This window comes from Genypterus blacodes, unplaced genomic scaffold, assembly GCF_046128005.1.
Source record: "Genypterus blacodes isolate CSIRO-AG114 ecotype Tasmania unplaced genomic scaffold, CSIRO-AGI_Gbla_v1 ptg000052l_1, whole genome shotgun sequence".
In the NCBI taxonomy this organism is placed as follows: Eukaryota; Metazoa; Chordata; class Actinopteri; order Ophidiiformes; family Ophidiidae; genus Genypterus; species Genypterus blacodes.
In genome coordinates, this window is record NW_027466864.1 from 212,122 (window position 1) to 273,069 (window position 60,948).

At 41.1% G+C, this 60,948-nt stretch overlaps 5 protein-coding genes across 6 annotated transcripts in view; 3 read left to right on the plus strand and 2 right to left on the minus strand.

Annotated features, from left to right (window-relative positions):
• The window catches only part of azi2 (5-azacytidine induced 2), a 9,669-nt gene extending 7,711 nt beyond the window's left edge, over positions 1–1,958 (plus strand). For both annotated transcript variants that reach the window (XM_076150321.1, XM_076150322.1), the window contains exon 8: positions 1–1,958. This exon is cut by the window's left edge and continues 275 nt beyond it. In XM_076150321.1, coding sequence (XP_076006436.1) covers positions 1–168 — 168 coding nt within the window. In that variant the 3' untranslated portion in view covers positions 169–1,958.
• Positions 1,959–2,662: 704 nt separating this feature from the next.
• cmc1 (C-x(9)-C motif containing 1) lies at positions 2,663–7,404 on the minus strand. The gene is made up of 4 exons (XM_076150323.1): positions 7,266–7,404; positions 6,808–6,900; positions 3,093–3,183; positions 2,663–2,940 (listed from the first exon to the last, which is right to left on the minus strand). The coding sequence occupies exons 1-4, from the start codon at positions 7,282–7,284 to the stop codon at positions 2,820–2,822; spliced, it is 324 nt and encodes a 107-aa protein (XP_076006438.1). The 5' UTR covers positions 7,285–7,404; the 3' UTR covers positions 2,663–2,819.
• Positions 7,405–19,573: 12,169 nt separating this feature from the next.
• Positions 19,574–24,491, plus strand: eomesb (eomesodermin homolog b). The gene is made up of 7 exons (XM_076150418.1): positions 19,574–19,675; positions 20,819–21,518; positions 21,683–21,837; positions 22,051–22,172; positions 22,514–22,672; positions 22,839–22,900; positions 23,517–24,491. The coding sequence occupies exons 2-7, from the start codon at positions 20,986–20,988 to the stop codon at positions 24,301–24,303; spliced, it is 1,818 nt and encodes a 605-aa protein (XP_076006533.1). The 5' UTR covers positions 19,574–19,675; positions 20,819–20,985; the 3' UTR covers positions 24,304–24,491.
• Positions 24,492–25,867: 1,376 nt separating this feature from the next.
• ankib1b (ankyrin repeat and IBR domain containing 1b) lies at positions 25,868–51,433 on the plus strand. The gene is made up of 20 exons (XM_076150261.1): positions 25,868–26,022; positions 28,657–28,936; positions 30,694–30,994; positions 31,494–31,676; positions 32,090–32,207; positions 34,473–34,681; positions 35,560–35,648; positions 36,558–36,702; positions 37,493–37,659; positions 38,693–38,781; positions 39,514–39,644; positions 41,600–41,734; positions 42,124–42,210; positions 42,301–42,367; positions 43,008–43,153; positions 43,706–43,884; positions 44,003–44,054; positions 46,225–46,336; positions 47,113–47,156; positions 47,334–51,433. The coding sequence occupies exons 2-20, from the start codon at positions 28,749–28,751 to the stop codon at positions 48,234–48,236; spliced, it is 3,345 nt and encodes a 1,114-aa protein (XP_076006376.1). The 5' UTR covers positions 25,868–26,022; positions 28,657–28,748; the 3' UTR covers positions 48,237–51,433.
• Positions 51,434–51,719: 286 nt separating this feature from the next.
• LOC143000774 (protein lifeguard 1) lies at positions 51,720–58,787 on the minus strand. The gene is made up of 10 exons (XM_076150203.1): positions 58,574–58,787; positions 58,075–58,243; positions 57,479–57,557; positions 56,975–57,028; positions 56,569–56,659; positions 56,375–56,412; positions 55,608–55,695; positions 53,709–53,798; positions 52,969–53,016; positions 51,720–51,903 (listed from the first exon to the last, which is right to left on the minus strand). Exons 1-10 carry the CDS (start codon positions 58,673–58,675, stop codon positions 51,751–51,753), a joined length of 912 nt encoding a protein of 303 aa, XP_076006318.1. The 5' UTR covers positions 58,676–58,787; the 3' UTR covers positions 51,720–51,750.
• Between the last annotated feature and the right edge of the window lie 2,161 nt (positions 58,788–60,948).

A 60,948-nucleotide genomic window follows, 5' to 3' on the forward strand; every position in this document is an offset into this window, starting at 1 on the left:
CTCAACCAGGCCTCCCTGGATGACAGCTCTAGGTCCTTTCCCAGCCCGCCCAAGCCCAGTGACACCTTGTTTTGGGAGGTACACTCAAACGCCTGCAACTCCTCATCCTCAATGGGAAACTGCAGTCCAAAGAGCCCTCCTAATGCAGAGTGGGCCAAGCCCTATTGAGAGGGACTTCATCAGTAGGAGTATGATTGGATGGTGATAAATGATTGAGTGAATAAATGAATGAATGGACTCTGACCCTGCCACATAGCTACCACCTAACCTGCCTTAAGTTGATAAGACCACTCCTCTGGGCTGGACTGGACTTACTGGCCATGGGAACTAAGGCCAGAAGGGGCCTCTCTCTCTCCGAGGTACAGACTCTGTTAACATATTAATGTGGCTTTTCTGTAATCCACATTGGTGAACATATCTGACTTTGCCGTGGGAAAGGTTAAGCGAGAGTGCACATGTACGCACACTCATACGTGTGTCCAGGAACGCATACAAGCAAATTTATTTCCGTGCGCGCATGTATGCAGATCGAGCAGAGTGTGCCTGTGTGTGCAGATCAGTGTGAGGGCATCTTTCGCCTGCCTGTATCTGTATATCATCATAATAAACCTAATAGGGCTCAAGGGGCCCCTTCCTTCATTCACTGTGGCCATTGATCACTGGGGCCACAGCTGGATGCATAGTACTAGATTTTGTAAAAGTGTACTCCCTCCAATGCAAGTCTTTTTACATTCGATCGCTGTAAAGTATACAAGGTATATAGTCCCATGTTTGTCTAAAGCTCATGTAAAGGAGATGTCTAGGTGTGAGGACGTGATGTGTTTGTTTTTGTACTGTGCAGACAGATGAACAGAAACCCGCAGAGAAAGGCAAAGTTTTGTTTTAAGATCACATACACCAAAATGAAACTGACTTTTTTGTCTAAATGATTACTCTCAACTAAAGTCAAACTCTTCATTGAATATTCTCAAAGTTATTAGCGATAAAACTACCTAAGCTTACTGAATCTTTTTTGTTTTTTTTAGAATGCCAGCTATTTGGGTTTCAAGAGGATTGTATAATAAAGTAGCAGGTAATAATTTTAGTCCAAAAAAAGATGTATTGCTTTCTGAAATGAAACACTCCAACCTCACTTACACCAAAAAAAGGCTCAACTGTTTACGATTTCACAAACATTTCAACAGTTCAGTCTCCATAAACCTGCCTGTTAGCACAGTACTCGCGTATTGTCAGACAATAACTGTTGTGTTGTGATTTCTTTCTTGGTTGTAAAATGGACTTTTAGATGCAAGCCCGTGCATTTTTGGGGATGTGTTTCTGTAGGACTTTTGCTTTTGAAGGAATAAGCTGCTGATTAAAATTTGTGGAAATTTTGAACTAGTCAGTGTATCAGAACGCATTACTGTGCCGATGTTTATCTATGATACATTTATTTTGCACTCTGAGGTTACAACGTGGGACGACTTGAGTTCCTCTTTTAACCACAGGAGTATAATCGGAAAGATGTACAGAACAAAACAATGAGTCCATTTTGAGGCATTCAAAAGGAGAAATGTGCATAGCTGTATAAATGTATATGGTGAGCTTTCAGTACTCTGCCAAACATGGTTTTGCACTCAGTTTTGTTTTTCTCTCACCCATTCCTGAATTTCTTATGTGTTTTTAAGAGTTGCCTGTAACGGAGGGGAAAGACAGATATAAATGTATTAACCTTTGAAGAAAGTGAGCTGAGACTTGTCAAATAGATGCGTGCACAAAGCACAAAGGCCCGTGGTTGTTGAAGATTATTCCGTTTCCTTTTGTTCAGCCTTTAAAGAAATGTTATTTTACAGCAGTAGTTTCATACTTCTGTAAATGATTTGCAAACCAAAATGCAATGTACAGTAGATATGGATTATATTTTAGATTTACTGCATTTCAGACTGTTTGTAATTATGATAAATGAATGACTGACAGTGTGAGGTTGATCTGTGTCTCTATTTAGATTTGTGGAAATGAGCTCCTGTGGGTAAACTTTCATTGGTATATCATCTTAGTTCAGAGGTCAAACCAGATAAAATGTCTATCCTTAAGCGCTCACTGGGTCTTTTGATACATTAAAGTGAATCTGTAAGCTTTCAGTCTAAGTATAAATAACCAGGACTCTTTGCAACCTGAAATAAGTAGTTGATGAACTGAAAATCTTCAATCGAGAGTGAAATCTTTGCATCCATCCTAACGTCACATTTAATTGCGTATATTACACATTATTGTCACACACTGTACATGCGTTTACACTTATTAGATTCATTGAACATCAATACACATACGATTTGGGAAAGCAACGGGAGCCAAGCAAAGGCGATCACTGCTGCTGTCCTCACTGCATGTAACTGTATTATATACACACACTGTAGTCAGCAAATATGGAGATTCCCTCTATGACTGCAAACCTAAACACTGAGATCTAGAAGCTGGCTGCACTGAGGTCAGACCTTCATTTATATTCCAAAAATAAGCGAGCTATATGTGACAGATTGTTGATCCTCTGTATTACTTTCTACTTCATTTCTGACTAAACAACCGTTTCAATCAATTGAGGGAAATTTGCTTTGATCCACAATTTGTGGCCATATGATGGAGTCTAAAAATATACATACTTGTGCCACTTTTTTCCACACACAAAGTCACCAGTGCCACAGTTTCAACCCAGACAGTCTTGTGGCTTTCGTGGAGAAAAAAAAAAGAAAGAAAGAATCTGCCAGATCACCACCAATGTGTCGTGGAGTTACACCACTTGCTGGTTCTTGGCAGACGCTGTTAGGTTATCATTGCGTTTGTTACATGCTAGTTGGGAGCTTCTGTTTCCGGTTCTTGGCTGGGATTCCCGTCTTCAAAAACTCCAGTTTCTCTTGGATGTACTCCTGCTTACATTGCTCGAAGAAGTCAGGGTCCTTATAGCTGCGTGGAAGACAAATGGACAGCTTTGTTTTGTGATTACCCAAAGGCCAGATGGTCGAGGGATGATAACATATGATGTGTGAGAGTGTGTGTACTTATAGAGAGAGGTTGGTGAGCCTACAAATAGTGCCGTGAACTGCAAAAATACTCACTGTTGTGTCAAACATTCCTTCAAAGCTGAGTTTTGTTCGCGACACTTAAACACCATGAAGAAGCCCGACTCCTTACAGCAGTGGTTGAAGGCTAGAGGAAGTAGACAAGAAAAGGATTAGAAGAGGAAGACAATGCAGCTTGTGCAATATATATGTGCAATACCCTCAAACATCAAAGTATAAATAAAACCCTGCTTCAAATCTATTGCCAACCTAACTTTTAGCCTGTATTATCTGATCAAAGAACACGGAAACATGCAGCCACGACCAAACTGAGAAAGGCCTCATCTGGGCATTTACCACAAGAAGGAACCTGGTCAAAGGCTGAAACTCGTGTCTACTTATTCACAGAAGGACTGAAATTAGCTGCCTGGGCAACATAGTGGTCATATGTGTTGTTGTCCCGTCTCCATTTTGGCTCTACAACAGTTAGCCCACTACCTACATATAAACATCTATGTACCACTGAGAATTAAATATAGGTTACCCTTCACTGATCACGGTGCCCAGTGAGGACTTGGGCTAGACAGAGCTAATAGCAATAACTATCAATAGGGGTGAAGGGTACGGCTGGAGAGTGTCTATCTCTTTTTGTCGTGCGTTTGCGTGGAGTTGTGACGAGCGCCGTTCCTGCAATCTCCTCCAGCGACACCAGGCAAGAAGCCCCACCGTGACAGAAGTGATGAGCCTCCTTTATCTCTGTCAAGCACAGGTTCCCCGTCAGTAACCGTTAACAAAAGGTCAGGGGACAAGAGACCGCTCACAGCCATGCCACTTTTGAGAACTACACTAAACAAAATGGAAATTCTGTTTTGAACTACTGTACCCATTACAGGTTTAAACTTTAACACATTTTGAAGTTGGGGTGTCTGCAGGATCTCACTTTCCATCTCCCCAGTACAACCTGGGATCTCTTGGAACTAAAATGTCAGACAAAACACTGAAGGAGCTAAATCCGTGACTAGCATCTAAAATAGCAACAAACAGGCCAGAAACAGCCTTTACAGAAGGAAGGAGTGGGGACATTTAACCTGACGAGTGAAGTATTGCAGATCAAATGTGCAGGGTCCTCAATGTAAAGAAGGTGTTGCACACTCGGGGCCCTCAACTTGTTAGCTCTTTCTCTCTCTCTCTCAATGCTTTAATTGAAACCGCTGCCCTGTCCTGTCCCCAGCAGACATCTTAGACAAACCTGAAGAACTGACATCATAATTACCTTCACCACTTGCATCAGTATGGTTATCACACAGACACTTTCATCAGGATGCAGATGTGGAAGAAAACCACGACAAAACCAATTTGGAGAGGCAGAATAGTGCGACTAATCTAATCAACAAACGCCTCTCCTCTGTCCCGGGGTGCCGACGGAGGCTGCCTTTGTCACCGCAACATCGGCAGCTACACCAAAGGGAGAGGACCTTTCTGTAGAAAACTGTGACGCCACCTTCAGTTTACTGATGGAAAATCGTTTGTTTGCCGCAACAGAGCGAAGAAATCAGTATTCTCGATTTGGAGCACCAGAACATGTATGACAAATACAGGAAATGGAGATTTTGGAGCAGGTTTCGACCCAATGTGCACAGAATGAATTCCAATCTACTAGATACAGGTATAAATCTAAATAATGTAGCCAGTGTGAAAAGTTGCTGTTTGCGTACGTAGGTTGTTCAGGCAGTTTAGTTCCGAAACAAGTTGCAAAAGGTGTGAGCACTGAATCATCGACACAATAGGAAAGAGCACATCATAAAACAAACGGGCAAGTAAGTATTACTTGCCCACTTCAACAACAAAGCCATAAAATACAACTTGGGGGGCTTCAGGTGCAGGCAGGCATGCAGCTGAAGGCAAATCCAACATCAAAACACTCGCTCAGATTTCCTTTTGAGGTTTTTTTCTTTGTTAAACACAATCACAGACACACACAAGAGCCCAGAGCAGACACACACATGCAGGATGGAGGTGTGAAAATGAGTAGGACGGGTAACTGGCGATGAGAGGGTGGTTTCCACTATCACACGCAGCCACTGACTGTCCCATGGATTCCGGCTGCACGTGTGCACTCTGCCACACGCTCTGCCTTAAATTGGTGCCGTCTTCAGATTGCTAGTAAAACCACATAAGCTCGTCGGTACCCAGCAAATGTGCTGCAGCAGTAGAAGGGACGCACACGATTAAAGCCACAACCACCATTTCACTACACTGATAAACAAGCAAGTGCTGTCATACTAATTGGACAAACCTCAATCTAATCCATCCTACTTGTATGTTTAAAAATTACATTGCACTCAAATGAAGGTAATACAACCATTTCCAGCCATAAATACAATAATTAGAATAAAATATGCATAAATTGACGTTGGCTTTCTCGGAGTAACGGACATTTCTGTATTTTGTCCCGTGGTTGGACACTACACTATATTCAGCAAATGGTGGAATCCAATGAATTTAATTTATGCATGCTGCTTATTTGATATTTTGCAGCAAAGACGAAAAATCTTGAGTTAAGAGTGCATAAACACACGGTGAATGAGAAAAGAAACTGAAAGGTGAAAGCGGTGAAAGAAATCCCTTAGAAAATATATGTAAAAAGGGTTAAATGCAAAACTAACAGGTTACATAGGGATCAATACAAACTATGCATGCTGCTCAAAATAATGGAACAAAAACTGTACTGCAATATGCTCAGTGCTATTGTATCTTCCAACATACCAGAAGTGACTCAAGAATAAGTCAATCCAAAGAAGATTTAATGTGAAATGATGTTTTAAGTGTTGTATTAGAGTCTAGATGACATATCATGATTTGCATATATGAAACCCACACAGTTGTAATTGTGTGATTGGGATATCACAAAATCAAGATCACATTAAAGGAATTAAGTACATAAAAAGGTATAAAGTTGATGCATTAAAAATCCAACGCACAAATGGTTAGAGTGCTAAATAATTACCCAAACTAGGGGCAATGTTCTAAGAAATATGTTTATTGCTGAATATAACCTAAAACTGCAAGAAAAGTCAGAATGCTTCCATGGCAAATAAGTGTACCAAACCAATTAATCAGTATTTGGTTGTATCTCCTTTTTTTATGTTACTTACTGCCATTCGTCTGACAAGTATTGTGTTAAAAACTCTTAAATTTTTCTCCCGTTAAATGTATTTGGATATATTGCTTTATTATGATTAAACTGCTTGCTGGTATGAATACTTAAGTATCTCCGGTGAAGGTTCACTTCATTGTACTTAGTGTCTAAAAATGTAACGATGGCGATTATTTCCTGCCAGGTTCCGGTAAAGCTTTTTAACAAGTTTGTCCTGTTACACATTAATCTGATGAATCAAGCTAAAGGTCAAGACAGAAAGGAGGATCAGTAATGATGTGTGGACTACTCTCTCACACACACACACACACAGTAATTTACTACACTAAATTGTTGTATTGAACACAATAAAGTTTGAACATGGTCAGCTTCATATTTCTCTTTATTGTGCTCGGCTGAAATTCCAACACGATTAAAACTGTCTGTACGCAACAGATGAATTGATTTGAGCACAAATAGTCGACTTCTCTGTCCAGTAATACAAATATGTGGCAACAATAAATATCTGTACATGATAGTCCCATTAAAATAACTTCTGGATATGTTCAAGTAGGAAATGTGTGAATCTAACAAGTGGCCAAACACACACAAACACACACACACACACACACACACCTTCGACCCTCTCAGCACAGCGCTCCTTGGCTTTCTCCCTCATTAGTTTGGGGATCAGGACATCTTTCTCGACATGCCTCAGTTGAAAGTCCTCTGAAACACACACACACATAGACACATCAACATTTGAACCGTTGCATAGAATAAATGCTCAAGTAGCTAATATAGCTGGGCGATTAGCAACAAACAAGCTCTGTCGTCATTATCGTTCAGATAGAGCAACAAAACATTTAAGGTACATATACTTCATTAAGGCGATTATGGAAATACGTAAACAAACTAATATACACGTGTAGGGTCATATATTATCATACGTGACTTAACATAGCATGCTACACTACTCCTATCTCAAACTAGTCTTTTCCGGAAAGCACGTGCAGCTATATGATGTTAAAGGAGTGATAAATGTCTGCAGATTCGCGTCATCTAGTGTATTTAAGACAGCAGATGTATGGTACCTTCGTTTACTGCCTCCATAGTGGCGATGTTTCTCAAAACATTACAGAAACCAACTTGTCAGTGTGACCTCTCCAACGCGTTAGACGTATGCTCGCGCTACTTCCGCTGACGTCACCGGCTACGTATGAACTACAAGTCCCAGAAGCACTAAAGTAGATATAAAGAGCTCGTAAAAAATAAAACGATACGAAATAAAATGTAAAAAAAATTGAAATACGAAATATGAAAAAACAAGAAAAATTAGGATAATGTTAAGCGAAAGTAAAAACAAAATCAAGTCTCACAAGCAAACTATAAAAAATGTAAATGCTGAAAAGATTAATGATGAATGATGATTTAATGAAATTAAGATGCAGTAAAGTCCAAAATGCAGTTACAAACTATTCGTGTTAACCAGTGATATGGCATAAGAATTGTATTTTATTTTGATAATGTTGGGAATGTTGTGGGTGGTTCAAATTTCTGGTAATATCAGAAGGTGTATTTTGGTGTATTTGTATTGTAATTTGTTGTGCTTGAAAGGTTTAACCCAATATGATAATTAAACAACATTTAATCACATTATCACACTAATCACACAAATTGATTATTTGAATGTATTATCTATTTTATTTTAAACACGGGTCAAGCACAAATCAGTACAATTTTTGACGAAGATTCCTGTGACATCAGTGACATGTCAATCAGTTTGTCTTTTCCAAAAACACCTTTCCAAATATTGTATAATATTAAGACTATTTATCCTTAATCAGTAAGTAAGAAATGTTTTGAAACTACTACTGATGAACAGATGAAAAAGGCAATGGGATAATATAATCCTAAAGAGTGAAAACAAAATCACAAAGTTAACCACAGAATCTACTGCCAAGAGTAAAGTGACAACAAACAACAGTGTTTCCAGCCTGCACTAGACTGTGCACAGTAAGGACAACCACAGTCAGCTGTGTGGGGGACTGACTGTCTGGATCCCATGCACAGAGGGCCCACCTGTTCAACCAAAGTGACGGGTATACACATACACACACACGCACAGCAAGAACTAAGTCTCACACATACATACTGAATATACAGGAGAGCTCAAAACCAGGTGTTAGTCGTCCATCTCCATCCAAACCCACAAACACCCAGCAAACCAGCAACTCACAGTTTCCCACACACACATTGCAACCAGAGGGGATATAGTCAAACTCAAGCCTGTCTGTCATTTCTGTCTGTCTGATCTCACAGCTAAAGTTGACAGTTCATGTGGAATAGAGCATTCTTTCATCTAGCAAACAAAGGTCAGGAAGAAAACAAATCTGCAACTTCTACAGACCGCAGGCCACACGTGAATGCAAAGCATACGACTTTCACTCTTTCACACACAGTCAGGCAGTCAGACTCACAAACACCTCGGCTCAGCCACCTCCTAGGTGGCACATTCGTCATATCATCAAGTGTCACCAAACTGCAGCGCTGGCCAATTTCCCAGTACTGGGCCAGGTGACACTCATGAGCCAGACCAAAAAAAAAACACAAAAAAAATGCACTTGATAAAACACAAGCATTACTTTGAGTCTTTTTCTTACGCTGTTAAATACAGGAACAAAATAATAATAATAATAATATACAATCTGGTGATTTGGGTTTAAAATAAAATGGAATGACCTAGTGATATATATATTATATTTGGGAAGGGGAATGTGACTCTGGGATTTTGGAGGTATTTTTTTCTTTGCTTTACAAACAAGAGGGCCAAACCACTACATAATAACTTGCATCACTTAGCATGACTTAAATAAAGCTATAATATCAGTTAAGGAGGATTTATGTTTCTGCACTTTGTGTCAATTAGCGAGGCGTAAGACACAACTGTGCCTGAGCAGAAATGGCAAATAAAACTTACTAAGGTGTTTTTCTGACCCATGTTTTGATGGGGATGTCACCTAACATTTACCCGTTACACTGTGAAGCAAATGCCGATTCTTCACCTTCATATACAGACTGGTATAATAAGCACCTCATCCATACCAGGTCAGTGAGTGGAGCTACTACATATAAGCATCTGATTCATGGGAAAGTATTTATTAAGGCCCAGGAACTGATGAGCAGCTTTATCAAACTCGCCCTGATTACTATTTACTGCTTTATTGGAATCATATAGTGTTTGTGATTAGAATTTCAGGACGATAATACTGTAAGAAAGCCCTGACCATCCACAGTCGGCCCCCAGCCCAGGTTAACATGCTGGCTGATATGGCAGGGGCACGGGCTCCCAACACTGATCCAATATTACCCAAGCAGCAGGGCCCCGTGAACCTGGCAGAAGGGAGGTTAGCAAAGTTAAACCCTCTCACAACACGCCTCACTGCACAGGGCCCACCACCAGCAACTCCAACTGTCCACTGCTGGGCACAAAACAAGATCCCTGTCAGAGAATGTTAAAGGGTCACTGACACTGACCCAGCTTTTCCCTGTCTTCAGAAACGATGCTGGGTTGGTGTGTGCAATTTAAAAAGGAACAATCTGTTGCGCGCGGAAGGAAACAACAATTGCAAGGACAGAAGTCAACTTGTCGACAACAGTTTAAAACCATGCTGACAGTGGTGAGCAGAAATCTAACCTTTCGTCAGGAGGAGCACTGTGTTTTCCTTGTCTCAGTTCCCTCACCTCCGTATCTCTGACTTCCAAGACGCTGTTCGGCCGGCAGATGGGGTTTGGAGATGTGATTTTAGAGAGTGTTTAAGCCAGAGCTACAGGGAGCCTCTTCAGGGTCGATGGAGAACAGATAATCCAACGGCTCGGGTGAGGGGATTACAAACTAACCAGCAGACCTCTGCTGATGAACCCTGCTGTGGGGCACCTTCCACAGGTCACCCCTGTGAAATGTGACAGTGGGCAATTATTGTCAATGTCAACTATGTGTATTTTGATGTAATAGAGACTCACAGCATGGGCGCTTCACCTCTGATTCATTCTGTTATGGACATGATTTATTTTTGCATTATTATCAAACATATCTATTAATTAATCACATTATCCTTTATTGTAGCCCTCTAATCTGGATAAAAGAAAGATAATTAGACAAGTCTATATTTAAATTATGATAGTAACAGATAACTGATAACCTCTGATAACCCTGAAATGCAGCTGAAAAGCATATCACAACCCAGACTTTACAAATCACATTTTCTCTGGGTGTATCACGCATCCTCAGAGAATAACGTTATACAGAGAAATTAAAGCGGTCTGGGAAACCTTTTTTTCCTTAACTTGGCTCTGGCGGTGTTGGCACCACCCGAGTGATGTCAGGATGCATTTCCTCTCAAGCAAGAGAAGGGGTTTGCCACTGTGCCACAATCTGCACCCGCTTCTCAGGAAGGCTAAACCCTTTGACACCACAGTTTTTAATTAAAATTACATTACGAGTAATCAGCCGGAAGAGCTGGGGATGGAGGTCAGAGGGAGGAAAGTTTTGCATAGATACGAGGATTGGGGCCATTTCTGATCGATCCATGATTATTTAATTGATTTACATGAGGCAAACACCATCTTTACAGCACAACTTGGGATTGATAGAAATAAACTTTTGAAATGGCTTTTTAGGGACACATCTGGCTTTCTCTCTGTATTGGTAGAAGGGTAGACCGAATGCTAATGTGTCTTCCTTCTTCCCAGAAACAGGAGAGTGCAAGAAAAAGAGGGATACAAAGACCCCATTCGTTCTCACTTGAGGGGCTCTTGCCAAGATAATTATAAGCTTTATGAAAGTACACAGGGAAAAGTGGAAGTAACCCACTGAAAGAATGGATAGACAGGAGAAGAAAATTACTTTTCCCCTCTACCTTTGCTTTATGCCCCTTTGCTTTAACAAGAGATGAGGCAGCAATGGAAGGAGGAGGCCTTCTTCAGGAGGCATCCTGGGGCTTTTGCAACGGGAACGAGGGAGAGCATTCAGCCCTGCTTGTCTTTCTTCCATTCATTAAGGCAGAAACCTTTGACCATTCTACAATGACCAGAGTTTTTCCTCATTACAGGTCCACCTTGATGAAAAGATGAGGAGGACAGAGATGAGGATGACGAGGAGGGGAGCAGAAATGAAGACGACACCATTTGAATAGGAGCTTGGTATAGAATCCACTAAACAACACCAAAGAGAACATCGTGTCTTTTGATGAAGTTTTTCTCCATCTGTCTGTCCTTCTCCTGTTTTCAAGAATACGATCCTCTCTGGGCTTCTGTACCTACATTGCCTACACTGCACTCTGAGTTTCTGAATGCTGTTAATTATCTAAAAGGAAAAGTTTGTACCTGTTGAAAAGCTATCCTTGGCTGCTTGGCTTGTTAATGCCAACAAAAAGCAGTCATAGTGGATGGTCAGAGGACACCACATGCTGCGGAGAGCCTTTCAGAGATGTCCCTAATAAGAATGCAGTGGAGAGAGCTCCTCTGAATGCACACACAGAGGAGGAAGATAGGTAGGAGGGAGAAAAGAAAAGAAAATAAAGAGAAAAAAACATCTTTTACCTCTCCATCTATAATTACTCCAAATGAAGAATAGGCTGAAGAAATGGCTGGGGAGACTTTCCATTATGACAGAAAAAACCCATCAAGTAGAGAAGGCAAAGCACAAGATCAATAGTTTTTTAAGGGATAAAAGAGAAGTTTTTCTAACATCTCAGAAGTAACAAGATTTTAAGAAAACATCTGTGTGTGTGTGTGTGTGTGTTTGAGAGAGAGAGAGAGAGAGAGAGAGAGAGAGAGAGAGAGAGAGAGAGAGAGAGAGAGAGAGAGAGAGAGAGAGAGTGAGAGTGAGAGTGAGAGTGACACCTCGTCCTGGTGAATGAAGTAAACAAATCATTAAAAGTATAATTACACTATATAACAAAAAATAATAAAAAGCTCCACATGCTGAAATATAACTGGTAGAATCTCATTTTGCAGGAACGTCCACCAGTTGTTTCCTCTTTCTGCTAATTAGATGTAGTTGATATTTGTGTTATGTTTCATTATCTCGTTCCATCATGCAACATCTAATGCCAGATGACGGACCAATAACCTAACATTCACCTGTAAAAGTTCTTGATAACTTGAAATTTACTTTTCCTTCAGTGGCTGCAATCTGCCCAGGCCTTGCAGCAGCAAACACGGATGCTCCCCGACTAGGAGTTGCTGTTGGACTGTAGCATGACTTAAAAACATTAACAAGTCAAGCCTACTTGTATAGCCCTGAATGATCCTTTGGGTTTAAGGAGACTTGAAGATGATCTATGCCAAAAATATGAATTAGGTCTCAAATTGGATGCATGGAAATGAATTGGTCAAGTATAATATTGTGATCCAGAGTGTTGAACGCTGCATTTAGACCGAGGGGGATTAGAAGAGAGGTGGCACCGGAGACTGAAGTTAGAAGTAGATCAATTGCTACATAGGGTTGTTTCTGTCAAAAGGTCTAACATTTTGACCTGGATTTGTATATCCAAGCAAACATGCAGCAATGTTTTGGAGATTAGATGTTGTCCTTGTCTGTTTATTACTGACTTACACTGACTTACCCTTGAAACAAATATTTTCACAGCCTGTAGAGCACTTCTTTAATTGCTTTAGTCTGTATTTCCACTATTTGCTGTACTTCTATCTGGATGGCTGCAACCCGCCTCCTGAATTCCCTCCAGTCAGCATCAGAGAAAGACGCTGCTTGTCTGACAGCAGTCTGGGTGTGTGTGTGACCCGCTAACCTGGGTGGCTGTGTCATCTCATGCTGAAAATGGCCAGTAAATGTTTTCACACGTTCACAGGGAGAGAGTAGTATGTGGCAGGGCTTTAGGAAAGGTCAAGCATATCCTGTGGGATTCTCCTGTTATCAGGCCCTTATCACCTCAAACTCAGACACAGACATACACATTGTGCAAGGTGTTCCAGGAAACAAAAACATCTTAAATCATCAACATACAAACACATGCATACACGTTGACGCATATGTGATCTGCTTCCTCTCTAGTCACCTAATTTTCTTGGCTTTTATAGCACTACAAAATGTGAATGGCCTATTTTCAGTCTTTTATTTGACAAAGATCCCCTGACGAGCTCTGGCGGTTTGTGAGCAATTGACAGTTTTATAGGATCAGTAGGTGTGTGTACGTCTATAACGAATTACTCTAAAACTGGTGAAAAATGCACCTCGAAAAGGATGATGCAAATCAACATGAAAGCAGAATGTTTATTCTGTATAATCTTGTGGAATCACCACACATTGTGTATCGCTGTGTGTATGTGTGTATGTGTGTGTGTGGGGGAGGGGGGGGGGGGGGGGTGGGGGGTGTTGTGGGGGTACGGAAGAACACAAGCTTCACGCAGGGGATAGGTGTTAAAATATACAGTGAGAAAAACTCAGTGAGAATGTGACAGCTGAGCAATAGAGGAATGGTGTGGGTTTGGAAGTGTTGTGTGTTGTAGACGCTACCAATCTATTTTTACTATCAGTAATGGCATAATTTCATTATCATATGATCAAAATATGGTTTGAGAATATGACAATATGTTTTTAAATATTTTCTTTTGCAGCTTTATTCGGGATATAGAGCCCTATATCTTTTCCGCTTCAATCTTTTTTTTCATTTCTATGCTAAAAAGTGTTGATATACGGTTATAGCAATACACCTGACCATAGATATACTAAATTTAATTTACTTAGTGAATAAAGAATACAGAATACTTCTAATTCTAAGGCCAGCCACTCCTGAGTCACAGCAGACATACACACAAATACACACAAACACAGCACAGGGAGGAGAGGGGCAGCCTCTCAATTAACAACCTCTCCTCACTGCTCTCAACACCTCGTGTTTCTCTGTCGATGACTGGATTAAAGCTCTGATTAAGATGCAGTTAACCCTCAAGCAGCAGTATCCGTTCAAATACTATTGAAAATCCAATTAAAGCAAGCAGGGACCTCAATTAAGACTAACAAAGGCCAGAGTAAATCAGGGGCCTTTGGGTGAGGGGTTTGACAAGGACAAGGTGGAGGGAAGAGGATTTCACTTTACTCGGTGCCAAGAGCAAAGATGAGTGACAACATAACAGACGTATTTGATTTTTTTTTATGTGTGTCATTTATTATAATGTTCAACATGGTCAGAGGTAGTATTATCTGATACTTAGCACAGGGATAAAAGGCATAGTATTAAAATCGAGAGTATTTTGTAAATAGCTTTTAGTCAAAATTATTGGCTTATATTATAGAAGTCTGTATTGCCTCAAAATTGTATGTATGTCAAATTGTATGTATTTAGCATTTGGTTTGCTTAGACAGCAAACAATCCAAATGTCTGACTTCAATGTGTTTATCTCTGAATAAGAATAAAAATAATGCAAATCCAAAGAAAGGAAGAACATGATTAAATCTGTTTACCTGCTTAATTTTGATCTTTTGGTCTTTGTAAACAAGGGATTTAAACTCAAAGAGGCTGAGATTGTCACCTTCTTTGCAGTCACCAATTCAGAGGATCATTTCTACTTCCAAACTTCTGTACAAAGCCGATTAATTAACTCACAGGCTTATACCTCTGAACCATAAAGAGCTTACAAATTACCTCGGGGGAAGTGATTACAACCATGGAAAACAATAAATCAATCAATGAATCTAATGAAGCCCTCGTATCGTTGCTGGAATTTTGCTCGTTCTCTCAGTCAACTGTGGAATAACAATGGGAAAGAAGGGGATCGTAGTTAAATTGTTAATCATAATGTGACACCACAGTCAGCAGATTCCCCATATGAGAAAAAATATGCTCAGGGTCCTGTTTGCTTGCTTGGAGAGGGGATATGATGCAGAAAATATTCCTTCCACCCCACTGGATAAAGGAACATTTTTCTACAATGCTTTTGTTCCTTGCTATTGCTGGTTATTATTAAAAAAAAACAAAAAACAAAGAGAGATGTACTGAATATTGTGTGTCGCTTCAGGTGAGATGAGACCAGCTGATAATATACTGCAACACATTCTCAACAGGTAGACCAGTCCAGATGAGGATTCATCCAATTTGTAAACCAAATAACAAAGTGGGTTTACAATCACAGACCTAGATTGTGAAGGTCAGTGTAATCATGTTTTTGCCTTAATCGCAGCACAGTCAGATACTTGGAGCATTAAGTGCCTGTAATCTGAGAGAGCGGTTGATTCAGGGACATTAGACAAGAGTATCAGAATATGTTATTCTCCATTGTGTCTGAGGATCAGCTGTATTCCATGATGGCAAGACCTGACACCAAATTCTTCTTTTTAGAGCCTGGTGACACTGGCAGATTGAGGGACAGGACCCTTCAGCAGTACAGATTGGGTGATAAGGAGGAAGTGCACTAAATGAGCCTTAATTGACATTGGCTCTAGACCTCTATAACTTCTCAGATCATTGATTGCGGGAGTCATGGGTCTTGGCTGAAGAAATTTTCTGGGAAGATGAATCTACTGTGCGAAGTTGTGATTGGGGTGAAGTGAGGGCTGGCTCAACATATGATCCATAGTGAAATGAGGCACTATACTTCTAATGGACTATAGAAAGCATTTGGATTGAAGACAACAAATCCTTGTAAAGGCTTGTAGACAACGCGGTCAAAGAAACATTCCCTTTAACATGCAGAGCTGGCCTTCATAATAATCAAAACGTTTATAGTGTTAAGAGAATTTTGGAGAATGGGGATTCCAGATATCTGTTTATGTTGAATGAATCCTTAATTCCATGTTAGATTACATTTACAAAATCCAAACCTAAGTAAATATGAAACCACCTCACAAATAGCTTTCACATGACTTTGTTTATTCTATTTATTACCATTTTGTTGTTTGTTAGCAACAGTTAAGATAATGCTGCTTAGTTTGGCCATACATCTCTTGAAAACAGGTATCTAATCTTAATGGGACTAATTTGGTTAATGAAGGTTAAATAAATAGGACTTCATCAGCCTCCTTTATTTGTAAAGCGATATTCAGACAGATAGTGTCTTCCAGTATAAAGTCATGCAAACAGGATCTCATTAGCAAATGCAAATGAGAAAACACCAAATCTTCGTGGAGAGGCAGAAGTGTATCTCCATGGGATAGCTGGAACATGACAGCTCACCAACCGCCCCCACGCTGAGCACCAAATGTGATGGTCCGCTCCTGCTGCTACTCTTAACAGGATGTAGGACCAAACCATGGATATCAAAGTAGGGGGGAGAGGAGGAAGTGGGTCACTACAGGATTTTTACCGTCTGCCATTTCACTCCTGAAATGAAAACTCTCATCCATAGTTTGTGGAATGGGAATACTGTTGTACGGTTGTCAGTCTCAATGGTAAAATATGTATTCAGATACCAAAGTTAGCCCAGGGAGCTAACCTGTTCATGATGGAGTCTAAAAATAAAAAACACAACGTTGTATACACCAGCTCTGAAAATAAACTCCTTATTACAAATGTATTCACCAAAGTCCCACAATCCTCTTCATATACAAAGGAAAAGGGAGGACATATTTTTGCAGGATCTACAAATGCAGCCATTAACCAGGGGAGGCCAAAAAGTTGAAATGCTATTCAAATAAAGTGATAATTAATTAGGTCTCTGTGTCTGTTGTCGATAAGAGGTCATTTCCTTGGAGGTGAGAAAGACTTACCCTCAGAACCAGATTTGTGCTATGAGAGTGTGTCTGTGATGACATCATAAGTTGTAGTGGGCAGAGCTCACTGGCGTGGCTTTAGACCAACAGGCCTTCTGCTGCCAGTGGGGTGGCAGTGGCCTAGGGCAGCGTGGCAATGGCCAGGTCACCAGCTTTTTCCTCCTGCCTGGCATGAGCTCTGCAGGAGGGCTGGACGGCAGAATGGCAAGATGTCAGAAACAGCCCTTTAGACGTGTCAAAAAGCAAGCACAGCTAGGGGAAGCTGCCCATCCAGTGTGTCAGAGACAGAAGAGAGGACTCTCCACAGACAGGCTGTCCAATACACACATGACAACAAAACACCCTTATCTGACTCACTGGGGAGATGATAAACTGATAAGGTAGTAATCTGTTATGGAGACAAACTAGAGGATAATCAGGCAAACAGTTACAATACAGCAAATTGAATAGTAGTAAACTTCCCTTTTCGTTTTTCTCCTCTCTCCCTCATGTCTCCTTTTTCTTCCTTCTCTTTTTTCCCCACCACAGCCTATGAAGCGATATGTAGCTACCTGCACTGCCTGTAAAAACGGTACATACAAATGTCACCCAGAACTCTGCGTCTACAATACTGTGTCATTTCTACAAAACCTTCGGCAGCCGTGGCTTTCTGCTGTCATCCTGTCACCCTACTGTCTTAATTACCTTGAACATTACTTTGCCTTAGTACCATTCGAGTACCATTAGTTCTCTTCAGGGTTTCACACACTCTTTTCTCTCTCTTACTCTCTGCCTCTCTTCCCCCCTGAATGTTTTTTGTTTGTTTTTTAAAGCACACACACAGACCAAACTAGCAGTCGTGGGATAAGGTGGCCTTACCTTTGCTTTCACACAACTGTCTATCTCGAACAACGCTATTAAAAAATCTGACTGTACGGATCCGGATCACCGTTCCACGTGTGTATCACATACCCCAGGTCCCAGTCAACGTCTCTTTCTTTTCTCTGACTCTCTCTCTTTCTTTTCCCCCTGTTTCTGTATCCAAAAATCTCCAAAATGTCCCATTACTGTACGCTCATTGTCATGTCAAATGCTTTCTTCAATAAAAATATAATCAAAAGAGTACAAATTGCCAGGTGATCTGAATCTGTGGAACTCCAGCTACAGGAAGGATTTTACTTCTGACTTACTGGATTTACCTTTACAGTAAGGTTCCTAAACAAAGACAGAGAAATGTATAATTATGTAAATATATTAACAGTATACATTCAATATGAAATTGCTATAGATATAACTAAAAATCTCAACAGTATTACAAATATTGTCCTTGATCACAGACCATTGAAACTAATTTAGATATGCTGAAACCCTGTAGTTACACCAGGATCTATGAATTCTCACTTTGTATTCATGACCTCCTGAAATAATCAAACAGCCTAATCAGCTGAATTCAATCAGTAGGAGTGTATTACCTTTAGACTGTTTACTGTTCAAATCCAAACAGTTTACTTGTCATGTTTGATGTGTCGTATGTTTATTTCAGAGGCGTTGCTTCGCTAATCCTCTCACTGTTCCTTTCACATGTAAACATATACCCGACAAGCACTGATAGCTGAGCGTCGTCTGGCCCTCTTGAAGATTTGGAGAGGGTCTTTAAGTCGTTAAGGGCGTTCATTAACACACAAATGTAGTAATGTAGCGTTTAGAGTATGGTCTCTTTGAAGTGATGAAGTGGAAGCGATCAGGGAGGAAACAATGAAAGATTTGTCAGCTTTCAGTAACTGCAACAAAAAAAAACATCTGTGAACTTTTTATAATTCTTGTTGCTGATCTAATTGGGTGACACAGTCTCAAAACATTGTACCACAACACTGGCAGCCCTTTTTGAGAGTTGGACTCTTGTGAAAACTATGTCCCCTTAGATGTTTTGGTCACTGAGGATGTCTTTTGTTGGCCTGTGATCAATGACGCTCCAATCACACACTTGCAAGATATACCTCCAGGCATTTTTCTCCAGAGCCACCAACACAATGTTTGAAACTCCATTTGCAGTGTTACACTCTGTTTGAGTGCTTTTGTTGCTTTTCTTGAGTCTTCATTCCATCAGTACAAGTCTCACAGAATAGCTGGCAAACTAACAATGTTGTTTTACGAAGTCTTTGTTAGTCAATTTGCTTTACGGAAACGTATTTCACAACTGACCAGGTCATCCATATCTTTGATATACAGCACATAGGAGGCTCTGTCTACCTGCAAGTCAAACCCAAGGGCTCCACTTGCTCTTTTTTATTTTACTTGACTTTCTAAAAACTGTATTTTGACAATTCAACCCATACAATATCAATACCAACGCAAAACCTATTGGGGATTTTACAAAAAGTAGATCAGCAACTTTATAGGTACACTGTAGTCTACCAAAAATCAAGTGAATCACAGCGATCACAGGTGACTTAAGAGTTGATTGAACAGCATAAAGCAGTAATGTGAATGCTGAGACTTTTTGCTCTTCCACCTTTGGCTCAGAAGCTGGTTAGGACCCCCTGCCCCTCCCCTGGAGATCGGTGGAGATTGTGATAATAGGCTGGTGTCTGTGCGTCACGGTCACAGGCAGAAAGGAGCGCTGATCAGCCCGCCTCCACACTCTCAGGCTTTATCCGACAGTCTCTCCTCAACCCCCATCACAACATGATGCAATGTGCCGGTGCGCACTCATACAGTTTCTTTTGATTTTTGTTTGCTTTTAGTTTGTGTGTTTTTTTGTTGTGGCGAACTACGGTGGTCCAGGAGGCTCCTTTGGTAAGTTTATGTTACGTTGTTGTTATTTGGAACCTTGTATTTGTATTTGTATGTTGCATATAAAACCAAATCACCTGAAATCTGAAAAAATGTTGACCTTTAAAAAATACGCTCAAATGTCGATTTGAACTTGTAGAATAGATGATGCAGCTGGATTAGAAACATTTAGATTGTATTGTTTTATTTCTTGTCAGTGTCCGTTATATTATTTGGTTGCCGTTACTTAAATGGAACTGTCTGATCCAAGAAACATCACAGGTTTCTTCAAACGGAAAAGTAATTAGCCGTGTTCATCTCAACGTCCCGTAGGGAGACAGAAGAATCGCATCGGAATTGAAATGAATGCAAATTCATTAACTGAATGATGATGTAGGGTTGAAAGCACATTATCCATTCTACTCAGAGAGAAATGAAAATATTTGCAAATTTCTTTGACCAAATAACCAAATTTTTGATATGAAACAGATTGATTATGCTGTCAAATTATTTAGCAATAGTAGCATTTTATAAACTAATAGTCGCCCTTAAAAATGTGCGAGGCAAAAAAAATAACGACTCATCTGTTTGCACCCTCAAATTCGTTCCAAAATTTGTCATCGATTTGATGGGCCGTGGGCGAGCTTTCAGTGAGGTGCTACGCCACAAAACACACACACAACACACACACACACACACACACACACACACACTTGAAGTTTGTCATATGATTTACAAGAAATGAGGAGGAATGGCCTTATGGTGATGGTTTCTCTATCTGCAGAATGATCACTTTCACCATTTAAGGGGACAAACAGATATCCTGCACATACTAATGTTGCACTGATAAATATATATACCCTATATATACCCTCACAAAATAGAATTAAAAACACTAGGATGTTAGGATAAGATATCTGTGGGGGTTTGGGAACGCAAAGAAAACGCAAAGAAAAACACTTAACTTACAAAATAACTTAAACGTGGTTGAAAGTGGTGACAGACTCCACAGTCACTCCCCAAACAAGAGCGAGTATCTCCGGCTCCCAACTGATCGCCCATCAAAACTCATTTAGCAGCAGCTGGTCACGTGAATCTGTCTTTTCCTTTAAGTCTGGCCTCAAGCATAGACTGTGTTTAAGAATAATCATTTGTGTTTTCATGCAGGGATGCAGTTTGGAGAAGTCTTTATCAGAAGAAACTTTGCCTGAGAACATTTTAGGGGGTCCCTGGGGAAAGAGTCCCAGAGAGAATAGAGCTTTTCTCGAGTGGGATCAAAGCAGCCTGAATCGAAGCCTGTGACGAGCCTGATCGGGGGGCGAGAGAAAGCAGCCATGCTCGGCGGAGAAGGAGAGAGCAGCAGCGGCTTTACCGCAACCAAAGACGCGCCAGATGACAAGCGCACATCTCCAGCTGCGAATGCGGATGATCCGGCCTCTGTCAGCCGGTACACGGAGCATGTCATAGGCACCGACCGGTACTATGTTCCACCACCCACGGTTTCCTCCAAACAAACCCCAGAATCGGCAAAACCCTGCTCGTTCATCCCCTACACTCCCAGCGGGGCGGTTTATACGCCGTCCAGCGCCGGTAGATACCACCCATCCCTGCATTTGAGTTCCGTGTTGCCCCCCGCGAGTTTCTCCCCCTCCGCCCCGGGCCGTAGTCACTTCGGCCCGGCGTACCAACTCGGACAGAGCCCCGGGTGCATCTATCCACCCTACTCCGGCTCAGGCTCCGCGCTCAGCAACATGGCTCTCCCCGCCGGCGGCCCCGGGATGAGGGCCCAGGTATACCTCTGCAACCGGCCGCTGTGGCTCAAGTTCCACCGGCACCAGACCGAGATGATCATCACCAAGCAGGGCAGGTGAGACTGAAGGAGAGGGGGGGAACTTACGCGAGAACTTCCACTTTGACTCACTCATTCACGGGAACAACAGAAACTATTGACTTCTGTAATGAAATAAAAAAAATGAGAATTCACTTCAGTCTCCTGCAGCATGTTTTTTTAAATGATTTAAATTCTTGCAGGCGGATGTTCCCGTTTCTCAGCTTTAACATGGCTGGGCTGAACCTGACAGCGCACTATAACGTGTTTGTAGAGGTGGTGCTGGCGGATCCGAACCACTGGAGATTCCAGGGTGGCAAATGGGTGACATGCGGGAAAGCGGACAACAGCAGCCAAGGTACGGAGGAATATTTTTGTAATGATTTCATTCAGTTTTTTGCCAAATTTCTGATGATGTAGTTGCAAAATATTGAATTCTAAGATAAGCGAGGCCTTCGTGTAAACCTTTATAGTCCGTTTGGCAATACTTTTAAATCGGCAGACGGGCTGAATACTAAATACAAGTTATTTGCAAGGATTTTATTAAATGTATATTTTTTTGGATTCACAGGAAACAAAGTTTACATCCACCCCGAGTCTCCAAACACAGGGGCCCACTGGATGAGACAGGAGATCTCCTTCAGCAAACTGAAACTCACCAACAATAAAGGAACCAACCACGGTACTTCACAGGTAAACGCACTTTAAATAGCGCTGTTAAGCTGTTAACGGAAATTGGAATACAATTGTTACATGTTTTTTCGTTGCGTTTTGAATTTTTAGTTAAAAGTACGTATGTTTCAATTTGTTTGTTTGATTGTTCTCCTGTTATAGATTTAAGCGACATAACGCTCATCTCAACAAAAGCCATGCAACTGAATGTTTAAACAAAAACAAAAACACAATTTCCTTTTTTTAAATGCCAAAAAAAAGATTATATAATAGTATAGTATAAACGCTTAGAGGTTTAACGAACACATTCTGTATGTTTAAAAAGCTGCAAAATTCAGTGTTAATCTGTATTCTGCGTGTAGATGATCGTCCTTCAGTCGCTGCACAAGTACCAGCCCAGGCTGCACATCGTGGAGGTGACAGACGACGGAGTGGAGGACATGAGCAGTGACGCTAAGACTCAGAGCTTCACCTTCCCAGAGACGCAGTTCATCGCAGTCACTGCCTATCAGAACACCGATGTAAGTATGCACTCCTGTATATGCTGCACTTTCCTCAGTTTGTTTTAAATAATCAAATTATTGTACAGTATAGCAATGTTGATGTGTATAGAGACATCATGTGTAGTAGTAAGGGTTCAAAGGTTATGCTTTTATTTTTGTTCTCTCCTTTCTACACTTGATTCAGATTACACAGCTGAAGATTGATCACAACCCTTTTGCCAAAGGATTCAGGGATAATTATGATTCGTAAGTACTTAATTTTCATGCATTACACACAAGTTTTACACCATGATCACATTTTCACCAAGTCCAATTTTCTGTGGTATTGACCTGCCTGGCAACATTTTAGGCAATAATCATATTCATAATTATTATCAATACTTGGACACATAATAAAAACAATGTATAAATATAAGTGTAATGAATTATATTTGGAATAACATTTTGAATATCTCAGTAGTACTATTATGTAAGTCATGTAGTGAAAACAGGAAATAGGGCAAGTGAGTGTTGGTGCCATGGCTGAGCAACTCGGCAATATTAATGTCACTCACAATAATATTCTAATATTAACCTGGAATTGTCACATGAATAAGTTAAAAAGTCAATTTAAAAAGTATTAATTGCAAATAGTATGGTTATGTATTGTGGTTGTGTGCACATAATTCTGAGGTAACAATCTGAAAATGCAGATTTTTTTGTGTGATAACCATCAACCGGGGCTGTAAAATGGACATTCCCCCGTCTAATCTTAATTTTATGCCCATGTCACTTACAACAGTGGCTGCTATTTTGAAACTACTCTGCATTATGTTGCGTGAAGTTTTCACTCCCCCAATGCCCTTCCTGTATATCATTTCAGGATGTATACTGCTTCAGAAAGCGACCGCCTCACACCATCACCGACCGACTCTCCTCGCGCCCACCAAATTGTCCCTGGCGCTCGTTACACCATGCAGCCCCTCTTCCAAGAACAGTTTGTCAGTAATCTCCCCCCAAACCGATTCTACAACAGTGAGAGAGCGGTGCCACAGACTAATAGCCTCCTCTCCCCTCAGTCGGAGGATGCAGCCTCACAGAGGTGGTTCGTCGCCTCCATGCAGCAAGGGGGAAACGGGGGCAACACTAGTGGCAAGCTCGACCTGACTCCATATGAGGGGGAATACTCCAGCTCTCTGCTTCCTTATGGCATTAAATCCTTGTCCATGCAAACATCCCACGCTCTCAGCTACTACCCAGACTCTCCATTTACCACCATTTCTGCAGGGTGGGGGTCCAGAGCCACCTACCAGAGAAAGGTGGCTCCAAGCCTACCCTGGTCACCCAGACCCAGTCCAACCACAGGTTTTGTGGAGGAATCGGACAACGAAAAGCCACAGTTGGAGGAGGAGATAAACAACAGTGGAGGCCTCATTTCCACCTGGACAGACACACAGCCATCAGCTCTCACTTTAGACAAAGCTGACACATTTTCCACATCATGCAAGCGCAGGCGTTTGTCTCTCAATGGGCCAAGCGCAGAAGAGTCATCTGCTGACATTAAGTGTGAGGATGTGGCCTCTGCTGCCGGCAACAGTAGCTCCTACAGCAAGGAAGCCATCATATCCAAAGGCATGGCACCGTACTATTCTTTTTACACAAATCCCTGAATATGATTTGTGTTGGGGGAAAATACTGATGTCCTCTAAAAAAAAAAAATTGCTCATCACAGACAGGAAATTAGATTAAAATGGTTTTTTTTAATCTGTGCCCAACTAAAATTTATTTGCATTATTTGTGATCAGTGTTTTTATTCCACTGTGACACTCAAAATACTAAGGACACACACACACACACAACAAGGAACACAAAAGACATGTATGGAACAACATACCACAGCATCACCTGCCTCAAATGGAGCCTTAGTCCACCCTTCTGAAGCCTACCTGTTCCTCGGGTTTAGATTTGTTTTTATAAGCCACCTGTGTAAATGTAACTCTGTAGTTACAATTTAGTAAGTGCCAAAGTATTTGTTTTAGTTGTCCGATTTATTTAACAGTTTTATGTTTCATCGCTGTGTATTGCGTCTGCTTTTACACTGAAGTTCTTTGCTTACAGATTTATTTATTGAAGGCTTGTTGATATGCAATTTGTGCACTCTGTGAGGTTGATATGCTGTATATACCTCCATTGCAATGTTCAGATATTTGATAATAAATGAATTGTGTTCTATTGATTATCTGTGTGGTTATTGTAATTCAATACACCTTTGGCTCCGCATACTGTATGTGCAATACAATGAATGTTTGAAACAGGAACATATCAACTAATGCATTGCGTCTGCACACAACGTTACTATGCTTAATTATAGAAATAAATGTTTGTTCATAGCTGATAGAAACCACTGCCGACACTGGACCTTAGAAGAAAGCAAATCCTCACCCTTTTTAGAGAGACATATAGGTATGTAATTGACAGAGAAAACATTAAGATTTGTAGTTTAGAAAGATACTTTTTTATTAGTGTTCTGGCAGTTATGTTTGGACTCGTGGACTCTGGCTCCCTCTAGTGTTCAGTATTTGTAACCACACATTACAATAGTTTACCGGTGGTAGACTCCTGCTAAATCAACTCCCCCTGCTCGATCTTATTAATATGACAACAAGCAATACAATACAAAACAATAGAGGTTCATGTCTCAAAATTATGAAATATGAATGGACTGCGTCTTTAATTGGTTATTCCTGCATTTCATCGCCATCGTATGGTCTGTTTTGTGTGTAAATAAAGAAAACTACAATTATATAACGGAATAATATAAGCCAAACATATCTTGTGCTAAACAAACGAAATCACTGAAATTATATTAAAGAGTTGAAAATAATACCAAATGTGTTGCTTTTGCACAGAGAGTCTGGATTCAACAGTTATGGAATACAATGCTTGTAGTAGTTATAATGTGTCACTCATTCATATCCTAAAACTTTCTACAAGTTGTTACTGATGCTGTAATGTTCCTGAAGTTAAATGCAAACTACAGCTAAAAAAATAACTAGTTGCAACGTTTACAACAGTCTATTTGTATGGACTCATCATGACCCTGTGACTTCCTAATACTACATTTAATTTGATTTGTTTGTTGTCATTATGTATTTAGATAGACTGGATTTAGTTTAGATGTAGTAGTGCTTGTACAGTGCATCGGGTTTTTTTGCTCAAACCTGGCATCCCGGCCAACCAGTGGAGAGAAGCGGAGAGTTGACAGGAACATCATTTCCCTGAACACTCATTATTTATGGGAAATCTATACCGCTCTTAACCACAAACCGCAGTTTATTTTACCGGCGACTGACGGCTAATTCCCCACACATCTGAGATGAATCATCCGTGTAAGTCCTCATACTTGTTACTCATTGTTTACTGCTAGTTTACTAACTGTGCTAGCCGAGTTGGGTAGCAGCGCGGTTAGCTTTGCTAGCTGAGTCACTAGCCAACGCAGATGTTAGCGTCAGTGTTTGTATTGTTTTTGTTGAACGTTCAGCTCGCAAATAACATTGTGCGTTGTGTATTTCATCAACACACACACGGAGACGTTTTGCAGTTGTGTAATGTTAGTGTGTTTAATGAGCGTTGTCCCCAGAAATGTCAACAACGCTTTAGCAGAGACTGTTTCTCCTTTAACACAACACAGTAGCGTCAGTTGGAGCTAGCGAGAACGATACACACGGGGAAAGGCCTGTAACACACACACACACACACACACCCACACACACACACACACACACACACACACACACACACACACACACACTGCCAACTAGACAAGTTGATCTACAGGTGGAAAGCTACATAGACTGCGTTATAGTTCATTCTGCTTTACTGAAGGACACAATGTTATTAGTTGACGGTGTTGTTAAACTGTTGCCAGTTACTTAGTTACACATTTATTGGCTGAACTTATCGAGTGGTGTGTTTGTTGCCATCAGTGGGGTTGTGTAAACGTGAGCAAAGAGCAAGTGTTGGACAGTGTTCACCTGGTTTACATGTTGTCTCCGTCTCTGTCTCTGTCTCCAGCTGATTAGTAGAGCTAACTTGTGCTATCTGGCTTATAGTCCTCACATTCCAGCCCAAAACACACAAATACACTCAAATCTACTCCTACTGGGTTAAGTCGATTGTGTTGACGTGTTAATTATGACATTACATGTCTCTCTCAGAAGTCTGCCATAGGGCACGACCAAGCGAAAGTGTACGCAAGTCAAATTACAAACTTCACCAAACATACTGGCACCCCCTGGAGCAGTTTGTGGGTTCGGTGCCTTGCTCAATGGCACCTCGGCAGTGCCCGGAGGCAAACTAGCAACTCTCCAGCTGCCAGTCCACTTTCTCGGTCCATACGGAGGACTCGAACCTGTTCCCAAGCTGAGTCCCCTATGGACTGAGCTACTGACGCCTCGAATGTGATCGATTAGAAACTGGAAATAGTTTGTTGTTACTGCATAGGCTGAGGGTTTGGAACAGCTGATTGAACTGTAGAAAAACAAGAGTGCTTGTTTAAAAGTATTCGTCAAGTCGTTATATTTGAAACAACATATTTAAAGAGGAATTGGAGCTCTTCTCAAATAACCCTCTGAACAAAGAGGCTGCTTTCATTTCGGTAACAAAATTGGCAAATGCTTCTTTTAGGCAAGAGATACAGATGGACAAGCATGTTTACCTTCAAACAAACAAACAAACAGCATCTTGTAATGTATCCTCAACGCCTGTAACTTGTATTTTAGTGTGCATATTCATGTTAAGATCACAATTGTGTTGAGTAGGTGCTTGGAAAGTAAGTAAGTTTAAGGAGTAGGAAACCACTGCCTTGCCGCATTCTGTAGGTGGAAACTGGAGAACTTTGAAGCTTCGTAAACCTGCTTCAAGTCTGACACCGTGCTTTAGTGTTGAATTACACTTTAAGAGTTAATGTGGGTTATGGGGGATATAGTGTGTTTGTGTGTGTGTGTTGCAATTTGTCATCTCTCACTTCCCACAACCATGAGTCCTTTTAAACATAACAATCTGAAAATAGCACATTCTCCTTTGAATGAAACTTGGCTTTTTAATTGTCAGTCCATGTGTTTCACCAAAAAGCCTTTGAAGAGAGAAATCTACGGCTCCACGGATACTGTGGAAATGCTATGTATTTTGTATTTATGTTGTTTTTGAAAGCTTGTCTTCTACAAGGCTGTACTGTTTACAAGGAATCACACGGTAGTGAGACTTGCATGCAGCAGAGACACTGACTGAACATCTATGTGTTTAAATTTATATTCAAGAACAAGACACATATTTATGAATCAAAAAAATCCTGGATACCATTTCAACCATAGAATCTTATTTCCCCAAGCTGAAGTACCTGTATGTGTTGTTGAAGTCGAGGGCGTAGAGCATTTTGAGAGTATCTGTTCGCCCAAACAGCCTGGACATATGGTGCTGCGGAGGCCAAACACTGAAGCTCTGCGTGTTGTTCAATGATTGAGAATATTTTGCTCCGCGATGGCTCCTGGCCTCAGTGGGATGAGAGCAGCTTTGGCAGGGAGAAGCGGAAGCTCCTGGTGATGCTGGAGGATGTCTTGTCCTTTTCTCTGTATAAGCTGTGTTGGCATTTTGTGGACTTACCTAAAACACACACACACGCACACACACACACACACACACACACACACACACACACACACAAAACACTGGGAGGTGGTGATGCTGACACAAGAGCATGTTGCAGAGCAGCCGGTCAACCCAAAAGATCCAGTTCTTGTGGTTTACAGACTGGAGCTGATTAATGCTTACATACGGTTGGGCCAGCTCTCTTCAAAACCTGGTATCAAATGTTTGCGGCACTGGAGGAAGTAACTACAGTTCTCCAAGAATCGATATTTGAATTTGCTTTTAGCTCGTTTAATTTTATTTGATCTTTTTCCACACAAGACCTTGTTGGACATGGCTGTGAGGGAATTTAACTCCTATTTTCTTCTTTTCTTCAGGACACTCAGAATGCTGGCCTGTTGGACGTATTGAAGAATTCTTCAGTGGCTGGTGTGTTAGTCTGAGTTTAGACCCAGGGCAGGGCAGCAAGATGGGAAATACAGCGACCAAGTTCCGTAAGGCTCTCATCAACGGGGACGAGATGCTGGCCTGCCACCTGTATGACGGCAACCCCCAGTTCAAGGAGGCTCTGGACCCCAACTCTACGTACGGAGAGTCCTACCAGCACAACACTCCTTTGCACTACGCTGCCCGCCACGCCATGAGACGCCTACTCAGGTCAGCATACGGCCCGGAAAGAAATCAAACCAAACAAAAACAAACTGCATAACTTGAAAAGGATGAGGCTAAAACATCTCCGTAGAAGGCTAGAATACATTTTACTTGAACATGGACTGGTGTTCACCTAAATAATCTTTAAACAGTAGATCTAGATTGCAGATATGTGTGTGACTTTTTTCTTGTCATCACCAGATTGCTGCCCAGCATGGTAACATCATATCTGCAGTAACACGGCTTGGAATCCTTTTCATTCATTGTGTTCTGATTAGATTTGGTTGTCGATATTTATTTAATTTCTGCATCTTATCGCAATAGTTCTGTTTTTTGCTCCATATGACGGAGCCTCAAAGAGATTCTACATGCTGTTTTTGCTCTTCCACTTCTCAATGACAGCGATTAATGTCATGCAAATTTATTTTGTGCCCTATTTTCCTGCTGTGGATCTATGTTGTATTTCCAGTACATTGAGTTACACCAAGTTCCAAACGGCCGGGCGGTTTAGCGAGCTCAAAGCTGATGCTAGAGCGAGGATGCTGTTTGATGTCAGTGCTGTTTGTTTGTCTATACACAGGGTGGAGTCGGCCGCCGGGCCTGCTAATGGGACTGTGTTGCGCACAAAATGCACCACCGGCCCGTTTCCCAGTTTTCCATGTACACTTGCATGCATACAATATTACCATTACAAAACTATTATGAATACAACAGCCTTTTACAGAAACCAGCTGAAATCAAACAGTAAATAAAATATCCATAAACAGCAAGTATCCCACCTCTCTCTCACTCACTCACTCACACACACACAGACACACACACACACACACACAAAACACAGGGGTGTGGTACAAAGAGAGTTGGTGATGCTGACACATTGATGTAACAATGGGATTTATAACCACAAACACATGTATCGAATTGGAGAGAGAGCCTGCATTTGTAACTACTAGTGTGCTGGTAAAGTGTACAGTGGTTTAATGCATATTACTGCTAGGGGACGATATAATACGACTTTGTTGCTGCTCAGCTGATTCAAGCCAATGCTGTATTGCTTTGCCACGAAAGAAAAAAAATAGCATTCATGTTTTCTCTATATACGTCTCTGTCCCATCTGTCTCTCCACATAGCCATCTGGTTGGAGCTTTTAGGAATGCAACACGCTGGGACAGAATAGGAAGGAGCTCTATCCTACAAGATAACTTGCATGTGTTTATGTTTATATCGCTCAGTTCCAATCTATCAGTGTCTGATAGATTGGGACCGAAAGATATAGTAGTTTTATTAATAAATAGTTGTTTTTATATCTCTCCCCTGATTAAAAATACTAGATAACTTCAGAAAGGTCTGAGGGAATCTGTAAAACCAAATCGTAGCAAAAGATGAAAAACTGTAGAATATGCAGTATGTCATGTAAAGAGCTGAAACCCTTAGACTATAGAGAGAATAGATATTTAGAGATTGTATTTAGCTAATTTACAAACGTTTCTGGGCAACGAAAGCAGTTGAAAATCACTGGTGTCCTGGTGCAGTGGCACAATGGTTGGCAGTGTTATTGCACAAATATGTGCAAAATGTTTGGGTAAGTAGTCCTGCTAATGTCCTTGACCAAGGCCATGGGTTGGAGATGTGGAGCTGGTCTTGGGCAATGGACTGTGTCCGCCCATAGTTCCTCATATTTAGGATGGGTTAAATGCACAGAGAAAGAAATTATGTTTGACCTGACATTAAAGTTTTCTTCTTCTGAATGTCTGTCTTGTTAGGTCTTTCCTCCTAAGCAGAGATGGCAATCCTAACAAGCGCAACGTGCACAACGAGACATCTCTGCATCTTCTTTGCATGGGGCCTCAGATTCTGACCTCAGAGGGGGCGCTGCACCCCCGGATTGTTCGGCCCTATGTGGACGAACAACGGCGCGCAGATTGCTTGCAAATCATTTTGGCATGGACCGGTGCAAAGTTGGACCACGGAGAGTATGAGAGAGCTGATATCAATGCCACAGACAACAAGAAGAACACCTGCCTGCACTACGCTGCTGCCTCAGGCATGAAAACCTGCATGGAGGTGAGGGGATTTGGAGATATTGCATCATCCTTCAGTTGTGTAGTTATTTTTCAGTCAAAATCGATTGAGTCACTCACTCAGTGAGAGAAAGTAGTAAGCGAGCCCAACACTTCCATCACGTCATGTTTGATCAAATTGCCCCATCCCCAGTAAGCCTATTGATGATATACAATATACACACATATCTATTTTAATACACACGTTGATTTATTCTTGTGGAGCACATTGATTCACACAAACTTTACAAAAGTAAACATATAGTTTAAGATACAAAGTCCTCAAGCTAACACTTTAAGATGTACTGATTCTAAAGGTGGAAAAACATCCAATGTTTGTTCAAATTAAAGGGATAGTTTGCAGCCTAACTGTTTCATTCAGTAAGTCAGTTATTTAAGGTGTAATCACACCATATAGCACAGCCAGTGAGCCTGAGACCATCTACATAGTTGTCGTGTGTACTGCCATCAAACATGTCGTCCTCTCCTTTCCACCCATGTAGTTCCTGGTGCAAAAAGAGGCAGACCTGTTTGCAGAGAATGAAAATCGCGAGACTCCATGTGACTGTGCGGAGAAGCAGCACCACAAGGAGCTGGCCCTCTGCCTAGAGTCGCAGATGGTCTTCTCTCTTGCCCCGGAGGCAGAGGGTATAGAGGCAGAGTATGCAGCCCTGGACCAAAGAGAGGTACAAAATAACACACCAACAGGCTGTGGGTGTAGAGTTTGTGTAGCGTTCAACTGGTTTTGGCTGTTTTTGTTATTGAAAGGCCCAAGAGAAGGAGGTCAAGAGACTCAGTTAGCAGCAAAGGAACAGCTTAAGCACTGTAATGTTTACAATTGTGATATGATCTTTGATAAAAACACGATGTGAAACATGAAGTGAGACACTGCAAGATCAGGCCAGACAAGTTCCTGAATTACACAATCACAAACCACAAGCTCTTTGCCATTTTTATATGAACGAATAATAAAAATAAACCCCAAACTTTCTTTCTTTCTACTCATCCTCATTCCTTCCCCTCGCCCTCTCATTGTTTTCACCTTTTATGACTTCCTCGTTTCACCCCCTTCTTCCCCTCCTTTCTTCTTCTCATTTAGCTGTATGAGGGATTGAGGCCTCAAGATCTACGGCGGCTGAAGGACATGCTGATAGTGGAGACGGCTGACATGCTGCAGGCCCCTCTCTTCACTGCAGAGGCGCTGCTACGTGCCCATGGTACAATCTCACTCACACACAAGCACACAGACGGGCTCATTTGTAAAAAGTCACCCTTACTACTCAGACTCGCATGCTAAATGCTAAAAGTGCGGCAATAATTTAAGCTCATTCAATTTTAGCCAGTAACTTGAAGACAAGTGACTTGAAAACAGTCGTCATAAATTTGCTCTTAAATTATATGTGCACGAGAAGTAGAAAGGCCTTGTGTAACATAAAAAATGTGCAAGAGTTCAGTGCCGTTAGGCTCTACTGGTGTGTCATGAATAAATTGGCTGAACTACCGTACCTGTCTTGTCCAAATGAATTTCATTTACATTGTTCTCTCTTGCTCTACACAGTACTTCAGAGGTCTGTCCTACCAGCCTAATACGTTGGAAGAACACTGTACACGTGCAAATTAGGATACTTGAATACATGGCCCAAACGCAACCCTTCCTTTCCACACACATGAATGCAAGTTTACAAATGAGCAGAGTCAAGCATTAATTAGGTATATTAATTAAGTATGATAACGAAACATTTCATTTTAATTATGTCTTTTGTCAATTTCTTAGCTATCGTGGAGAAAAGCTCAAACCCGTTGTCTGTGTTGATTTCTTACTCCAACTTGTAGTAAAGATCGCATACAGGCTTTTTACTGCCTTAAAATTGTAAAAAAAATAAAATAGTATGCTGACCAGGTCAGTAAATCATTTAACATCTTTGTGTAGCAAGTGTTAAAGCTCACACTAAGGTTGCTTCAAGGTAAGCGGTGCGTGCGTGCGTGCGTGCGTGCGTGCGTGCGTGCGTGCGTGCGTGCGTGCGTGCGTGCGTGCGTGCGTGCGTGCGTGCGTGTGACTGAAAATGTTCCTTTTCATTTGATTTTCGAACCCTTTCAAAATGAATGGCCCACTTATTGCAACACTCAGATATATGGTATCTGTGCGCCCTCACATGCTTGCACTCTCACCAAAACAAAGTTATTATTTTCTATACATATTGATCTGGTCTGATCTGATTAACCTTGAAGTTAGTTGAGGACCTTAGAAATGTGTCATGTTTGAATTTGAGTCTCTACTTCTATTCTCATTCAGCTCACTGACTGTGTGCTACATGTGAGACACACTTTTTGGTGCTTGGAGGGGAGTGACCCCAGAATGGTGCTATATTTACTCATCTCTATCAAGGGACTGCTGCCTGTCAGAATTATAGTGATTGGAAACATCAGTTAAAAAAAAAGAAGGTATTTGTACAAATTTCTAGGGGAATTTTTACCCTTTCCAATTTGTATTTCCAAATTTCTTCAGCATCCTTATCGCACTTCTTGTTTGCCTTCCTGTCAGTCGGCTGTCAGATCATTTTGGAATTTACAATCCATATGTGGACACTTTAATTTTCTGTGTCTTGTAGCTGGCCAAAAGCATAAAGATAGGATAATACTCATTGGTAAGGTTTAATTGAAGAGAGATGAGGGAAACTTTTTCAATATCCATTATCTAAATGAGGCCAGTCTCAGGCTTTTGATTGGCGTGAAAACGTGTCTCCAGGCTGATAATGGCCTAATTGCACTGCTGACCGGGTCACTTCATTATTTTAGAAGAGAGGAATTGAGCGAAATTTGTACTCTGGCACCGTCTACAACTCAGTCCACATTTACCAAAAAAAATGTAAAACCTGATATAAGATTGAGCAGCTATTCTAAAACAGAAAACCAGATGGCAGCAGGTCTATGTTGGATTTTTGAAAGGCTTAGATGAAGTTTTACCACAGGGATAGGATATGTGGTGTTTTGGCAGTTTCATTAGTGTAAATACTAAAGCATAACAAATGTGAGACAAAGGAACAAGAAAATACATCTTTTTGTTTTGAATACAAAGGAATCATGTGGAAAAATAAGTAAAGTCTGGAGCTGGAATCTTGTGATAGTATTACTATTATCCATGAATGTTCAATTACAGTTTCCATTAGACTACAAAATATTAAAACACTCCACCTTGTGTTTCTACATCTGTGCTGCTTTTTCTCAAACTTTTGTGCCCTGGGCTATAAAAGTTGGGGATCCGGTACTAAGATGGTTTGTCAAGATTTGTTTTAGCTTTATTGTGGGTTCTTTGTGTATTGTATCTGTCAGTCTGTACGCCATTGCATAATACTCCTACAGCTATAACCTCCCTTTTCCTTCTCTCTTTTTGTTTTGTCTGAAACTGTCATCCACTTCCTGTGTCTCGCGTTCACATATGAATTGATCAAACTGTTTGTCTTTTGTATTATTTCTTGCATCAGATTGGGACAGAGAGAAGCTCTTGGAGGCCTGGATGACCAATGCAGAGGACTGCTGCCAACGCTCAGGTGTCCAGATGCCCAACCCGCCCCCCAGTGGCTACAACACCTGGGACACCCTCCCCTCACCCCGAACACCACGCACTCCCCGCCCTTCCATTACCTCCCCAGACCAAATCAACCTCATTCCTGCAGAAGAACAGTCTACTATGGTGAGGGATGTCTTCATGGCCACATTCACCAATTTTCTACAAACTGACTGGAGAAGGCAAAGTGATGTCAAATGAGTGGCCGGGATCTGTTTGGATAACTGAGATCAATGTTTCAGTGTTTGAACTAACACTATGATGGGTGATGGCTAAAGCTGCCGTGATTCAGCAATAACTTTATGAGAAATTATTTGTTGTATTTGTCTGACAATATCTTTTATTTTGGGTCTGGGAAGGCATTCCTTGAACCGCAATATGCCGATAGACATATTTTGCTCAGAGGCCATTTAAAGGTTGTAAGTTGATTATGTCACAATCTGCTCTTTCACAAATCAATACTTGCATTGTTGAAGTACACTGGCTTGTTTGTGTCTACTGTTAGGGTCTGTCATTTGCTATAACAAGGCCTGTATGTGTGGGTCTGTTTGTATCCATTTCTGTCTCCAAGGTCTGTGGGTATGAGAACAGTTATCAGAGTGAGTCACATCGTGAGGATAGGTCATCGTCTTGGTTTGGACTTGCCTTGGCTTTTTGTGCACCAGTCACCATTGTGTGTGGTTGGAGGCTTATTGACTTAACTTTTCTTGCCCATGTCATTGTATTAAAATAGTGTAGGTTTCCCATTGCAACTTTTAAATTAGATGGCAAACTAAATCTGATGTCATTTTGTCCTCTGCATGAATGTTAGTGGTTCTTGAAGGCTTGTGCAGGTCATATAGATTATTTCAGTAAGAAATTCATATCAAGGCTATTTTGAAAATGCATGTTTGTTGTTGCAGGCTTTATTTATCTAAACTGTCTAGAAACAGACACTATAGGCAGTGGCCAAAAGCCATCATACATCTTGCTGATTAACATTATCTCCTTTTTGTGTCTCACAGTGTGGTATCTGCATGTCTTCCATCTCTGTCTTTGAGGAACCTGTTGACATGTCCTGTGGCCATGAGTTCTGCCGAGCTTGCTGGGAAGGGTAGGTTGTGTTTTCATCTAATGTTTCTTTTGTAGACTCATTTTACACTGAGGCTGGTTTCACATGACAAGCAGTATGTGCACTGTGTTGAGCGATCTACACTTGCCTCTCACTGCTTACACTCCTGACGGCCTTCGCTACGATCAGCACACCGCAAAGAGAGCTGATTAAAAAGTAGCGGCAGGAGCAGCCACATTTCACAGCGATTGATTTCAGACAGAAAAGGCTCTAGGTGTCGCTGCGCTCCAGAGAAGAAACCAACACAAAAAGGACTGATTTTAGCTGCACGTAACACATTTGTTTTTGTCTGTTTTATGTTGAACAACTCCTGAAATTGCTGTGGCTATGAGCGTTGCTGTTTCGCTTCTGGCTACACCACAAAAAACTCATCTCTCATTGGTGGCAACTAGAACAAAATATCTGAAACATGTCTGTGTTGCATTTAAAAAAATAGATTCAATAATTACAAACTAAAAATGACCACAGGGTAGACTCAACACCTCCCTGACTCAAGGATAAGAAATCCAAACCATTTCAACTTTAGACTTTGCTATGGATTGAAGACCTTCTCTTGACATTGCAGATACGATCCCAATTCAAACAATAGTCCAGGGTCAGCTGAAGTGTTTTTCTGCTCTTTTCTCGGTTTATGATTAACATAAAACCGCTCGTTTTTTTCTGACCCACTTATTGTTTGAGAACTAATCATTTTGACACTAAACAGCAAAGTGTTATTGATTGGTTAAGGATTTTTGTCATCATTCATTTGGTTGGTATTTTGGTTATGTTTGCCGTGTTCAAATTGTCATTTTGTCATATGTTTTTAATGAAGACAGCATCGGATGACATAACACCGAGCACGTGGTTATCGAATAACAAACATCTCAATGTGTGTCTATTTTTCCCTAGGTTTCTAAATCTGAAAATCCAGGAGGGTGAAGCTCACAACATCTTCTGCCCGGCATATGACTGCTTCCAGTTAGTCCCTGTGGAAGTCATAGAGAGTGTGGTGTCTCGGGAGATGGACAAGCGCTATCTTCAGTTTGACATCAAGGTACCGAAATAGTAGAATTGACAAAGAGACTGAACAGTGTGCCCTCTGCAGTACACAGAATGGGGGAAGAAATACCGTATACATTGTTGTCCTGAGAGATAAACACGCATGTCAGTTTTTCATTAGTAGCAGAGAATCAATCAACACAGTCTAGAACTGATGCTGGGGAGTGGATGATATTCTTTGTGCTGAAGCCCAAGGTTTATAATTTAGGTGAATTTGTTACTTGATGTGACAAGGTGACTCATTTAAACTGTTAGCTTTGTGAATCTAGCAGCTTAAATGCTATTGAAATTGCCTCTATTTGAAGGGAGGGCTTTGACTTTTCTACTCCCAATTTGTCAAAACCAAGTACAGCAGGATGACATTCACTTTATTTGGATTTATACAAAGTGTCTTTATTCCTTACAATATTCACCTCCTAATTGAAAATGTAAATGTGCAGTCTCTTTTCTGAGTTGCCATACAAACCTGAACCTTCTCTGACTGACCTTCTCTGTTATTATAGTTAGTGTGTTTGTTTCATTCATGTGTCCAATAATGAATAAATTCAAGGATTAAACAGTATTTTGTTTTGTATCTTTCTGATTCTGATTTAGGACGCAAGTCCAAATTAGCCAAGTTGTTTCAGGTGCTTTATGATAAGAACTTCCCATTGAACTTTTCCTTATACCAAGCTCATTGTAGTGCAGCACATGGTGACACAAACGTGTATTTTGAGGTGAATTAGGAATCAACAAATTTGCAGTGAAAACCTGTGATTTAAATATGTTGTTACCTTTGTTTGCAGGCATTTGTGGAGAACAATCCGGCCATCCGCTGGTGTCCTCAAGCAGGGTGTGAAAGGGCGGTGAGACTGAACAGACAGGGCCCTGGATTATCCACATCGGACCCTCTCAGCTTTCCCCTCCTTAGGGCCCCTGCTGTAGATTGTGGCAAGGGCCACCTCTTCTGCTGGTCAGTAATTGGCGAAAGAATCACAGTACAGATACATACTTAAATGCGAGTTTTCCACAAGTTGATCATTTAGATTTTCATGTTATTGTCGTTGGTCAGTAACCAGCGTAACATCATATACAGTGGTAATATATACTGTATATAAATGGAAGGTATCGTTGTTTTAAATACACATTTACGTTGCAAGTCTTGAGATATCTGTATGTGTGAATATGCAAGATGTAGATGTATCTACCAATCTTATCTATAAAGCACTTATATAGTCCGTTCCATAAACATCACATACAGCAAAGAGAAGGAAAAGCCGGTAAAACAAACAAACAGTAGAGCCAAAACCAATAATAATACAATTGGAATTAGGTTAAACATAAAAATAATAAATAAGGATTTAAAATTACACTTAGAAAATGAAGGTATGTTTAGCTGTTATACATTTGTTATGTCTCTCCGTGTGTGTGTGTACATGTTTTTCACCACTCATGGTTGCCCTCCTAGCTTAGCTTAGCAGCATGCTGATGTTCTTCACCTGCTGTCAGTGCTGTAAAGAACACATCCCCAAATCCCCTATCTTTATCTTCTGCACCACATCCCGTCAAATACTACACACGTCACTGCACCTCACCTCACTACAGGGTTCCTTAAAGTGGCCGTTGGGCTCTGCTGTCAGGTCCATTCAACAAATCAGTAGACATGAGATTTGGTAACAGATTTGGATGTAGCACAGAGGCTCAACCTTTAAATTTCCTTATTTTTAAGAGCCACAATGTGAGCTTTAAGTAATTCATGTGGTGCAAACAAAAGATGCCTGTCGGCGTTAATGGGTGTCTCCATCTTCCTTGTCTGTCACTCTGTTTCCCCACGTTTCCCCAGTGTTTAGGTTTTGTTAATTGTCTATTGATTTGTCCCCCTGTTTTACCTCTGTCTTTGTTATTTTACTTGTCTGTCTCAATGGCGTGTTGTATTTTCAGTCGTCTGTCTGCATCACATTAATCTGCGCCCATCTCTGGTTCTGTCTGTGTACTGTATATTCCAGGGAGTGTCAGGGAGAGGCCCATGAACCTTGTGACTGTGAGACCTGGAAGTTTTGGCTACAAAAAGTCTCTGAGATGAGACCTGAGGAATGTGAGTATTTACTTAAATTGACCAATCTTATGCAGGTTTTTGTATGAGCTTGTATGCCCAATACTAATGACAAGATGTGATTTAGCCACAGGGGAAAAAGGTCAAATTCAGCTTACCTATGTTTATAGTTTTGAAGTTGTGAAATCTGTCTAATTTCCTCACTTAATCTTTTTGAAAGTCACTGAAATAAATCGATCTACCTAGAAGAACATAATTATGAGAACAGAGAACTTTACTACCTAATCGCCTTACTTACTTGGATTTTTAGAGATGTAATAGATTGATTGATTTCAGGATAAACTGCCTGGGTCTAAACCTCAGTAATTGCAAGCACTTAAGCTCGGAGACAACATGTTAATGATACATTTTTAATTTAAATCAGCAACCCACAGATTGAAATTATTCCATGTTTAGAAGCAGTAATTGGACTGTGGCATTCTAATGCATGATTAAGATGGCCCCCAAGTCTCTTCTAAGTGCCAATTTGTTGATGTGACAGTTGAGAGATAAAACTAATTATTTTGTTTTGGAACTATTTTACCTTCAATTTCCAGAGATTTTGATTGGTGGGTGTACGAGCACCCTGGGAGATGTTAGCAAAGTATATGCACAGTCTACATCAGTCAGGCAGGACAATTTCCTACTCACTAAAATGGTCTGTTAAGAAGCTGTGGTAATAGTCATTCTCATCCCCCCCCCACCACCACCACCACCACCTATCCCCCACTGCAGTGGCTGGTGTTAGCGAAGCTTACGAGGATGCAGCCAACTGCTTATGGTTGCTGACTAACTCCAAACCCTGTGCCAACTGCAAGTCCCCAATTCAGAAAAATGAAGGTTGCAACCACATGCAGTGTGCTAAGGTAAGGTTAACTTGTGTGGTTATTGCAGTATTTGATTGGGTAACTAACAATTCCAGCTCATTTTTGTTCCTGATGAATGTATTAGACACTATCTACCACAACTATGAAATGACAGAGGAGCTGTACGAAGTAATCCGGTTTTGAGTTAAAGATGGTTTGGCAGTGTTGGGCTCTTGTAATTTCTTGGCATTGGTGATTTCATTCCCAGTCCCAACAGGGATTTTGTAGCTTTATTGTGCTTAATCATAAAGAGAGTCAGTCTGAGTGTGTACTTGGTGCTACACATACATGATCTAATAAATAGAGGCATGAAATGTACCCTCCCAACGATCTGTGCGATTTTAATGATCATTGCCTTTCCTCTTGTAAAGCTGTCAGGTCAATCCTCAATTCAAGTTTCCTTGTGTAGCCCAATATCACGTGTAATTTCTCAAAGGGCTTTACACGCCCTCACCACAATGGTTCAGCAATCCTTCAAATGGCTGGGCAGCCATTACGTCAATCACTTCTGTCTTACTGACTGAAATGTGCGAAAGAGTGACACAGAGGTCATTAAGGTCCTTTGGGAAAATGGTGTTGTGAGAGACATTGAGTCATTTTGCCTGACTTTATATCTTTCACTGCTACTGTCACTGGAGGGCAGGCCAAGCTAGGAAAGCATCAACGGTGCAGTGATGCGGCTGGATCCCTACAGTGTCTGCGACAGCCTTGTTGCTGTCCCAGTCCTGGTTAAAGAGGCTGGCTAGAGATGGAGGTTAGTTTGGAAGGATTGGAGCATTCACAAGCTGAGAGGCCACACAGGGTTCCACCTCTTGACCCGTTATTACTTGGTAAGAAATGGCTTTCCCTCTGTTGCTTAGATACACAGGACTTAGTGTTGCCAAGGAACATTACTTTGTCTTCTCACTGCCATTTCACTCCCTTTGCTGTGGGTTTTGTCTTTTGGCTCTCTATTACACAGTTTTTCATCCTCCCTCCCACTCATTTTCATTTTGTACTGATCTTTTGAAGTGTCATGTAAGTATAGTTTTTCCTGGACAGCAGAGGCCTCAGCCTTTAGGGTCTTGTGTTTTCGCACTCTTACTTGTCACACACACACAAGTGCCTGTGACATGGGGAGAGAAATCACTTAGAGCCAAATAGGCTGTGGATTGGAGTGGTTGTAGTGTTTTGTTGTTCTACAATACCCAATGGGAATTGCAGATCTAAAATGTCATCTGAGTGCCTTCTAGTGGCAGAAGGCAATAAGGTTTTCACCGCCAGCTTGGTAGAGAGTCTGTCCTCTTTTAAACCCTCATTTGTGAAGGAAGTAAATGATAGGAAGATGCTTGAAACTGAGAATAATGTCGAGTTCTGGGCTACAGTTGAAGGAACTCTTCAACAGATTTTTTTAGATATATCTTTTCCTATCACTTTTCCTTTGAACTGCCATTCCATGATTTCCTCAGTCACATGCACAGACCCTGTCCCTGAAGAGCTATAGATAATTATCTATGAACTGAGCTTTCAACTGCAGGGCTTGGTGATGTACACTCATCTTTGCAGGTTTCATCATTACAGGCCTGTACTGTACTTAAATTTATACCTTCCTAATACTGAGAGAAATGCAGTCAGCATTCTCTTCGTCTAATACAGTTTTTACATACAGTAATTTGTTGATAACAATCCAATCAACAGGCTGCATTTTGACAACACCTATGAGGCAATTCTCCAATACTGGTGTTTGCTTTGAGGCCTGTGAGTTGTCTTTTATTTTTTAGTGTAACATGTTTAATCTCCCTGATGGAATTATAAAAAGCATTGCCCTAAATTATTTAGTCTGTTATGAAATGTAAATTACTGGAGCACAGCTGGACCAGCAGTAGATTTGCCCTCATTTTTGATGTGATGGTCGACCAACGCAGATTTTAATTTGTTTAAATGAAAGGTGTAACATTTCTATCCTCTCCTTGTAGTGTAAGTATGACTTCTGCTGGATCTGTCTGGAGGAGTGGAAGAAGCACAGTTCATCAACTGGAGGCTACTACCGATGCACTCGCTATGAAGTCATCCAACAGGTGGAGGAACAGTCGAAGGAGATGACAGAAGAGGTGTGCACATACACATTTAAGCACATATGTATATTGTTAGTCTCAGCTCTCGCATGTATAAAATAATTATCAGCCACTCTAAAATGAAATGACAGTCCAGGGAAATTCTATCCACATATGCAAACAGACCAAAACATTGTGTTAATGCATACTCTATGTGTGGTCCCTTGAGCAAATTGGAAACAAAACACACAAACACACAGACACACGCACATACATTCACACACAATACAGCAGTTCTAGCTCACTTGCGTTCCTCTGACTCACAAAATACAGGTTTTACTTAAACTTCTGCTGTCAGTCTAAATACAAATGTTTTCTGCTGCGGGGCAAAACAATGTGCTCAAGAGGTTATTGACCATAACTGCTGTCTCACTGTGGTTTTGTAGGCAGAGAAGAAACACAAGGGCTTTCAGGAACTCGACCGTTTTATGCACTACTACACACGCTTCAAGAACCACGAGCACAGCTATCAGGTAAACAGAGCTGGTTTTGACTTCCAATGATATCGAATTTGCATAATCTACTACAGTTTATCATAACCCATTTTGTCTTTGCCGCTATAGCTGGAGCAACGCCTGTTGAAAACAGCCAAAGAGAAGATGGAGCAGCTCAGTCGAGCCCTGAGTGGAAGTGAGTCCAGAGTCTGCTGTAACAATCTTTATTGTACCTTTGGACACATGTTAATCTATTCTTATGATGTGAAATTTGGCAGGCCAAAGGGACAATAATGATAATACTTAATAATGTGTTAATAGTAGCAGGGTATAGTTTCAACAAGCATATGTTACAAGGTATTCAATGACGGTAGTGAATTACAATTGGCACAAATTGAAGTGTGCTGACTACCGGGTAGCAGACCGAGATTATGCAGCTGTAGATCGATTTATCCAGGCATTTAAATCTCTAAATGGGGGTTTGCTGCCTCCATTTGCATTTCCTAAGTGGGCGGACTTGCCTCATACTGTGAAACCACAAACCATGTGTACTGGGATAATGGCGGACTCTTGTCAATTCCATGGATGTTTACAGGTCAATGGCATTTTTGCCTTTAATTGTACGTGCTGATCTATGATCCAAACTTGGTTGTGTGTGCCTAAATAAAGGAACTTTCTATGCTTGCATTTCCAGCACGTAGCACAACTCCTGCCTCCACTCCCCAGCCATTTCTTATTCTCAAAACATGTATAAATAAAACGGGCATTGAGTTTTGGTTTTCTGACTTTGATCTATCCCTCATCCAGGCTTAATGTTTATCTCTCTTCTTTCTTAGGGGAAGGAGGCCCACCTGACACTACTTTCATTGAAGATGCTGTCCTAGAACTACTAAAGACTCGCCGCATCCTCAAGTGCTCTTATCCTTATGGGTTCTTCCTGGAGCCCAAAAGTACAAAGAAAGAGATCTACGAGCTTATGCAGGTCTCAGTCCTCTTTACTTGGAAAAGAGAAACTTTCACAGCAGCTTGTCTTATATGGGCCTTTAGAGGTGTGAAACTTTCCACCTCATGAACTTCACAATCTGCCACACTTACTCCTGCACATCTGAGAGCTTTAGTTAAATAATTAGTTTTAAATAATTATGGGGGCCATAATAGAAACAGCATGCACTTACCTGCTGTCTTAGATGTTGTGGTGATGCATACAGATATTTTAATACCTTTTAAATACAATAAAATCAATGCCCAGGCCTCACACAGGTTTGACTAAGTACTTATGGATTTGGGAATTCTTTTATTGTCAGTTTATCTTATAAAAGGAACCCGAGAAGTGGTCAATTAATATTTAGGGCAGTAATGAAAGTCTATGTACCTGAAATAGCCAGTTTGGCATCCCTGAATTAGACTATGGGGCAAGTAATGCTTAATGATGGAGCTGTGTATTGATGTTTAATGAGTGTGCACTTATGCCACTCATTTACTTACTGATATTGTTTTAAATTAATCTGTCAGCCACCTCTGTTTTCACCCTTAGACGGACCTAGAGATCGTCACTGAGGACTTGGCACAAAAAGTGAACCGGCCTTACCTGCGGACTCCACGCCACAAGATCATCCGTGCAGCTTGTCTGGTACAGCAGAAAAGGCAGGAGTTCCTGGCTTCAGTAGCCAGGGGAGTGGCCCCCAATGACTCCCCCGAGGCCCCTAGACGCAGGTAAAACAAAGTTAGCTATAACCTAACCTCACCTGTGAAAATGGTACTATAACTATTTTAGAAATGAAATTTAGTTTGTATTTGGGTAAACTTATCTTTGACTCTTCATTACCTGCAGTTTTGCTGGCGGAACATGGGACTGGGAATATTTAGGCTTTGCATCACCCGAGGTAAGATCACATTTCATAACAGTACCTGGAGAGGGAAACCACACAGACAGTTGTGAACCAGAGAGTGGTTAATCACATTGTACTTTAACCTCTGTGATTGTTCTGTTTATCTGTGGATAGTCTTCATTATACAGAAATATGTATAGTAAGCTCTTAAGAATTACTATGAGATTGCCGCTGTGACTTTGGCTATGTAACAGCATTGATAAAACAGGATGACCCAAATGATTGTCGCTTTGTTTAACACATTTGGGTGGGCCAGATGGTTCAGCTTTCCCTGGGCACCCAGTTGGAAAGATTCTGTCAAACACAACCAGGTTTCTCCCCATCATTGCCCTTTAGTTACAGACATTTGTAGTTAACACTAATGGTCATTAAAATGTCGACTACCTAATGATTTGATCATTGACTTGCTTTCTAATGGTGCATTTAGTCAGTAAAGGTGCTTTCAATACTACAACTTTCTGAAACCACTCCAGAACAGAAGGTAGCGAGGACTACACATCCTCTACTTGTTTGGCATCATGCAGAGTGAAGCAAAACCAACCCCCAAGCTCCTCCACACGCCATATTCACAGTGTTCAACAGTAGTACCACTTATTTATTGCCAAATATTTCATTGTCTGGACCTTTGTAAGTTTTGTTTGTATGTTCCAATTCAGACCAACAGCAAGTGAACTTTAGACAGGGCAGCCGTGATGTTTTACTCTTAATTTCTACCAATGAACAGAGGATATTTAGCAACTGCTCTCATTGCCTGTTGCTCTTAACACTCGGTGTATAATTGTTTGGATTTGGTTTGGTTAGTTTTTTTTATACATTGCATTAAAAGAAGTGCACCAACACCGTAATACATTTGATGTGGATTGCAGTTGATTGGTGGGGGTCAGAGTGCTGTCATTCCATTTTTTTTCTCATTTCAAACTGAACTAGGATTCACTTGGAAGTAGAGCACAGAGATTTGACGATGAGGGTTATCTTCTTTGGTTGACTCGAAACTTGAACTATCGAAACTTGAACTATCGAAAAAGTTGTGCCCTTAAGAGATTTATTGAAATATATTATGTCACTATTGGTCTGAATTGGATGTAGATATCTAGATGGAATACTATCTGTGTTTTGGCACTTCGATGACAATGATATAGCCCTAAACATTCTCCATGCATAAAATATTTGACTCACATCCCAAGCACACAAGCTAAAAGAATGAATTTTGATTAAGATAGGAACACACTATAAAATTATCAATATAAATTCTGCTGGAATAATCATCTCACACATTCCCTTTTTACAATGCCTGCAATGCATCTCATCATCGCCAACAACTATTCATTTGCCCAAGTGTATCTCTGAGCAAGTTAATGGTTAATATTAACACCAGATGCTGAAAGACATACCATTTGGAAAAATTAGGTTTTTATTTTTGTTCTCTAATGAAGTGCCTCTGTCTATCAGCTGCAGTAGTTAATGGGAACAGTGTAGTAATAATCAAAGCATGATGACTGCCTCTCAGGCACAGCCACAGATGGTCCTCTCCATGGCTCCTACAACGCCGGCACACCTCTTTATTGTGGGCTATTTTTAGAGCTGGAGGAAGATGAAAGACAGAGTTTAGGTGACAGATTTTTGATTATGAGTGCGATTGGATGGCTTTTGTGTAAGACGCCTGCCTGTCAATACTTTCTTCAGGTGTTTGGTATGCAGATGCAAAGTATCAGTATAGTCTACAATCTAATTATAATTGACAACAACCATATTATAAAGCAGCTTTGAAATGTAGGTTTGCTTCACTGAAAGCCCACTGTGCTTGGCCAAATCATTTATATTTAAATCATTCTGAATTTGGCTTTAAAATATGCCGCTGTGCCTCTTCATTTCGATGCCCTTTGAGTGTGTGTTCTGCTTGGATTCAGTCTGTACTGGAGCTTAATGATTGAAGGCCTGTTCTGTATATTAGGGGGTTGAAGCCGTCTGTAGCTCCCATTTGAAACACTCTACAATCAAATGGTGTGGTATTTAAATCAATCCGTTTCATTTATATTACATAACTTAGCTGGATTTGTACAACTTTGTGAATTTGTGGATGATAGTGCAACGGGAAAAAACACCAACTTACCATTGTTGATGGGGATGTATGATTGAATGTAAGTTTTCTTGTGTTGCTTTGAAGGAGTACGCAGAGTTCCAGTACAGACGGAGACATAGGCAGCGGAGGCGAGGCGACATGTCTAGTCTCCGTAGCAACACATCCGACCCTGATGACCCTAGCGACAGCACTTTAGGTATTGCATTTGTGCTCTCAATCAGTGGGTTCACTTTTGATTTCTCAATAATGGAGGAGGATTTTGTGGCTTATAGGAATCTTCATTGCTTTGTTATTTTTTCATTATACTGCGTGTTCATATCTCAGCAGCATCAACTTCGTCACTAACTGATTATCTTATACACCTTTTCCATTTAGGGAATTTAACTGATGAAAATGTGATGAGAGGTAAAATGTGTATGTGACACGACTATCATAGTTTCATTAGCATGACCTCAATGGCCCCGATTCAGATCCCTCCAGTGCATTCTAATCTTCGTTCTACATGGAGAAAAACACCAAACCATTTACATGATCGAGTAACAGAAATGTGTGAGCATACATACATGATTGTTTTCTATCTTACTTATGCATAGAAAATGTTTATTCTGAGCCTGTTCTTTACAGGGGAGATTTATTCAACCTATGCAGGGAATAGAGATGTCAACTATAGAATACATAATGTTGCACAAAACCACCCTCAATTATTCGTAGACAGTAATTTGTCGAGAAACCACTCCCAACTATTTAGTTTTCTCCAGCTCGCTTGTTTTTTTTTGCTATTGCTAGAGTTTTGAGAGCTGAAAATAGTGTAAATGCCATTTTTGTCATTACCTGATAATTTTCCACTGTTTACAGAAAGAAACATTTCTCTAAATGTTTTATTCTCTGCAGTGAGTTGAATTTCCATTTAAGTGCTGCAGTAAACTTTTCATTTAATGAATTTGGGTATTTTTGTCTTTTTCTCTTCTAAAGACCCACAGGATATTGGAGGTGGACATAGGCACGATCATCTGATGGTGAGTTACTTCACCTTTTTGCTTCAGTAAATACAATAATCATTTAAAACTGGTGTTAGGTGTCGCAGACAAATGGAAACAATCAGGAGTGGGTTGAATACTTTTTCACATCACCGTATATATTGTAAATAAAACATACAAAAAGTAAAATGTACATATGTTTGGGATCTTTTGCAGGCTTTTGGCTCTTTGGATGACGATGACCCTAACATTTTACTGGCCATTCAGCTGTCACTCCAGGACTCTGCCATGGCCGGCTTTAACCACGAGGCCCTTGCCAATGAAGCATCGCTTGGCGCCATTGGCACCTCTCTGCCCTCGAGGTTTGAACAAAGTGGTCCCAGTGTGGACATCCTCCCCAGAGCCTCGCTCAGCAGCTCAGAACTACTGGAGCTTGGAGATAACTTGGTTAGACTTGGAAATGTCCACATCACCAGTCAGTACGCTGCTGCTGCTGCTGCTGGTGTCCCGACACCGCTCCCCTCTCAGCACTGCGACAGTCACCACCGGAACTCTGTGCCAATACCGGTAGCTCCAGGTGTAAGGAACTCGTCGACAGGTCTCTTCTCCTCATCAAGTGACACGATAGACTCAACCACGTGTGGCAGCCATGACCCATCATCTTCCTCTACAGCGGCAGCAAATGCTAACTTGCTGGGAAACATCATGGCTTGGTTCCACGACATGAACCCTCAGGGTGTCACCCTTGTTCCATCAACTTCCACCGATACAGATGTAGACCTGGACATGCCCCATGCAGGAGGAGGGTGCCTGCAAGATGAGGAGAAACCAGGGATCATGGTCCACCCCGAAAGTAAGAAAAACCAGGAGGTGATGTCAGATGTCGGCTTCTGCTCACAGAGACTGAGCCATGTAGAGGAGAAGGAGTGTGGCGTCCCCGAGAGGCCCAACCAGTTAGATCTGGGAGGGTTAGATAGCATGTCGCTACCTTACATGGGCAGCCATGCTGAGCGAGGAGGCGCAAAGGTCTGCCATGTAGACACTCCACAATGCGACTCGGTGTCTGAGTTGCCTAGCAGCAGCTCCTCCGAGTGGGAGGATCAACTGCACTTGGTGTGATCCGATTGAAGGAGCAGGGTTTTCCGGAAGGCCAAAACCACTGTAGAGGAATATGTATGTTGTCTGTCTTTTCAGACTGAATGTACACATAATGAAGAATGAGTCAGCTGGTTGGAAAAGGGGAATAAGTATTTAGACTTGTAGCTTTAGTACAAGCAGTTTGCCTGTATTTGTAGTCAGAGCGGTTTCCTGTGTTTGCTGTATGGTTAGGCTCCTCCCCTCCCCTGCTGGAAAGAACGCACTAGCTGAAGGAGAGACTGCGTTTGAGAACAGTCTTCATGGATATATTCCCTAAAATGAATTCTGTACAGATAGAATATGAAAAAGTAGGTTTTATTTCCTAAAATCCTGATAGGTAAGATATTTAGCGTAGTACATCTGCAGGTATATATTTTTTTTCACTGGAGTAAAAGCCTACTGTATTTTTTGGATCATGTGTGAGGGATGTTTTTCAGCTGTACGCGTTGAGCAGATTCATAATGGTTCCAATACTTCTGATCTGTAGAGTGCAGTTTGGGAAACAGTCCTCCCTCCTTTCCATATCTGTCTACATTATAGGTGCCAAACACTGACTAGCACAGTTTGCATTCACCAAGTGGATTCTTTAAAGCAAATTGTGCCTGCATTTTACAATCTCATCAACCCAACGCAACTATAATGTGAAATTTTCAGTCGGAGAGCCATCATTTCTTTGAGATTTTCAACCTAGATACTTTCACACTATGCTGTGTACATCTGTAGTTTTAGCGCGTAGCGGTCACATAGTCACTTTTTGTGAAACATTCACACAAGTTAATTTACATGAACGGAAGTAGGAGGCCGGCATAAAAACATTTGAAAATGGAATTGACAATGACTTTTGATCTGAAGGCTGCAATTTCAAGGCACTTTCATTTGGAAATACTGTGTGAAATTCAAACACAACAAAGGCTGCTGAATTTGCTTTCAGTTTACAGCTGCATTTACTGAATTCCTTTGTAGCTTTCCTTTAATTGAAGTTTCATGCCGTGGCTAGATGTGAAGTGGGGAAGAAAAAAGCGAACTACATACTGCAGGAAAGGCAATCACTTCCCCATTTGTTAAGTCCTTAATCAAGCCTCTGTAATTGGTCACTGGGTACTTTTGTTAGAGTGTAATATGGGTGAGTAATTCACGGCTCTGCAGATCCCCAAACCTGCCGGGTCAAGCGTGGAGTGTATTACAGCTCAGGCACTTCAAGCCTCCATGTCTTTGAATGGTTCTCTACACAGTTAGAGTCACAGTGCCTTTATGTCAATCACCGTATTTCTTTTTTGACACATTTCTTTTTTGAGTGCTTATTGCAGTATTTACACTGTAAACAAACAAAACAAACACCTGTTACCTTAAAGTAATTTCTCACAAAAAAGTTCTTCAGTGTGCAAACATGAACTCAGCATATTCTCCTTTTTTAAATATTTGTAGCACCATTGTCACCTTATATTATTGTTTATAACACTGATTTAATATGATTTGGCATCAATGATAACTGATTGTCACACTTTTCATAAAATCTCGTACACCAATGGTTAAAAAAGATTGTGCTGTGTCATGCAGTAGGGTTTCTTGGCCTTGCTCCCTTTGATACACTTGGGGCCTGATTTAGAGTTGAGATATGGAGGATTACCAGAGGTGTTAAGCACCTTTTCGGGTGAATTATGTGAATGGGGTGTAGTTTCCCCTAAGAGTCCACTCCATCCAGACGGGAGCTTTTAAAAGCATTGACATCCGAAAAACCCTTTATATTGCCTGATATCCAAGCTCACAGGGAAACGCACGGACGCAAACCACAGGAAAGCAAGAGCGTTGACCACAACGGACTGAGAAGTTAAATCACCTTGCCAGTGATGGGAAGTACCGATTATTAAAAAAACAAAAATTACGAGAAATGCTGATTTATTTTAATTAGTGAGTTGCAATGGCCGACCTTGACTGCATGTAATGTCACTAACCAACCTACAGAGCAGTCAGAGATATCTTTGGATAAGCGATCCAAACGATGCCTAGGATTTCTGAAAAAAGATCCCTATTCCCTCTCCGGTCCTTCGTCGCTTTTTTTTAAAAGGGCAATGCTGAATTACTAAAGCAGAGAAATGGTGCGTTAAAGTTTTGTGGGGTTTTTATTTTGCTATCGCTGGTTTCCCAAATGTGAGCAGTGCGTCCGGCTGCACACACATATATCACCAAGACAACCAGCAGACAATGAAAATGTCATTGTTCTTCCCACTTAGGGCCAAACATTGAGCTGTGTTTATTCACTACACTGCACTCACTGGTGTCATTTGAATGTTTTTCACATCGTTTTGTCCTTAAACGTAACACATTGCACATTAATAGTGTGATTTTGCTGCCCAGAAATGGAGTTATGGTCGACTCTAAATACACAAAACGTTCCCCTGTGGATTTTTGACTTAAGCAGTCCTACTTAATGCACCAACTCTGAATTGTGCCCTAGGTTTGCCTGTGGTTTAGAAAGCGAAATCATTGTATTGACTTTGAAATGATGGTTGACCTTCTGTTTGTGTCCATGTATCCAACCAGAAGACACTAAAGTGGGAGAAAGTTGCAATATACATTTATTTTTGTCTGTTGTTTAAATTTAGAATGAAAATGTTTCATAAAGGATCATGGATTTGGAATAACTAATGAGTGCAGACGCATTGATTAGTATTCACAAAGTACAGTATGTAGAATATGAGCAAGATTTGGCAATTAAGGATAAAGATGGAATCATGTTTTATACAGACTAATGTCTGCTTTGAAATCACTTCTTTTGATCTTAGCAAATTTTGGAGCCACCTTAAATCTGACGTGATTGAAATGTGTCTTAAAAGTTGTAAAACTATGTGCCATAAGGTCAGTGGAGCCAACTTGGGACATGATCCATGTCGATGGGCGAAGCCGAGAAGAAGAAGAAGACGTATTTGACCCTTCAGTTACAGAATGCTGTGCATGAAATGGGTCCAAGTGGAAGTTTCTTTTTTTTTAAATTTCCCTTCTAATGTCCAGGTTATTTGTTTTAAAATGGCATATAACATTTTCTAACTATTGAGATTTTCTATTGTAAAGCAACTAATCCTTGAAAAGCTATTTGCACTTTCATAGTCTATACTTGATACATTCCCTCTTTATATGAACAATGTTTGATGTGTGATGCCAATAAAATATGTGTTGAGTTTGGAGTTTCTGATGTATGGAATTTGTATATAGGATTGAGACGATCCACAATAATGCTGATTTATCTTTCATTTATTTACCTAAATACATTCTGCTTATTTAAATTCATGGAAGTGCTTAGGTGGAACAACGGTGAACTTGCTTGAACGTCCACATTACTGATCTTCCTCTCCTCTGGTGTGTCCAGTCTACTCTGATTCATGGTGAGATTACCTTAAATGAGTATTTGGAGTTACACAATCAACAATTTGATTCTTAAAACATTTTTTTTTAGGTAGTGTCCCTCAGTATTGCTTTTGGCAGGTCTGAAGGTTTGGTATCAGCGGCAGAGTCCAAAGAGCCTCAGTAGGAAGAGGAACAGGTTGACAATGTCCAAATACAGGCTGAGAGCAGCAAAGATGTACTCCTCGGGGGAAATTTCATACTTCCTGTGTTGTCCGCCCAAGATGAGCTGAGTGTCAAACACCAGGTACTGCAGAAACAGACAGACAACTTGACTTAATACTCAAGAACACCTAATCCTGTGTTTGTGCTGTGTCTTTGAAGATGATGGTGGTGTACAATATGCATAATGTAGGTCAGTAACGATGACATTTCACCGCTCCTCTAATTAGCTCCTTTAGCTCTATGTCAGTGTTTATTGATAGCTAATGTTTGTTGATTGACAGCTTGGGCCATGACGACACCGAGGTAGAGGTGTTAGGGTGACATTGTGAGTAGGTGATCAATAGTATGAATGTCCCCCTTCTCTGTCCAGGCTTTCTGAGCTTCACAATAATTACACACACACACATTTTAAATCAAACTGTAATTACACTGAAATCGACCTGCATATAGTGACAGACGGCTTCCTTAACCCCTCTATATTGCTATTCCGTGTCACTTAGTTGCAGGTAGTCTGAGACCTCCTCAGTTAGGCCGTGCCTGTGTTCCAGCTGTTCTTTGGTCTCCCTAATGTATAGATCGCGACGTAGATCAGTATGACTCCTCGTCCCCAAGGTGTGAAGGACTTTCAGAGAATAAATCCCAGTCTACTTCCCAACACTGACTCAGAACTGAAGAGGCAACTTGGCCGAGGGGTGACTAAACAGCAAGTCCAGTTGAACTACGACCGATGACCTGAAGGACCGACAACCTTCATAGATGTGTGTATAGGATGAGTCATTCATAGGAATAGTTTCAAAATCAGCCCATTTAAATGATTTGAATAACAGTAGTGACTCGCTGCAGCTGCAGGTTCTTCAGGTGAGGGAATGTTCACAGCGGTCATTTCCCCTTAATGCCAAAGGAACGGCCAGAAGTGGCTGCGAAAATGCAACCCGCTTCTCTTAAGATGTGCATAATTGAAATTAAAGGGCACCGAGTTTCTCTGTTTACGCTAACTGCTGTGACTGACGCTGGAGGCAGCCTGCTCGGCCTTGGGATCACATATTACAGTGCACAGGCGTACTTGACATTAAGCCTCTTTTCATTATGATTCCTTTCATTTTCCATCACTTTTCATTCCAGCCTGTTTCTTGAAAATGTGAGTACTTACCATGGAAAACAGCAAGGTTCCCAGGCAGGCATATACAATGTAAAGATACTGTTGAAAGAATCAGAGACACAGAATCAGTGGAGGCACTCTACAAATAAATACAGAGTTTGACCTTTAAGTGGTTTGTGACTATCTGGTCTACAGATGGCAGTAATGTTGACGTCTCTCTGCACAAAGGAGCACAGCGTTTTGTGATACATTTTTTGGGTAAATGAGAAATAACTGCTGCAGAAACATACATTCAGACATGTGAATGAAGATTTCCTCCTCCTCGTATTCCATGTTCCATATTCTTTTAGGAGGCAATCTTAAGCTTTTGTAAGGCTTTATTGTGCCAAAAAACACATTATTCCATTGCTAGTCTTAATTGCTGCAGCATAGCTGTGCACACTGAGTCACACCAGGTCATTTTAGGCACCGTCTCTTGAAAGCAGCTACATGATGATAAAGGCTGGCTGGCTTTTAGTATTCTGTAAAAGTTGTATTTGATTGTTCTTTTGTAAAATGTAAAATAGATTGATTTGTAAACGCCCCAGCTTAAGGGTTAAACACATCTAAAAGTACATTTAAAAGCATCAGTATGAGATCAATGCACCATCTCTTTTTTATGGTCTTCTTCATTACTTACTGCTCAGCTCAGAGGTCAGAGCCGGAACATCCAGGCTCTATACGGTCCACAGCTCATTTAAAAAGCATTTTCACTGCAAACATGGAGCAAAGAAAAGGGCTCGGCAATTTACCTGCGATCGGAGGATTGCACAAAACAATGCGAAGGATATGAGGGTCCAGGTAAACACCCACAAGAAACCATTTGCCGTGGTGAAGTCCCACTGGTGTAGAGAGAGAGAGAGGATAAACACAGAGAGACTGAATGTGACGAGCCTCTCAAACAGAGACAGTAGACAGATTAGCTCTCATTTGCACTCATCACAGCCATAAAAGCGAGGGCGCTGAAGGTCCTCTGCATTGCAGCTGTGAATCACTGCAGATGACTAAATGATGGAGACATATTTGAGCTGAATACATGTCTGGAAATTGGAAGACAACACTTACTTAGGCTGAAAACTCAAGTCAACCTTATTTATATAGTCCAATATAACTGTGATGCAATTTCTGCCCAGAGGAGAGCTGCCCTTTGCTTTTGTATCAGATATAATGAAGGACACCTCTGACATTAGATCTGTTAACATATAAGATTTAGTTATATATTACTATATATGGTCTCAATAGTCTGATTATTGAAGCCTGTAGGCATAAAGAAAGAGTACAAAGTGCGATTACTGCCACCAACACATTCTAGTCGTAGCTTTAGTCCTCTAACTTGCAGTTCTCAGCATGATGCAACACATTTTTAATGATTTTTTGCACCTGTCACTACTTCCTCAAAAGCTTTTGTATTATTATTGTCAGCATCACGCGCTGAGTCGGGGTCCACAAGGCCAATAGACTGAATGTAACATGTAAAATGGGGGGGGAATGCCCCTTTAAGGAGCACAGAACTTATTTGTTATGAGTAATTATGAGTCAATAGCAGCGATTACCACAGGAGCTCTCAATAAAAGATAACCTGTGTGGATGTCACTGGTACACAGTGTTATGACAGCGTGTAGTACTTGATAGTATAATCAGACTGTGAAACGTTCCTCCATAAAACACCTGCGTGCTGCTTTTCTCCGCTCTGTGCAGGGGAAAAAAAGCGGAGCTCCTACAGGCGATTTAACCCGTAAAAAGCGTGAAATACCTAACTAATTAAGAATGAACTAAGTGGGTCTCTGAGCACAATGTGAATCCATTTCCTCCGTCTATTTCACTCATCTAATTTTTAACACCGCTGACTGTATAATTACTTTTGTTCTGAGTATAAGGCGTTTGTTTGAGTAGCATGCCAAGCTGTCAGTGGAGTGATTCTCCAAACGTCTTCTCGCTCGTGCACACCGAGCAGTGTGGAGAAAACACTGCAGCTTTTAATTAAACTTGTAAATTTTACTGGAGCATATGAGCCATCAGAGTGTGAGTCCTGATAGCGAGCTGCAAATACTCACACACGGGGAAATGAAGATGTGACAGCTTGGTTTTTGCGCTTTAATGTTTCAAAATCTTTCATTTATCAGATCGGATTAAATATTAATCATGGTTCAGAGGTCAGGATCGATAATAGTTCCTTTATGTATGCTGCACCACTGCGCCAGACTCTTTAGAAATCACCTTGTAAATAATTCTAAAAATATATTTATCCCCGGAGAAGCATTATGCCTCTGGACCCTCACAGTGTTTTCTCTGAAACGGCCCATTTAAAGATTATTTTCATAGTATATCTCTGCTTTATTAGACAGCTCACGGTGTAAAGAGACAGGCAAAAATGGAGAGAGGCAGAAACTAACCAATAAAAGGTTGCAGGCCCATTTTGAAACAACGACGCTGCGGTCACTCCGATTAATGGACAGATCTAACAAGGAATCATAGTTTTGCCTGCAAAATATCAGTATAAAAACTTTTACAGGTCAACGTGTAAAGAAAAACAATTCACAAGAAATCTCACTACACACTCCGCCGCTCGGATTAACTCGCGGCCGCACATCTCGATGGGAATATTTTCAGGCATACTAACTGAGCGGGAAAGTCCCTTGACAGATTTTTACCTTCGTCTGCATGGCAAAGAGACTCAGAGAGAAGGACACCACTGCTGTTGCCCCCGCGGCCCACAGAACAGCTTCGGCTTCAAAGAACCTGAGGCAGTAATGCAAACACATATACATGTCACAAAGGGAAGTGCTGTTTCAGAATGTTTGCCTCAACTAAGACCTCTGTGTATTCATTCCATATCAGTATAGATTGATCTATGGCAAGACTATAAATATGATCATTTGAATTAATAGCTTTGCATTGATAGTGAGGTTACAGTTTGAGGGTTTACGCAGGCATGACCGTCACAAAGTCCAGTTTTCGACCAAACATGGAGGAAAGGTGGCAAAACCTCCAATCTTAATAAAAATACACCTGACATATATACTGTATCTCATTACAGATTATCCATAGGTGCAGATCTGGATACATTTTATACAACAATTATGTTCTAGAATTAGGCAAATGGCATGAAACTGCTTTTATCTGAGCCCTAATTAACCTTTTATTACCCACACACTTTTATAATAAGCCTCACCAAGAATAGTCACATATAACAGTCTGATACAATGTGTACTTTTTTTCGTGTAATTTCCCTGATATATGCCTTCAGTATGTGTGCATGTGCTCTCCCTGTTCATTGCATCCAAGTGAAAATGTTATCTGAACCTGTGACCTTGACCTTTGACCTTTTTTTGAAAACAAAATTGCTATCTATCCTCCTGTTCCTGTGTGAATCAGAAGGATCCGGGTGGGGAATATGTCTCCGGATAGAAACACTCACACTGCAACAGATCCAAGCATCATACCCTCTACAATAGTCTGAGAGAGAGAGACAGAGAGAGGGAGAGGGGGGGGGGGGAGAGAGAGAGAGAGATACAGAGAGTAAGTACATTGAAAAAAGCCCTGAATGCAGTGAAACCGAGCAGGTGTGCTGGTGTTTTAATTTAATGGCTGGCTGGTGCTGCTTCTACTCACAAACAAGCCCAAGGCGATGAAATTGAGGGGGACTTGGCGACGGAGGTTGTCACAACAGGACAAGGCCACGATTAGCACCATCACTACCGGCCTGTTCCACAAAGAATATAGATTGTATATCGTAAATAGCAAATAAAGAGAGTATTGAGAGAGAAAAAGCTCCTGTGTTCAATATGTGAAGCGGCTGAGTGTTTTATTTATGCACACTGTAGCTGGCAGCTTCCTGTATCAGAATTGGGTGCCGTGGCAGCTTGAGATTTACTTCTGTAGGGTTTCAAGCGGTGGCATTTCCATTTAGATGAGTCACCAGCCAAAGATTTGCAGGTGGTCAAACTGGTTGAAACAAGAAAATGTGCTGTGCTGAGACGATCTGTGAAATGTTTTTTGACTGAATGAGATCACTTACATCATGGAGTAGGAGAACCAAGGGTTGGACCACGTGAATTCCCTGAGAGTGTCCCTTTAATTTAATAAGAAAAGGGGGGAGAGAGAGGCAGAGCTGTTTAATAGAGGCGCCATTTGTTTGATACAGGCGGCAGAATGATTTTATTAAATATTAACAGGACAGAGCATTGTGCACATGGGAGCAGAGTACAATTTATGAAAAGGAATTACTGTAGCAGCAGTGTTCAACCACATCCATTATACAAAACATATAAAGCTTTCAAACCGCAGCAAGCAGAAATATAATGTGCCAGAAACACTCCCATCCTGTCTCACCTCGTGTATTTAGAATGATGTGCGAGCTGCTGCTTTGTATGTTCAGTTTGTATAAAGACGACAACAGCTCTTGTGACATTTAGCGCTCTCACATGTTAACACACTACAGCAAAGGCGGATAGATGGACAGACGCCTGTCACACGATCCGTCTCTTTCGGAAAGGATCCCCCCTGTGTAATGGTGACTCACCAGTATAGAAAAGCGCAAATGATTCCGACAGTCACCAGGAGCTGAAGCATCAAGGTCAGGTAGACTTTCCTTATGAAGCCTGTTCAGAAAGAAGGAAGAAGCAGACAGGTAGACAAGTTAGATTGATGGCTCTGCAGACAGACGGCAGGCGGAGAGAGGAAGGCAGGCAAACAACGATGACAGCAAACATGAAAAAAAGTCAGTCATCCTGCCACACATTGAGAGATAGCGCAGAAGACAGACAGCACAGAGGACAGACAGCACAGAGGACAGACAGCACAGAGGACAGACGAGCACAGAAGACAGACGAGCAGGTAAAAGCTGTTTACTCCGCACAACAACTCGCAACGCTTCTGCACTGTTCTGTGCAAATCAACATCTCATCCTCCCATTATGAATGTTTTGTTTTGTGTGGGAGGTGAAGAGGTGCACAGGGTAAAGCGGAGATTGGGGAGCCATATTCAATTTCGAAATCAATTTCAAGAAAACAATGCAAAAGCAATTGAGAGGCTAAATATTGCTTATTTTTATTCAGCTCTGACCAAACAAACAACAACATAAATACTGTTATTTCTCTCTCTCTGTTTCTCACTCGCCTCTTCGTATCGTAACATCGTTGAAAACGTTGGTGTCCACGGGATCTGAGCCAAAATGATCAGGCAGAGATTCAGCATACCTGTCGTCGCCACCGGCTGCTTGGTCCCCGGGTCGGACGGGGGGGTAAGGCCCTGCAGGGGAGATCACCACAATGTCCCCCTTCCCTACCTAACACACACACACACACACACACACAAAAACACACATAACACACTCTCTCTCTCAGAAAGTTTGAAAACAGAAAAAAGGTCTCATAGAGTGAATAATGAGCTCAGTTTAGATTTGGAAATAGATGAAGGGGAATAATTGATGCATGAGCAAGTGATGTTTGTGGTTAATGTTTCAGCACGGCTTTTACATGATTATATAATGAAGTCATGCACAAAATATGTGGTCATGATGTAATGCTTTATTCAGGATCTAGGCTTATTTCATCCTACTCTGCCCATTACTTACACGTCTCATCTTTATGTCAACTCCCATTTCTTTGTGACTCACCTCATAGGTAACTCCAGAGTAAGGACTGTGCGGGTCCTGTGCGTTGTACGGTGGGGGGCAAGGTTCATGGCTGCCGTTCCCGCGGCTGTGACTCCGATCCATTCTGTGGTAATGTTAGAACGAACGACAGAAGGAAGGTGACATATACAAGGTTAAGACGCAAGACACATGTGACTGCGGCTATGTCAACACGGAATAAATCATTTGCCGTAAACTAAATAATGCATCACTGTGGTCGCCTCATCTACAGCTAACAGCCGTAATCATGGCCCTAAGCCTGCATTTAACAGAGCTCTATTCATATTTAATGGTCAAATAGGTTTAATTGAGCTCAAAGGAAACTCAGTTGTCAAAATGAACCTTCAGTAAATGTAGGATTTCTATGCTGCACACATCCATCCATCCATCCATCCATCATACTGGTCACTAGGGTATAATCAATAACAAACTATGGACTCATGGCGGTGGCTAATCCTCTCCCGCCCGATATCGCGCATTCATTCTAGTCTCTTCCATTTTCTCAAGCCAACACCTAACACAACCTGTTATGAGGAGAAGGAGATGAAAACAAACTGGAACATATTTTCACACATTTGACCTGTGTGAAGTGAGTTTGGCGACGTTCGCGGTTCACAGTCCCCTGCGCTGTCAAACAGAACATCACTTGAGAGAGGTGTGATGAATAGAGCACTTCAAATGGACTCCTTGTGTCTTTCAAGTCTTCTAAAATGTGATCCATTGCCATTTGACTTCAACCTGTTCGCATAAATCAATTAATTACAGCTCTAATCCATTAAAATGTCTCTTACCTCTGCGGTTGACGGCCAGGAATCAGCGCGGGCAGCTCTTCCTGTAGCGTCGGTTCCCCTTCAGGGCAAAGTCTACTTGCTATCAGTGTGTTCCCACAGAGACAGGACTTTAGCTCTGGGGAGAAAGGATGTATCCCTCATTAGGCTCAATGGGATATTCAGATGAAGTTCTTAAAAAGCCATTAAACGCACCAGGCACTTTGTCAGAGAACTCCCTGTCCTTACCTTTTGTCTCACCGATGCTGATCCCCAGGCCTTTAAGAAAATCTTACTACTGCTGCCTTCACACACTGCAGCAAAGGTTTCATTTCATTTTTAATTTTCCGTGATGGCACCATCATTCCTCGGCTGTCTGCCAGAAGGCGAAGCGATGGCAAAGTGCAGTTCAATGGCACCTCCTGGACTCGGACATGTGACCTCCAGTGGCTCACCTTTGTTACACATTGATAAGTGTCTGCACACGGAAATCATCTGGGGGACGGATAGGCGGATGGATGAAGTACGCCATCGATCCAGCCTATAAAAAAAGGATTATACAGTCATAGTGCGGAAGAACGGCTTACGGCAAACTGCGGGGTGAAGTAATGTAGGTTAATACAGTCTTAGTGTGAGCGCGTCACTCCGAGATGCCATAATAATAAGAGCTTTTTCATGAATGAGAAAAAGAAGGTATCGCAAAAGCAGGAAATCTAGAGAGTTTCAACTCTTAATTGGAACATATTCTAATCTTTGAGGCTATTTCCCTGCCGCTAAGATAAATCTCCTTGATTTATCTCAGTGATTCAGTGTATTTCGTAGCCAGAGCTGTGAAAACTCGTCTGAGACATTCTGTATTTATTATGAGAGTGTGTTATGGCACGAATCAGTCTGGATCATTAAGAATTCATCCAGACTGAAAAGTTTATTTTCTTAAGGAGTCTTCTACAGGAGACGGGTCAATTTAGTAGAATCAATCCAAGCACAAGTTAGACATTTCTTCCAGAAAGTTCTTCCACAATCCAGACAATCTGGCTGGCAACAACTTTACACAACTTGCAGGTCTGAAGGTTCTCTGCTTACATATATTGCAGCTTAAGAGACTTGAATCATGTTTTGTTAGTATATTATGTTTTCATCTGATATTCAAGACATTGTTTTGCATCATAGGCACTGAACTTTGGCACATGTGACTTGATAACAGAACATTTAACTGCAACAAAGATTATTTACCTCTCTTCACTTCGGATTTGTGCACAATCACCACTGCAGTGAGTTTGTAGCTATTTTCCTGCTCTTAACCTTTACTTCTTAATTAAATGTGATGTTTGTGTTTATCCACAAACACAACACGTAGATACTTAACCTTGAGTCTCATGTACGCTCAAAACACAATGGAGCTGTTATTTCGTGAGCCAGTCTAATTAATGCCTATTCAACACATTCAAATGATTTATGACGATGTTGTGTTCATGGCGATAAAAGGAAAGAAATGCCAACTTCGGCTCAGTAAGCATCCCTGGAAAGAGAATTTGAACAGTGAGTTTTCACACCAACGCTTGATTTGCGTTGTCATATAGGAAGCAAACA

Bases quoted from the DNA above. Each gene is read 5' to 3' on its own strand.
- cmc1 (XM_076150323.1), bottom strand. The intron at 3,184-6,807 runs GTGTGTGTGTGT...TACTTCCTCTAG, and splicing joins CTGTGCTGAGAGGGTCGAAG to CCTTCAACCACTGCTGTAAG. The intron at 2,941-3,092 runs GTGAGTATTTTT...TCTTCCACGCAG, and splicing joins AAGGAATGTTTGACACAACA to CTATAAGGACCCTGACTTCT.
- eomesb (XM_076150418.1), top strand. From the start codon at position 20,986: ATGCTCGGCGGAGAAGGAGAGAGCAGCAGCGGCTTTACCGCAACCAAA. The intron at 21,838-22,050 runs GTACGGAGGAAT...TTGGATTCACAG, and splicing joins AGCGGACAACAGCAGCCAAG to GAAACAAAGTTTACATCCAC. The intron at 22,673-22,838 runs GTAAGTATGCAC...CACTTGATTCAG, and splicing joins CTGCCTATCAGAACACCGAT to ATTACACAGCTGAAGATTGA.
- ankib1b (XM_076150261.1), top strand. From the start codon at position 28,749: ATGGGAAATACAGCGACCAAGTTCCGTAAGGCTCTCATCAACGGGGAC. The intron at 32,208-34,472 runs GTACAATCTCAC...TTCTTGCATCAG, and splicing joins GGCGCTGCTACGTGCCCATG to ATTGGGACAGAGAGAAGCTC. The intron at 47,157-47,333 runs GTGAGTTACTTC...GATCTTTTGCAG, and splicing joins ATAGGCACGATCATCTGATG to GCTTTTGGCTCTTTGGATGA.
- LOC143000774 (XM_076150203.1), bottom strand. From the start codon at position 58,675: ATGGATCGGAGTCACAGCCGCGGGAACGGCAGCCATGAACCTTGCCCC. The intron at 57,029-57,478 runs GTGAGTCACCAT...ATTAAATTAAAG, and splicing joins ATTTGCGCTTTTCTATACTG to GGACACTCTCAGGGAATTCA. The intron at 53,799-55,607 runs GTAAAAATCTGT...TCTCTACACCAG, and splicing joins TCTTTGCCATGCAGACGAAG to TGGGACTTCACCACGGCAAA.